This window comes from Amblyomma americanum, chromosome 1 (assembly GCF_052857255.1).
Source record: "Amblyomma americanum isolate KBUSLIRL-KWMA chromosome 1, ASM5285725v1, whole genome shotgun sequence".
Lineage (NCBI taxonomy): Eukaryota > Metazoa > Arthropoda > Arachnida > Ixodida > Ixodidae > Amblyomma > Amblyomma americanum.
Window position 1 is genome coordinate 479211482 of NC_135497.1, and position 71907 is coordinate 479283388.

Consider the following 71907-nt stretch of genomic DNA (forward strand, 5'->3'; position numbering starts at 1 on the left):
TTTCTGAATTCTTTTGTCAAAAGCTCCGTAAATCGCAAGACGTGTGGCGATCCGCGGGACGTCTGAAAATTGGGTTGCGCTAATATATTAAAAAAAAATAATCCTAAAATCGTGTATACGTTTTGGTGGTGAGCTTTGTGACGCCAGCGTGCACGGAGTATTAAGTTCTGCATTTTGTCGGACTGTTCAACATTGAAATTTCATCGCCAATATCTAAGCACTCTGTACGAGATTTTAAGAAGATTGGACCACCACTGTCACTGTCATGATTGAACCCGGAGCAAAAAAAAAAAGGAATCAACGATGACTTTTACCTTTGACTGCGATGAGCGAGAAAAAACTGTTTCTTATTGTAACATAAGAGAGAACGCATATTTGTGGCACGCAGAGTTACAAAACCCTGCGCCCTGTCTAGTCGCACTAGCCTCTTGTGCTATGAATATGATGATATGGAGCAGCAAAGCACCTGCGACCCATTGTACTTTTTTGGGGAAGCCTTAACATTAACGACGTCTAGGGAGCACCTGTAGACTGCGCGCTGTAGCATTCATGTGATAAGTGGCTATATACGATGCGATATAAGGAGCGCGAGAGCTTAGGGGACCGTGGAAATTCTTGCCACCCATTGCGGCAGGCCAGTGATCAAGCAGATTTGTCGATTACTCCGCGCGGAACAAGTCAGCGAATGATCGAGGTTACCATCGCAGTTTTCTAAACTTTGCACATGCATGAAGCTCTGAAACAGGCCAGGGCCCGAATTACGGAACTCGCTCTAAAGTTGTAGAGCGTTACGTCAAAATGACGACAGCATGACGACAAGGCGAGACGTCAATGCGTGACGGAACGCGGAATCAACCAATGGCTAGTAGGGTGCCGCCCCGGAAGAGTTTATTTGCACGACAAGAGGCCAATTTGCACGGCAAGGGGCCGTATGCTAACTTTTTTATAAGAATACGCAGTGAATAAAATAAACATTGTTTTATTCTTTCATAAAAGTGTATTTCACTCTCACTGCCATGAAGTAAAACAAGAAGGACATTCACTTTTGCAAATAACTGCTTTCGTGGGTAAGTTTTGTTGCCATGAGGGCGCGCTGGCAGATGTAAACACTGAACATGGCGGCCTTCTAAAAAACAGCTGATCCCACGGCTAGTTCCTGCTTTTTTACGCGTCGTCTGAAATCAAGGTTCTATTTGGTTGTCCAAAGTGAGCGGATAACAATTATCGAAGCCAGTGAAGGTCACGGGCCTCCAGAAAGGAACCTGCACGAAACGTCGGGCCCGAAAATCGACGAAGACAACTTGAGGTAAGCCTGTGTTATTGGTTTAAAGATGCCACATGCCAAGCATATGATTTGGGTTCTGTTTCTTTCACTTTAGCAAATACAAGGCGTCCACGAAGCACGGCTTGTTGGATAAAATCAACTTTTTTGGCTTCATAAACGTCTGGCACAAATGATTCAGTTGGGAAGGAGCAAGAACCAAGCAAGGCGGTTGGGCGCACGCTAACAACCTTGCTCGTTTTCGGTCGTTCTTGGTTGTGCTATAAGTTGCTGCAGCGCAGCACACGCATATTTTCCGGTAAAAACATATTAGCCCGAACTCACAGCAAAGGTTTTTCCCTGTTATTCCCTGCTTTCGAAAAGCGGAACAGAAACTGTTCCCTGTTTGTTTTCCCCGCTGTGTTTGCTGCTGCAATTCTCTAAGCGGGAATTATAGTCTCGAAATGGCGCCAACACGAAGAATGCCTAGCGAGCAAGAGCTAATCGTAATAGAGTCTATGGAGAGCCATCCGCTCTTGGCTCGGGCTTCTGCCGACCTAACAAACTCATACACAGCTGTTGAAAAGCGCGAGCTGTGGATCCAGCTTGCGTCGATTCTCAACAACAAGGGGTCGGCCGTTTAAAAACATGATGTCTGTGCCTTGCGCCTTGCTAGCACTGTTTATTCCATCTGTGGTGTATTTTAGTCTCGGAGGAGGTGCAGGAATGCATAGACAAGTGGTTGAGCATTATTGATTGCTTCTCTTTTGCTAGTGCTCTTTTAGTTTCATGGTTTGCCAGTACCAATCAGCCGCACCTTTTACCCTGTTACAGCAGAGGAGATGAACGGGGAGCCTCAGCAAGTTGTCGACAAGACACACGGAGCCCCACAGACCGTGAGTTGGCTTTCCATTATTCAAGCTCCATACTACCCTTTCTGGCAGCTGATTGAAAGTAATAGCACTATACTCTCTGGCAGCATTTGCAGCAGTAGCCAAAATACTGCAGTGATTCTACAGTACACACAAAACTATCTCTCTCTGGCTTTGCCACGCAGTGCAGAATGTTTATTTCTCTTGCAGTGAGGCTGTGACATCTCCTAGCAGTCTAGCAAATGTGCACATGAAATATGCTACTACAATGCTGCCCAAGATTGCTGTCCTGTATATTTATGTCAAGTCCTCTAACACATTGTACGAAATGTTTTGCGTATTCCACCACGTGATGAGCACATTTTCTTTCCCGACAGCTACACCGGTGCCCTCGCCGCAGCCCTCACAGCAGCACACACCAGAGCCCCCACTGCAGCCCTCAACGCGTGCCACGCCTAGCCTTCTTGGGAAGCGACGGCGAGACGATGGGGCCAATAAGGTGCTGCGCCAGATGCTGTATGAATCGCATCGTTTGGATTCCCTTACTGACGCCCGGAACCGCCAGGACGCTGCTTTTCAGCAAAGCATGCTGGAGGTGTGTACTCGCTGCGCACACTGCACTTTGAGGAGTCGAAGCCGTCACCTGAAGCATAAATATCAGTGCTCTCTTTTGAGCACCTCTACTTCTGTTTTGACGCCTCTTGTGGGAGGTGGTTGGGACAGCTGAGTTTATGAAACTGACACGAGTCTTCTACAGCCATACTTTGTCCAAAATATCTCAGCACCTGAAATTTTACATAAAGCTTAAGCGAGATCTCAAAATTGGTTGTCAGTAATAATTTGTAATTGGAAGTATTTTTACATGCAGGCCATATGGGAGGTGACAGATGCTGTGCAGGCGTCAAATGGTCAGCAAGAGCTGCTCATCCAGAATGTGAACCTATTGACGCTAATCTTACTAAAGCAGCTTGAGCCACCTGCACCACATTGAATTGTTCATATTTATGTGCATTATTTGCTTGTTTTTATTTTTATGAAAGAACATCTTCATATGTTTGTATTTATTCAAGAACATTATTTACTTCTCTGCCAGGTGCAGACTCATTGAACTATTTTTAGTTTGCTTGTTAAAATTTCTGTTTTATGTGTTTGTTTATTTACATTGTCTGCTTCTCTGTCAGGTTTCTGTTTTTGTATTTATTCAAGATCATCTCTGCCATGTGCCTAGCATCATTTTTTATTTCTTGTAAGCTCTGCAGGCCCGGATGCTTCACACTGTTTATTTTCTTCCAGTTATGTAATTTAAGCTCTGCCAGGTGTGAAAGCCTCCTATACTCTTTTATTTTTCATTCCTTTCAAATGTTTACCTGCAGCTGTGGCAGGTGCACAAGGTGCATTTTCTAGTGCTTGTTTTCTTTCATTGCAATATGTGGGCAAGTGCAATATGTGGGGCAAAGTTGTTCTGAAGTGACTGTAGTTATGAAGGGCAACATAATATGGGAATTCTGGATAAATTTTGAACACTTCGATTTTGTGTCTGTTAAGGTTGTTTGCATGTTCCTGAGTCGTTTTTTTTTCGCATTACTTTTCCTGCTTTTCCGTAGAGTGTCCATTGTGTGCATTGTAACATGTTCTATCCTCAGTAGACCCGAGGAAAAATGAGGCTTGCCAGCATTCGTCCAAAGTCGCTTCTGAACTAGTGTTGAATGCAGGCAAAAAAAAAAATTGGCGGATGCTTGAGCTCCGCCTTTAAAGGTATGATGCAACAATGTTAATGTCTCTCGTTTGTGGGTGCCTTTACAACTTCAAACGCAGCCATGTTGGCATCATCGTCTGTGATACTCGTGTGTCTTTTACACGTAACATGATTTTTTAGTCCAGTAAAATCTACGAAGAGCAATGTCTTGTGTAGCACTTGCTGTGCATTCCACCAGTTATGTAATGTGTTTCAGCAAAGTGCAAACCAGGGCTACATCGGGCCTACAAGTCTGCACAACATGCCAAACCTGTGATTACTAGCATTCAAGCTGGCAGTCAAGATGAAGCTTTTTTTTTTAAGGGGCAAACAACGTGTAAGACTTAGACGGAAACCAAAGAAAACATAGGACGAGTGCTCATCCTGTGTTTCCTGTGCTTTCCGGCTATGTCTTTTGCACTGTTCGCCTTAAAAATGTACAGCCAACTCGCCCGTTTGGCCACAGTGTAAGATACAACTGTTCTTGTGCAATCTCTGCGCAGCACTCGACAAGGCATATGCAAATCACTGTTGATGCTGCATGCTTTTGTTTCCCTGCTGTGTGTTACAGTTGGGAAACTAGTATGAACAGCTGTGGCGAAAAAAATTATTGTGACCAATGAATAAACGTGGTGCAAAAACAAACGCTTTACTGGTTCCTAGCAGTCTCCACACCACACTTTTCCCTCGTGCACATTCATCAAACACATAGTTACAGCAAGCAACTGTTTGCCTAAGTGGGCAGGTCGACGTAAGCAACGGCGAAAGACGGTGTACAAGGATGCATTTCACTTGTTGGACGAGCTGTTTCGGCGTGTATTTCGACTTGAGAAGGAGAAAGTGCAGTAGCTGTGCGGCAAGCTTGCTGATGCACTGAAAGGCGTACTGGTGACCACTGCCGGTGGAGCAGCAGTTGGTGTGTGCATTTCATATCTTGACACTGGAAGCTTTCAAGCACACGTAAGAAAAAGTAATTTACAAATGCTGGAATGTGGCTACCAGTGGCCAAGGGCATCATATCACACAGGGGCTCACGCACTAACAGAGGGCAATGGCACTGCCCGTAGCAAGAGTGGCTACGACAACTCGCCACGCCAGCACGGCGAGTCATTGCAGCCACAGCTGCCAGATGGTGTAGGGCTTACTGCCGGTGGTGCTGCTGTTGCCGCTGCTGCTGCCGCTGCTGCTGTCGCCGCACCATCTGCAGGTGTGCTTGCCTCTGCGGACGGGTTGTGCCAAAGAGGCCAATTATACGGTCTCGCATGGCTCTACCACGCAGGTAGGTCATGCGGGATCCTGTCCCCGCCAAGTACCCGGCAGGCAGAGGTGGTCCATTGTTGTCAGAGCCATCAGTAGTGTCGTCTTCGTCTGCAGCCAGGGCTTCTTCAAGACAGATGTTGTGCAACGCAGCACACGCTGCAATGATGACCACCGCCCGCTCCGGCTCGTAGTGGAGTGTCCGGTACCTTTGAAGGCACCGGAAGCGGCTTTTGAGAACACCAATGCAGCGTTCCACAACACATCGCATTGAGGCGTGTGCTGCGTTGTACTGCCCTTCTGCAGTGTTTGCACCAGGATGCCCTGACACTGGTGTGAGCAGCCACGGCTCCAGTGGATATCCACTGTCTCCTGCACGACCAAAATTTGCAGTGAAGTGTGTTGTTGCCTATGTAATAAACGGTTCATATCAAGCAGCTCAAAGCCAGTATGCTGAACCAGAATTCATAGGCATGCAGAATATTCACGACTAAGGGGTACCTCTGTAAGCACAGCCTTCTAGGTTAATGATGTACTGTGATATCTTACACGACAATAACGATGTGCACACCTCTTCTGCCTTGGTGTTTTACGCTTGAAATACGATTCACTTTATAACAATCTTTCTTGTGCCTCTGCTCCAGCAGTAACAGTAAACACACAAAAATAAATAAGATACATCATACTGTTGCATGTCATCCATGTTATAACCCGCCTGTTTTAGGTATGAGCCACTGCTGTAGCTTAATAAGTGCTGTCAAAGTGCTGCTTACCCAGAAGAAACTCTCCATCCTCCAGCAGCCCGTGCTCCACCTTCCGACGCAGCCGTGAGTAGCGCCAAGAAAAGGCATCGTGACAAGACCCCGGGCAGCGAGGGTCGACCGCAAGGATCTTCATGTCTGCGTCGCAGATCTGCGAGAAACACAGGCAGACAATCTTGGACGTGAACTTCCACTGTCGAGGTCGCGGCTTTCGAATCCATGCGGTCAGAAAGCCAGTCTACTCACGATCATGGTGTTCATCGCGTAGTATCCTTTGCGGCTCCAGAATGCTGCCCGGTTCGCTGGGTCTCCCCGCGGCGCTTTTATGGCAATCAGCGTGCCGTCGACGCAGCCGACGACTCCGGGGATGGTGCCGTGGGAAAGGAAGGTCGCCTTAGCTGCCGCTTTTTCCTCGGGGTGCGCCGGGAAACGCACCCATCCCTTCTGTGCGCCGACTTTGCAGTTGGCCTCAGCCACACGCCGCACGCACTTGCTCACCGTCGGTTGTGCGAGGCCGACGGTCTGCTCGTTGCCGACGCACACTTGAAAGCCCCCGGAGGCAAAAAAACGGAGAGCGCACAGCACCTGCCGCCGCACCGACAAAACGCTCGTCCGTACGCCTCGCAGTTCGTCTGCAAGTTCGCCGCACAACCACTCCACTTTCTCCTTATTGAGTCGAAATAACCGACGGAACAGCTCGTCCGGCAAGTCATACGCGTCCTCGTACACCGTCCTTCGTCGTTGCTGGCGCCGACGTTGCCGCCTCCGCCACCAATAAACAGCAGACGCCGCCGCCGCCATTTTCCCTCTAAAACTCTGTGAATCGACTCTTCGCGGTAGCAAAAAACAGTCTAAAACCGCGGGCATAATTAGGTGTGCAACGTCATGCGTTTTTTCTTGTCCGTGACGCCATTGCAGCTTCCCGTGACTCAACGTTTCAAAATGGCGCCGGCGACCAATAGGAGCGGGCATTTTAGAGCGCTCTCAATTGTAGAGCGGTCGGAGCGAGTTCCGTAATCCGGGCCCAGATGAAGGACTTTGATCCACTGTACATGTAAATAAAAAAAAAGCCTTTGGACCCAGTAGACACTGCACTGCGCTCAGGTGCTTCTGAGACAAGCGGCTTCGGGGGCTTCGTAACTCAAACGAACTGTCTGCGTTGCTGCATAAATACACTACCACGAAGCTCACAAAACATCAATGAAAGCAAAGCGGAACCACCCTAAAATCAAATCCGTAAAGTAGTCAACAAACCAGCAGATGTCAATCCTAAGCCACGTTTTCCCCACACGCCTTGCGCCGCAAGCTTTCTCTCTCGTTAGTGGCCAGAAAATCTATGTTCTTCCCTAAATGTCGTGCTATCAGCAACGTCCAGTCAGTCAGAGCAATACCGAAGAGCCAAAGCCTGCTGTCAAGCACCCCCACAACCTTCTGCTGGCCACGACGTACTGTCGTCAGCAAACATAATAGGAATGCTCAAGTGCGTGCCGATGGATGGATGGATGGATGGATGGATGGATGGATGGATGGATGGATGGATGGATGGATGGATGGATGGATGGATGGATGGATGGATGGATGGATGGATGGATGGATGGATGGATGGATGGATGGATGGGTGGGTGGGTGGGTGGGTGGATGGAGCGTCCCCTTTGAAACGGGGCAGTGGTTGTTGCCACTATGCTCAGTTTTTTCCTGGATTTTTGTTTACTCTGCTGTAAGTTGTTGATACAATTCGCCATTTCCTTTAAAAAAAACGTCTTCCTACACTTTAAAACTTATGTCGCCTCTCTGCTTTTGTACCACCAATCCTTCAATCGCTTTTTGCTAATTTCCACCGCAGATTTATTTATGACTATTGTTATCTCTAAACCCTAAGGCCTCAGAAAGAGTGACTGTGCCTGCATCGACATCGGGATGGATACCATCGCATTTTAGGATGAGGTGTTCTATTGTTTCTTCAGATTTACCACACACAGCACATGTGTCATCTTCTTCGTTAAATTTTTTTTCTGTAGCTGCGCGTTCTAAGACACCCTGACCTAGCTTCAAAGAGGAGGGCACTGCCTCTTGAGTTATCATAAACGTTTCCTTCCTGATCTGCCTTTTCGAGCATCGATATAGTTCTACACTATGCTTCTTTTCCATTGAATCTATCCAATTTTTCCCTTCGACGTTTTTAACCTGTCGTTTAATGCTCTTTCGTTCTCCTTCCTCGTCTCTGGCAAACTTACTGGCCAGCTTTCTAGTTCGTTTCCGCCACTGTGCGTCAACGCTCTTTCTGTACAGGTATTTAAATACCTTGGCTGCCCACCTGTTATCATCCAATTTCCTCAGGCGTTCTTCGTATAGACTTTACTCTGAGCTTCCCGTGCTTCGAACGTTGCCAAGCCCATATCCCCCTGTACTGCCTCGTTTGTGGTTTTCCCGTGGGCACCTAGTGCTAATCTTCCGACAGTTCTCTGATTTACCTCTAATCGCGACTGAACTGCAGCCCTTTAGCATAGAACCGCATTCCCGAAAGTAAGCCCCGGCACCATTATTCCTTTCGAAATACCTCTGAGGGCTTCATAACTGTTGTACCCCCACAATGCCCTATGTTTCATTATCTCGGCATCTCTTCGCCCTTTTGCTATGAGGGACTGTTCGTGCTTTTCCGTGTGCATATGCCCTTCGTTTACCCATACCTTGAGATATTTGTATTCGGCCACTCGGGGTATTTCATGGCCTTGTATTGTAAGCTCCTGATCAGTAGTACCGTTGAAAACCATCACACCTGACTTAGTTGCGCTAAAACTGAAACCTAGACTGTCTCCTTCGTCTCCACAGCAATTCACCAAAGTTTGCAAATCTTCCTGGCTTTCTGCTAACAGTACAATATCGTCCGCATACATTAAACCCGGTAGTCGTTGCTCAACAACATTCCGCCTAATGTGTATGACAGATCATAACCAAGATTGCTTCCTTGTAGCGTGCTTCCCATACTTTTCGTATAAAACATGAACAGCAGCGGTGATAGAGGACAACCTTGCCTTAATCCTTTGTGTATCTGGATAGTTGTTGTACTCTTAATTGCTTCCCATGTTATTTCAACTTCATTTTCTCGATATATTTCCTGTAGAAAATTAATTACCTCATGACTGCCACCTTCACCTTTTAATATGTTCCACAGGAGTTCTCTGTACACGTTGTCGTATGCACCGCTTATGTCCAAGAAGTGTACATACAGAGGTCTGTTTTCCGCCTTAGGTATTTCTATGCACTGTGTAAGCACGAACAGGCAATCATCTAAGCGCCTACCACTTCTGAACCCGTTCTGAAGTTCTCCGAGTATTCTATTACTTTCTACCCATGACTGAATTTTTATTTTCACTGCCTGCATCGCCAGCCTGTATGTAACTGATGTTATCGTAATCGGACGGAAGGATTTTATGTTCGTTTTATTGCCTTTCCCTTTATAAATCAAATTCATTTTACTCTCTTTCCAGCTGTGCGGAATTTGCTGATTCGTTATGACTGCTTCCAATACTTTTATCAGCGTTTCCTTGCCTCCTGGGCCAAGTTCATTAATTAGCTTGATTGGAATTTCGTCGATCCCTGCTGACGTGCATCTTGGAATATTTGCTTCCCCCTTTTTTCAGTTAAGATTCGTCAGTTCCACGCTGTTTTCTATTGTGCGTTCCTGTGTTGCTCCCTCATTTGGGGTGATTACTCTATCGTCTTTCTTAAATGACTTAGCTGTAACTGATGAAATGTAATTCACAGCGTCATCTCTCTCTAAACATTTTCCTTGGGCATCGTGAATCGGTTCCTGCTTTCTGTGATTCGCTTTCCCAGCAAGCTTATATGGTTCCAGAATTATATGGTGCCTTCGACTGATATAGCGCCACAGAGCGCCGGTGTGGGGTGCCGAGAACATGCTGCCCGACGTGTCAGCGGCAGTTGGTGATAGGAAGTGCCCCGCCGCCGTATTGCGCGATCACGGGCCCAGCACGCAACACTTGGTGGCTTTGTTGTCTGTAGAATGCACGCACTTCAGCATTTATGTGAATTTTTAGGGCGGCGGTATTCCATAACCAAGCCCTAGTGCGCAACCCCGTTGTCATAAATTTTTTGGGTGCCGACGTACACTGTGGGCACCAACCTACCTACGCTAAATTGAACTTCAGTGCACAGCAGCCTGAGCCTCTGTCCCCGCAGGAGTCTTACATAATGCCAACGTCTCCGTCGCCAGTGCATCTAATTAATTTAGTGAAGCGATCTGCCCCACGGACAAAACAACATGGTTTATCGAAAAGGAAGAAACAAAAATCATGCAGCACCTGGACACCACTAGAGACACCATTTTCGTGGAGAAATTAGGAGTCGCGTCAATCCAGTGAAGTGGATATTATCAAAAGGTAGCGGGTCAGGTTTAAGACAGCATCAAGTAGTACATTATCAGAATGACCTCAAATTTATTTGTCCTGTGGTAATACCACGGAATGAATCTTGTTAGCGGAGCAAGATCGACTTGGAGATATACCTCAGGAACAGATGAAACGTGCACTCACCGTCATATTGATTCTGCTTGTAGGGGGACGAAAAATAGGCATTCTGAAAAGCACAAATGACATATTTCAGCTTTAGGAAAACAATATGTAATTTTCTTAATTTAGAATATTCATAATAACGCTTAGGCAAATTAATGCGTTCATCACCGGTTTCAGAAAATTTGAGTGCAGACACTCTGCACCCCAAGCCAACAAAATTTAACTAGTTATTAGCTACTTAGAGTAGGAGCCTCGGTTTCTCTCTTTGGATTTCATACAGGATTGAAAGATTTCACTTCGGAATTTGCTGTGTTAGTACCAAGCCATCACTGCCTGAATCGCGGGGAATATTTCTTGTGAAAGGTCGCGTCAGTCTAGCGTGGTGAACATAATTTTCTATAGCAGTTACCGCAGCATGAGACATTAAGATTGAATTGGCCTCAGATACGATTAAAAAAAAAGCGGGAGAGTTGAGCTCCTTGACCTGTGTGGAGAGAAAAACAGGAAATTTTAAAGCGAGAGCCGCTAAGCATGGGCTTGATATGTACAGACTGTGAACAATCTTACACTCGGTGCGAAGTAGTGTGAATGAACAGGGCAGCGCGCCCCGTGCGCAAAGAGGCTCTGAAATTGAGTAGCTATTTTTGTTAGCGATGATATCAGTGGTCAAAGAACGGTTGTCCTAGAGCGCGTGTGAGGTCCATTAAGTGCGCTGCGAAGTGAATGGTGCTGAATGATGTGCAGTTAAAAATTATAGAGGGGAGATGTAAGCCGGAATATCTCTGGTACGGTTATTTTAAACCGGGCACTAAAAGCCCCATTTCATTTTATTGTGAAATGCCCAGGCCACTGATATTGGAGAGTTTGGAGCATAAAGTTCTTCGTTTTTCTTCGTGAGAATTAGATTGCGCCCAAATTTAGCAAATGTCAGTTCAAAAGATGTTACAATAATATAGAAAAAGTGCCATAAGGAAGACAAACATTTGCAACTGCACTCCCAGAGATTATAAAGTAGTCACTTGGAGGACTCGCCCAGCTATTCTTTCGGTGCCCGTTTTTTCTCGATGTAAGCAACCAACGCCATCTGTTGGCCGCTAGTAGAGAAAACTGCGTAACTCAAAGGTTATACATCAAAATTGTAATTTTGAGAAACCTTGAGTGTCCAGAGACATTCTGCACGAACATAGTGATTATCATAGACGACCCTTCCTCCCAGCCGCAAAATATTGCTTTACAATGCTTTTTGCGCTCACGCCAGCTCTTTCCTCCCCGCGGCCATACGTAATAAACTATAATGATCATCATCATCAGCCAACTATGCCCACTGAAGGGCGAAGGCCTCTCCCATTTCTCTGCAATTAACCCTGTTTTTTTCAGCTGCGCCCACCATATGCCTGCAAACTTCTTAATCTCATCCACAAACCTAACCTTCTGCCGCCCCCTGCTAGGCATACCTTCTCTTGGAATCCCCTCCGTTGCCCTTATAGGGAACAGCGGTTATCTTGCCTTCGCATTACATGCCCTGGTTGGCGATAAGGATGACGTGGATTAACCGAAAACTAAAGAAGATAAAGAAGCATTCAGTGAGGTGGAAAGAGATGATTGGTGGAGAGAAGAAGAAGAGGACGACAACAAAGCTTACGAGGACTAACCCTAAGGCTATAAAAGGGCGAGTGAGAGCGAGGCACTGGGGGGAACAGCAGAGAAGCGGAGGCTCCGGAGGGTCAGGGACACTTCGGCTGGAAGAGAGCGACGCCGGCTACTGCTCCTGTGAGCTCGCGTTCTGCGGCTTCGCATCATGGACTACCTGCCGTTTCTGAGCCTGTTCCGGGTAGTGAACTGAGGACGCTACCAGCTGCTACGGCCAAGGATGTCTCCCGCGCTGTTGCCACCGATCCGCGTGGTGCCCTCGACGCCAACAACACCGGCATCGTCTCCACGGACGCTTGGACCGGGAGCTTATACGACGCAACCAGCGACGCAAGCCCAAGCACGTCGAACGCCGCATCGACGCCGGCTACTGGATCCATACAACGCCGCAGCCGCACCGAACCAACCGTGAGCACGAACGCCGATCAGTAACAGTAGTACGCTAGTAGTAGACGCTGGTAGCAGTGTTTCCGGGTCGTGTGTATTTTTATTCTTTGTGTTTTGTGTTAGTTTTGTTAGTTTTGTGTTCTAGTGTGTGTGTCATGTAGGGTGTATTAAATGTGCGTCTGTGTGGGTACACCTTTCTCCTAGCCAATTCTTTCGGTCCGAGTGTTCTCCGGGTAGATGTGTGACACAGAGATATAATATCGAATGTGTCTGTTAAAGTATGACGCTAATACGTACTTAATGCCTGAAACTTGCAATTTGTGCGCAGGCAAGGGCAATGTAACCGGCCATACAATTTACAGTTGAATGTGAGCAGCTGGGCAGTCTGCCTTTTCTCGAGGTTGTGCTCACAAGGCACGACTAGGCTTGCGGTTCTGGGTATACAGGAAGCCAGCCCGCACGGGACAGTACCTCCATTTGAAAGCGAACCACCCCGCTCCCCACAAGGCATCTGTCATTAGACCTTTATAGAAGAGAGCCGACACCGTATGCTCTCCACATGAAGGAAAATGGAACGAGAAGAAGCGAGTAGTCTCTGATCTCTAAAAAATGGCTACCCCAGTTCATTCACCCGACACATAATCAAAAAACAAAAAAGAAAAAGAAAAACAGCTCCATTCTTTTCCCAAGCATGTGCCACAAGGGAAACGCGTTTGCATCTCATACGTGAAAGGCGTGAGCGAGACGCTGGCTCGCATTCTCTGTAAAGAAGGAGTGCTAACAACGCACAAACCGACTACCACCATAGGACGCCTTCTCTTCCGCTCGAAAGACCATCGCCTTAATGAAAGGGCCCAAGGCGTTGTATACAAAATCCCCTGCTCACTCTGCTCGGCGTCCTACGCAGAAAAAACGAAGAACTTCGCCGAAAGGATGAGGCATCACAAAGCGGACGTCCGACAAATGCACCGTCAGCGCAGCGCTGTGGCCGAACACTGCGAGGCATGCGACCACCGAATTGACTTGGACAGCACTATTGTACTGGAAACCGAAGCTGACCCGCGCCGGAGGCTACTACTCGAATCGTGGCACATTCAACAGGCACGGAATAATGTTAATCGCTCCCGGTGGACACTTACCTCTCCTTACATCCATGGTTTGCGGCGACTGACACGGTAGTCTTCAACACGAGGGCTTAAAAAACCAAGCTGCGCCACGCCCGCAGTCACACCATGAAGAATGACCGAGCCGGTCTCGAAACGTCGCGTTAAAAAAGATATTTTGGTTGGTGTCAGTCATCTTTCTACTAAATTAATTAAATTTCCTCAGCCAGACAGGCTTCTGGCAAAAGTTTCTATTTGAATGTTCATAGTGTCTTGTATTATGGAGAATGGTATTTTCACGCAGGTTAGCAAGGCGCATTAAAAATGCTGTGCGACAGTGTAGCCAAAATTTGTATAGCTGAATCACCTAGCTGGTATTGATGAATGATCCTTACATTCATGATGCGGTATTTTGAAAAATAATGGCCTTGCATTTGCTAGATACGGAGCACCTGCTATTGTCCTCATCGCATTTTTTAGAATTAAAAGGTTCTAAATATTTGTTTGTATGGTAGGTCGGAAGTTTCGTTTTAATTGGTAACATGCGCTTGAAACTTGAGAGTGCAGCGACAGCAAGAGCCAGTTTACTCTCCATTTTCTCTATACAACTATCCCATAATAGAAATTCACTAAAGTGAAGCCTAGTGTTTTTGCAACAATATAACACCATGCAATACTAGGTCTGTATCAGCCGCGAGTTTCAGAATCTTTGCTCTGAAAAATATTGCTTTGCTTGTACATGAGTTCTTCAGTGAAGAATTTTTTGCAGACCAAGAGCGAAATTTCCTCAAAACCTAGTGTGTCCTGTCAACTATATCGTTGGCGTAGGTAACTGACAGAAAATGAATTGTTTCGTCAGCACAAAGTAAACAATACGTTTAGGAACCAATCTGCGCTAAATCATCATCATATACTTTGGACAATAGTAGACCAAGCAAATTTTCTTGCGGTGTACCATTCTTTATTTCGTAAAACATTGACCGATGATTATCTACGGAAACCTACTGATGTCTGGCAGCCATATAGCTAGTGAGCAAGGCCAGTGCTTTGTAACGAACACTGTTGAGAGGCAGTTTCAAACGGAGATTTTTGTGATTGATTGTCAAATGCTTTTGGACAAATATAGGTATATTTTTAGAGTTGTTATTTTACATTATAGGTTATTTAGAATTATTTCCTTTTGGTTGAGGAGGGCTATTTCAATAGAGGACTTGAGTCTAAATCTCATCAGTTGAGCAGCTGCTTTTGAAACAGTTGAGCAGCTGCTTTTGCATTATATTTGTCGAGGAAATTAGAACGTCGTGAATATAATATTTTTTCTAGACTCTTGGAAAAAAAAATGACATAATTGACACCGGCCTATAGCAGCTAAGATTGGTTTTGGAACAGCCTTTATATAGGACTACTACTTTCGCTTTCTTCATATCTCAGCGGAAAACGCCGCCATTTGGAACGAAATTATAAATGTAAGTTAATACCAGAGAAATAATATCCAATACATACATAACTGGTTTCGACTTCAGTCGAAAAGCGCCTTCACTGCTTGTAATGCTCAGAGTTTTATTTATTGTAAGTGCCTCATTATCGTCACAGCTTGTGACAAAGACACAGTTACTCGTATGGTTTTTGATATAATCTAATATGGTACGGTCGAGTTCACTGAAGAAATAGCTATTAAAGTTAGTCCGAGCTATTGCAATAAAATTTACGTAGTGAATTGTATTTGTCGAATATCGGTACGAATCGATTAAGCGTATTCCAAACTTCCTTTTTCAGCGGTCAGACCATCAAACATGTTAATGTGATAATTATTTCTCATTTTTCACAATGTTGCATTATACTTATTTGGGTATTTCTTAAATGTTTCCCACGCTTTGAGACTACGTGAGCTACTGCAAAATCTCTGATAGAGGGCATTTAACCTGTTTCCCATACGAAGAATACGGCAACTAATGCAGGTTTGGCGAGCTATATTTATTTCTCTTACATCTCTGTACCAAAAACAGTTGTGATATACAGAGGAAAATATTTGCAGAAAACTATAGGCCTTGCCACCTGTCGAAGCAGCATTAACTGGTTCCCAGCTAACGTTCAATATTTTGTGCCGGAAAGCATCTAACGTCGTTGAGTTCATAAACTTCATTTTACGTTTACAGTCTTGCTGCTTGATTTGAGGCCATGATGCACATTACAGACTATAAAAACAAGTGGTTAAAACGAGTTATGCTCATAATAACTCCAGTTGAGAGCAGATTTCTTGTTTTCTTTCTAATAAGCAGATCTAAAACTTTTTCTGTCGTCATGGGTATGCGTGTAAGCAGTGCCACAACGTTTAAAAGACAATATGATTTCATTAGGATCAAGCCGGGAGGTTCTGGTCATATTTTCACGCATGTCAATACTTAAATCACCATCGAAATAAATATAGTGCAACTAAATTCCCAGTCAAACTGAAATCCGAGCGACTTACGCAGCAAAAAGCTATCAACACAACCATCTGGGCCCCGATGCACAATATTCAGTAGGATCTTGCAGATAGCCGCTCGTAACCAGTTGTGATTGAGCTGATTTTGCCAACATTTCACACTGCACCCTATCAAGCACTAACATACACACACCTGCGCGTCCTCTGTTTGTTCTATTTAAAAACAACGATATAAATATTCGTATACAAAAGGTGAATATTCTCTTCGATATACGTCTCAATGCGCATATCCTCAGTAAACATGAATTCTGAGATTTTGGAGAAGTACATAAAGCATTATGTTTATCTCGAACAGGTTGAGCATTAAACTCAAAGCGGAAAAATACCCAGGCAAGCTTTCAATATCATTATTTACATCAATCGGAGTGAAGTTTGTGTCATTCGTATTGAAATGTAAAATTAGGTGAACAGCAGTGGTTTACTTTCAGTGCTTCCTAAAACTTTCTTCAGCCGCTACGTTAGCTCAGTGGTAAATGCGCTCGGCTGCTGACCCGAAAGAAGCAGGTTCGATCCCGGCCGCGGTGGTCGCATTTTGATGGAGGCATAATTCTAGAGGCCCGTATACTGTGCTATGTCAGTGCACGTAAGGAACCCCAGGTAGTCAAAATTTCCGAAGCCCTTCAATATGACATCCCTCGTAGCCTGAATCGCTTTGTTGCGTTAAACCCCCGTAAGCCATAAACTGTCAAATAATCATCACATCGGATCACGTGTGCCAGTTCTCCAATCACCTTTCTTAAAGCATTTTGATAGTTCGGTGCCACGTGTATTGATAGCCATTCTAATCAGCCCGTTTCTTGGTAATATAAAGGAGTGTCCTTTTGTATTCTGTTCGATTCTCTGTGATTGATACCTCAGGTATAGACGCCCTGAGTGCTTTTTCTTCCAAAGACCATCGCGATCTGCATTGCAGCTAGTTGGACCGTACCACCAGAGCTGGAGCATTTTCTGGTTTCTCAAGAATCCTGTGGGCAGTATGCACGTCCTTTTCACGGAACTCGGGGAGCTCAGCTAAATGGAGGCCACCGTTAATTTTCAGTGGTTAGTTCTCATCATGATATTCATAGATGCCATGGAATACGACTTTTACCGTTTACTCTTCCGCTCTGAATAGTCACAGTGACCTTCAGCTGTTGCACCTCCTCTTTGGTACTGCAGCTTTCAAGGACAGCCACCCTATTCGTAGTCTCTTGATCTCTGAGTGCTGAGTAGCCATTGTTTTCTAAACCTTATGATATTTCTCTGACATCCTGGTAATCCACTGGCCAATGTAGTATTTTTGTGCAAGGTTTTCAAGCATGTCTTGTCTTGCATAGATAGCACTCATAATGACATGAATATTGATATCCTCACACTCCTGGCTGCTTCCGGCTCCTCCCAGGCGCGACGAATAGCTTGCACCAGATTTCCAACTCACGGAAAAAGTTTCACGCTTTCCGTCAGCTGCCGACTCGGTCACACCGGAACATTGTCCTATGTGATACATCTTGCCACATTAAGAGCATTACATAACACAGAATTTTACAGGAATCGGTTTAGAACATGGTAGGCATTTTTTATCGGGGCCAGTCATGCTTTATCAATAACCGGCCAATAACAATAACAAAATCGAAAAGCGCAATGCGCGACGCTTTCGGCAACGGCGGTAGCATGGTAATAACCGAAGTTAGAAAGACATATGAAAAACATTTAAGTTGCAACCGGTTGCAAGGAGCAGTACGGATGCGAGCTACCCTCTGCTACCACCGCTGCCGAATCTATGTATGCGACCTGGGAATCGGATTTCACTAATTCTTATATCTGTTGTCTCTGGCCAAGGTTACTTTTTTCTCCACTGGTCAAGTGTTTTGATTTGTTTATTAGCTAAGATTTTGATTGCTGTTGCTGAAACGCCGCTTAATATAGGACTCATTTTTAAGGAGCGCGAAACACAGGACTTAGTAGAAGAAATAAGAGATGAATCTATTCCAACTTGCCCAGTTTTCTGTTCTCGTTAATACAGGGCTGCGCACTCGTCAAGCCGCCTACTGGCTGCCTTTTTCACTGCCCGCGATCTGTAGTGTACATGGTGGAAATAAAGGTCTGATTTGATTTTATCTGAGAGAATGTCTTCATAGGAACAGCACAGACAGATACATGAGGGTCGAAGCATATGAGTTCCTGCCTTAGCTCTGTTATTCGATATCTTCCAGTGAAACATAAATTTGTTTGTGCGCAAAAACGAGAATCACACTCCACAACATTTCACCTATATTTATGAAAGGTACTGAGTAAAAACGAACTGATCGTTTATGAGCACTCGTGAATTATATGCAAGCTCTAAGGTGCTCTAAATGCATGGAATATATCATCGTTTGGTCATCCGCCTTGACTGCAGCAGGTGGCAGGTTCGAAGCTCACTGTCGGATACCTACGAGACGGGTACGGGCGCACCACGATCTGGCAACCGGTTTATTGATGGGGTGCAGTCCTGGGAGAGGCCCCGTATATCCCGCTGCGCTCACAGAGCACCCAACCTGCTTCGAACACCAGCCTGGAAAGGTTGCTCGATATATGTGATTTTGCTGCTCATTTGCTTGTCTTTGTGACATCTTAATAATCTTAAAATTCTGTGTTAACCATCTCAGTAAGGATGCCCAGGCCACCGATGCCGAGCAGGCGCAGGGACTAATCCAGCGAATGAAGGTCTTGAGCTAGAGCCCTGCTCATGTCATGATGTCGCAGTGTTTACATCGGCCAGACCACCGACTACTTGATCAATGATGGGAAAGACTTCACATTCTTCAGAAAGCCCTACTGTTTCGGAGATCTAGCAACTTACGGTTGCTCTTATAACTCTGCGCCCTTATTTTAAGCCCCACAATCGTATGTCGCATAGGCATCGAGCCACAACCATGAGATTGTAGAAGGCTTTCGTGTCATCAATAGCGGGAGCTCGTGCTTTAGCTACATATATTTTGCCGCGTTTGAAAAAGACGTTCCTTCTCGGAGAGACGTTTGCAAAGCGTACTTCCTTATAAGGAGTGTCTCTGTAACGTGTCATCTTGATTTTTGGTGATCTTTGCAATCACGGCCACTTACAGTGATTCAGCTGTGGTTTGACGCATTTCTTCAATTTACTTTTATTGTTTCGCTTAGTTTTGTGTAAAGTGTACGCCTTGTAAAAATGTATCAATTGCGGTTCAGCGTCTGTCCCGTCTTGTTTGTTTTTGCCCAACTGCTCCCCTTTTTTTGCTTTTGCAAACATGCACTTACATCAACTTGCCCTCAATTATGTCATAATAGTCAACGCACTAATAGTAGGCAGGGATGCAGGTACACCTTCAGGTTGAATCTGCAAGCAGGAAAACAACTCAACTCATAACCTAAAGCCGCTGAATCTTTCGTATGCGATACCGAAAACCAAAACTATAGCCGGGTAACAGTCAGTCTCTGGCGCTGCGCTGTCATCGTTTATTAGCAACTCCGCTTCCTGTGAAATTTCCGCTGGCATCACAATATGACATCCGCAACGGCTGTGATTGTGCGAAAGAGAAAGATAGGGCGCAGGAAAGAAACGAGGGGATATGTAATATTTGTGACTCACAAACCAGGAACGCGTACACGAGGAACTCAGATAAAAAAATAGCAGTCTGGTGCAGTTCCTTTGGCGTAACCTTTGTGTTAACCTCACATTTATAAAATATCGCTTTGTAATGTATCTCTGATATTTCAAGAAGTCTCTAGGGAAGGTTTTCCGTTTTTAATCATTGATTTCTCTCACACAATTTTGAAGATACGTTGTGCTCAGTTCAAGCGCTGTCAGTATATTTAGCAAGACTTCAATGTGAGCCATTTAGTGGCAGAAGATTAAATACAACGACGAGAAGAAAAAAGAAGACACAGGCAAATATACAAGCAAATATGTACGCCTAGGTGTCGCGAGCCGGCGGTTTTTCTTCTTGAGGAAACGTTTTGTGCCCAGTGCACACCATTTTTTGCCACTTTCTTTCGGAATAAGTTTTGCGAATTGTATCTTTGCTAGGATGTTCTCAGCTCCTCACGAAAGTGTGCCCAGTGGACTGATTCGATTCTCTCATGGCAATGTTTCTAAAACATCACAATAATTTTGTCAAGTTCTTCATTCAAGCTATAATGACTGCTTTTTCAAGATTGTAGATTCTTTCAATCCAGAAAAACACAATTCTTGTAGTAATACTGATTTAACAATGTACAACCTGTTGGATTTGCATTCAGGCGGAAATTCCACTACAGGGGAACACCCTCCTGCTACGTCACCTGCCAGACGGTGATCTGTATTTCAACGGCGCTGGAAAGTTCTAGAGGGGTGGACAGCACTTCACTTTAAATATTCTAGTATTTTCGCAACTTGTATGGTAAGGCGAGAGGACTTTTACGTCTCTAAGTGACATTGGGGAATGAGCGGCGCCCTAGTGAAGTGGTTCAGATAAATCTATGGTTCCTGGATTTCTTTATCGTAAGCTGACATTGCAGAGCACACGGGCAGTCCTGCATCTTCTTCATCGATATGCGGCCGCCTAGTGCGCATTATCATAACTTTTCGCACTAACTGGTGGCAGTGGCCTTACTGTGGATCTTGAAATGAATGAATCGTTCACGATCAGTTGTCTGTTTAATTCTTGCTTATTCAGTGTGTTATGAACGGGATCCACACCGGCGATTAAAGCGAAGTTCCTCGACCGGCAGCGATTAAAGCGAAGATTCATCGACCGGCAGCGATTAAAGCGAAGATTCATCGACGGCGATGACCACGTGGAAGCGGCAATTTCGGCAGATCTTTGACCCTACATGGACCCCTGCGAAGAAAAAATGCCTCCCGGGAAAGCAGCCGCTGGAATCTTTCCCACGAATACGAAGAGGGGGAGGTGACCTTCCCTTTGACTGCAGTTCCTCGCAAGATGAGACCGACGGTGCGCAGTCGAAGGGGGAAGCGGTCAACGGCGCCTTCCCGGAATTAACCGTGACTGACAGCTTCGGACGAAGTGGCAGCGGACCTCCGTATCCTCTTCGCCCATTCCCACGGTGCTCTGCGGAATATGTGGGACGACTCTTCCGATCTGTGTCTCGTATGGTGAAAGAGGCAGAGCCTCAGTGCATTTACCGAGCGTCCAGAGTACGAACGATCGCTCTGGGCCTTGGCGACAAGACTCATCCGGTCGCTCGACGCAATGAACATTTAATTCTTGACTGTTTGCTCTTTCTGTTTCCTTCTAAATTATGTAATTATGTTTCCCTAAGTGTCAGTAAAGCTGTTTGTGTCTTAATTCCACAAATGTCAGCTTCCGTCCTTCCTCATCCGTTCGCGGGCCAAACAGCGCTACCCGGCATTGAACCAACCGGCCATGCTACCCGATTTACAACTGGTGATCAGCGGTGGGATCCGAAGCCTTGGCGCCCCAACAACTTGTGAGATCGGAACCTGCAAGCGGCAACAACGGTCGGCCAGCGAGAGAGCCTCATGACCATAGGTGTGGAAGCTGCACAAGCCGGAGCTGTTGCTGTTGTGGGAGGAATTAGGGATTCGAAATCTGGACGCCCCAACAACTGTGGTTGAGCGATGGGGACCTGAGGCTACAAGCGACAACTGAATGGAAGCTACGTAACTGACGGTGTCAGCCATACGTCGACAGGGTGAGTGCCCGATGTTTACCACTCATTTCGCCAGACCGCACTAGCAGAGGGAGATGTCAGAAGTGGGATTTTGGTTTTCTGGGTAATGAAAATCTGGCATTTTGCTTTCATCGCTTCCAGCTAGAGCTTGTAATTTAGTGGGGATTAGCGGCACAAGATGTGATCTGCGATGGATAAGTTCAAGGTAGAGGACCTGCTTGAAATTCTGGAATATTTGGGCATTCCAGTAGGCCCCACTAAAACAAGAGAAGAAATTTTGGACATTATGCGGGCGGAAGTGGTAACAGTCGAGGAGGCAGACGAGACTTGGGAATTGATTTTGGAGCAAAGGAAAGAACCAGAAGGGCTGAAACTTTGAGAGGAATGCGAAAGAGAAAGGCAGGCGAAGTATCGCGAAAGACAAGCTGAACTAGAAAAACTAGAGAGAGAAATAAAGAAACTGCGCGAACAGCACGCATCTGCTGCTCAGGGGAGTAACGGCAGGAAAAGATTAAGCCCAGAAAAGAACTCCAGTTCGGCAGCTGCAGGGGCACCATTTGTCAATTCGGAGGCAGATATTTTCTCTCAAGAAGAGAGTAGAGAGCTCGCAGGTGAGCGCTGTGAGGGAGTCAAGGGAGACACTCCTTCGATGCGGCTGGAGGGCAATAGTAGCCCAGTATTGGAGACGCTTTACTCTATAAATAGTGGCCGCGAATCATCTGATTGCGCAGCTAAAACTCCAGTCCGGAACGCAATGTTAACCAAAGAGTTTGGTCCAGGTATAATTGCAGGCCAGGCATTTACGGTTGTAGGGTTGGAGAGCGGGCCTCAGGAGAGCAAGGTACTAGGCTCAGCGGAAAGTAAAGGGTAGTCGGAACAATTTGGGTCTACGAACAGCAGTAACTCATCAAAAGCACGAGCCGATAGTTTAAAATCAAGTGGAAAATGCGGCTCGGTGATAAGTAAACGAGAAGATGTTAAGGATGAGGGTACCGCGAGAAAGGGAGGATTGCAAAATCGAACCGCTAGGGCAGTTTCTGGAAAGCGGCCGCGCGCAAAGAGAGCCAAGCTAGCCAAGAAAAAAGGGGTAGTCTCCAGAGAAAAGAAGTACCTGCCAAAAACATTGCAAGGGTGAAGGCCGTTCAGCAATGTAATCGTCCGAGACTGACACCGCAGCATTCCAGATGCGATCGGCACCACACGAAGGCCAGACTGACTAGAGGGGTTCGAACAAAGCGAATGTCACCTTCCCCATTGTGGCGACATTGCGGAAGTTCTTGCACGACAAGTGAAACTAGCAGCAGGCTAAAAAGAAGCGCGCAATGCTACCACAAAAGGCAGGAAAACGTGCGCCTGGGAAAAAAAGAAGCGAAGGGTATTCGGGAACAGAAAAGGGAATGCACTCAGGCATTTTTTTTCACACCCGATCGTTTTCCCCTCGCATTCCACTTTGAAAGCGCTGCTTAGGTGATGGAGAGCCGCGGCCGAGGGCAGAACGCATCATTTTTTCATGACTTCTGGAGCTGGCAGGGGTCAGCGCACAGTTAAGACCTTCGGTTTTTGTCCTGTCCCAGCTGTTAAAGCCACTATTGGTCTGCGACTGCGCAGGGCGCGGCTAAAAAAAAAAACTAGTAATCTCCTTAAGTCAACACGTTTTTCAGACAGATTTCCGGAACAAATTCCTCTTGTAGTTATACTCCTGTACATGGTTAGGTTGTGGTTGACACCTGAGTGGATTTAGTAGGCGTTTTGATTTTCACTCAGGGATATGAGTTTTGAATTGTTTGTGTTGTAAAATATCTAAGTGTAGCGTTTTTCTGTCTAGATGGAACGAGCCTGAAGCGACAGTGCTTTTTGAACTATATTTTTGTCAGCTTAAGTGGTTGTGCAAGTATGGTTACCTGAAGTATTAGGGTTTTGCAGTAAGTTTTAAGTTGGGTATTAAGTTTAGCTGGGCATGTTTCAACATTTGCGGCAGGTGCCGTAACGTGAGTTTTGTACATTTACGGCAGGTGTCGTAACGTGAGTTTTGTACATTTACGGCAGCTGTCGTACCTTGAGTTTTGTGTATCTACGGCAAATGTCGTAGAGAATATAGGTTTTGCGCATTTATGGCAGGTGTCGTAGCGCAGGTTTTTCACACTGACGGCAGGTGTCGTTGTGTTTTCTGCCATGAAGTACAGAAAGCAAGACCGCCATTGTGCGGGTTATAAATAGAGAATAGGTTGTGGCAAAACTGGAAGTCTCGATCTGACCTCTCGGTGGATTCCAACTTGCCTGGGTGACGTCCGAAATCGTTTCTTTGCGACCAATTCGAAACCAATTATTGATTTTCCGTTTGTGTTGAAGTGTCACGCATGATGACAACGATTTTTAGAGGTCCGAGCACCTTAACATTGCATCCTGTTCACACTTCGTGTTTGTTCGGAGAAATTTGGTTTAATTTCAGAGGGAGTTTTAGAGAAATATCTGCAGTATAATCAGTTTTGATTTTTGGAATGGTCTGGCGGGACGAGTGGGCTACAGACTGCGCTTGCTTTTGGTGTATGTGGCTTGGCATTTGTGGTTCCGTTTGCCTCGCCTCGCAGAGAAATTCCCAGAGCTGGACACCACGATGCGGACGGACTTCGGACACCAGGACGAGAAGAGGCCTGGAGGACTGCGGAAGAAGGGTTCATTCTTGCAAGTCTAGTCAGCTGAGCTGCGTAGGAGCAGCTAATCTTCCGGTCTTATTGTTTAGCGGCGGGGGTGCGGTTATGAATGAGATCCACACCAGCGATTAAAGCGAAGATTAATCGACGGCGAAGAAAAGATGCCTCCCGGGGAAGCAGCCGCTGGAATCTTTCCCACGAATACGAAGAGGGAGAGGTGACCTTCCCTTTGACTGCAGTTCCTTGCAAGACGCGACCGACGGTGTACAGTCCAAGGGGGAAGCGGTCAACGGCGCCTTCCAGGAACTAACCGTGACTAGACAGTTTTAGCTGTGCGTACGCTACGGCTTAGCGTACGCAACAAGTTTGCGGGGACGGTAGTGCGCATGCGCAGAACGCAAGCGCAAGCCCTGCGTCTTGCGTGCGTGCGCTAGCCAGCGGACTTTGCGTTGCGGCGCTTGCGTGGCTTGCGTACGCTAATGTTTACAAGATGGCGGTGCCCAGCTCGCCCTCTTCGGAATAAATACATGTCGCCGCTGGATTCTCCTACGCAATAGTTCGCTCAAATGGTAGCGGTTCGCTTTTATTTCACCTACTCTTCCCGCACGTATCGGTATAAGCGATAACTAGCCCCTGTTTTTCAGATAATTTGGCGATTTTCAAGCTCCTAGGCCTAACTAAATGCAGTATGTCTTCCTCGTTGCAACGACTCCTGGAGAAGCAGTTTTCTAGATTTTATCCAGTGCTTGCATTTTCGGTGTGCATAGTTTTTCTTCTTGGAACAAAAAAAGGCTCCCAATGCACTCACACTGGTTATAAATAATTACGGCAGAAATTTTCTTCATCCGAGCGTTGATGTGCTTTGACGTCTTGTCACTTGATGGCGCTACGTGCTCCTGAGGGACGCTACGGCTCGGCCAGCTAAAACTATACTTCGGAGCGGACACCGTAACGCACGCAGCGCCGTAGCGCTTTGCGTACGCAAGCACTTGCGTACGCACAGCTAAAACTGTCTACTGACAGCTTCGGACGAAGTGGCAGCGGACCTCCGTATCCTCCTCGCCTATTCCTACGGGGCTCTGCGGGATTCGGTCGTTCCAGCGCTACGTGGCCTCTTCCTGAAGCGGCGAGCAGGTGATTGCTCTGCGCGGCGCGTGCAAACACAGTGGTATGGAGCCTCAGATACGCGTCAGAAATGAGCATGCTCTGTTATTATACAATGTGCGAAGATTCCAAATAGCTAACATGTTGTTTCTCCCAACACGTAAAGAGTTCGAAAAGCAGTGATTAAGTTCAATCCACAGGTTGGTAACGAGTTTCAGCCCAATGACCCATCTGTTAATCAGCGACGTGCTCTTTTGACGCCACAACACGGTGTCGCCAATGCATTTCTATTCGGAGTTTTGTTCATGCTACCAGCGTAGCCTATTACAGCTGCATGAAAGCAGTGCAGTGCTTAAACACTGAGCTGATATGGAGTATATTGGTTATATTTTAAGGCGGACGTTTGCAGAAAACAGATTTTTCCTCACAGTTAAACTTTCCCTGCTCTCCTTCGGATGGGGACGGCTTTTAGCAGTACGAAGAGTACTTCAGGTCTTCGTCCGGCGACACGTTGCCGGTTGGGGCAGCAGTTCCAACTTCTCAAAGCAAAACTTATTTATTAAAGACGGCACTGACAAAAAAAGGCAGGTGAGTAAAAGGCAGTTTAAAAAAAGGCTGTTTAAAAAAGGCTGTTAAAAACGGCCGAGCTTGAGACTCGGCGCGCTCGTCCAAAATCGTTGTTTCCCACGGGTTTTAAACCCTTCGATACTTGGGCGGAGCTTTACCAAACCAGCTCTCGCCCAATCTGAACCAATAGCCATGCAATGTACAAGTGGGCGGAGCCCAGTGGACCCCGCTCCTCCTGGAACGTGCAGGGCGCGTGACTCCGCGTACGCAGCTCGCTGCATGCACATTCCATCGATTGCCACGCATCGGATTGACAGCTAAGGAATGTCTTCCGCGGGACATGATCGCTCCTGGTAACAGGTGCGGGGGGGGGGGGGCATTGTCCCTGTGGGCTGTCGCGAGCCCAGTGGAATGCGCAGCTCGCTGCATGCGCATTCGATGCACCGGTTGCCACGCGTCGGGACAGAAAGGATTAGTGCCGCCTTTCACCCTAAGCGCGGGCGACACGCCTCGACGTACATTCCTCGATTCCCCCTCGGGCATGACCGCTCCTGGTAGCAGGTGCGGGGGGGGGGGGGTCCCATCGGCCCTGTGGGCTTCCACTTAACACCTCCCCACCAAGAATGTTTGGGGGACACTTGCTGTACACCCAACATACCGAAGCCCACTATAGCGCCAAAAATGCGGCCTTCTACAACATACAAAACGCGCGAAAGCAAAAGGGTCCGGGCCCCCACTGGCCGCTGTACCAGCACAAAAAAATACACTTCTACATCCTACTAACAATTGGAAGAAGAAAAAAACATGCTAGGGAGGATAACTTCAGGCATGCAGACGCCAGCACAACTCTTAGTTACACATTTCAGTTAACAGGACGACAAGCACAAATCAGACCCTTTGGTAAAATCATAAGAAAAATCATACGTGCAACAACATTGCCATGAATGCGGGTTAAAGAAAACATACCACAGTTTTCATGAAGTTCTATGTACATCACAACACAATCCCGACGAGGGCAAGACCCATAATAACACGGTGCTCTTCGTCAGAGACGGATTAAACATGACCACAACGGGAACAGTTCACACAAGACAAAATCGGTACACTGGCATGAGCCTGTCCAATCATTTTCAGAGTCTCTTAGCTGTGAACTCTTTGCGTTCCCCACTCTCACTCACTGCCCCATCGTGTGCTCGAGCCACAAGGAATTTTTACGCCTATCGCAACCTGGCAGTGGCAAAGTGGGTTAAGGCTATGGCCATTATGCATTTGTCCCTATCCCCCAGGATCGAATATGTCTGTTCGCACGAAAGTGTACATTGCGCGCTTCAGGAAGCACCATTCTCGCATTCGTCCTGCTCTGGGGTTGTCTCTCTCATCTTCCTCGAAGGAGAGGCCGACCGTCTGCGCATATGGGGCACAAGCCTCCGCGAAAGGCTTTAATTGCTCGGGTCTAGAGAACCTCTTAGAACGTGGCATGGGCAACTCAATGAATTCGTCATCAGAGACCTCCATGTTCTCGATCTGCCTGTCGCCCAGACCCGCAAGGAGATCGCAGCAAGGGTCGCGCTTCGCCTCTATCAGCGGTAGCGTAACTTCACTTCTTCCAGGGCATGAGGTGGATCCCCCGTCGTCACTGCTTTGATTCCCCTCATCTAGAGCCAAGCTTATTGCGGCGTTGAACGAATCTGAGTTCTCCGGCTCAGAACAGCCTAGCCTACCCAGCTGTGTGGGCTTCTCCGACGCCGTTGTAAATGCTGCGCATGCCGTTTGAACGCGAACGCACATGCCGCTTTCGCAGCTCTCTGCCTGGCATGCTGGTGCTTCAGCTGGCAACAAAAGGTCACACGGTGCAACCGGGCCATCCGAGCAGTTCATGCCGTTGCGCTCATCAGTGCCATTAACACCGCCAACAACCTGCTCGGCTGCCTCGCCAGAGTTGACCTGCACAGTTGTGTCATGCGTCGAATTTTTGCCGGCCACGTCTGTGGAGCTCACTTCCACCTCGGGAATAAACGGCTGCTTTTCTGTTCCGACAATTGAGGTTGACTGCACAACGTGCGACTCCTCGACGCTGGTGGTCGCTGCACTATCTGCAGGAACCCGGGATTTTTCTCGACTGCTCTCAATAAGCATCGATTGAATGCCGCTGCCGCTATCTTCTCTAATCGCCGCATCGATCAGCGCTTGATCAGCGTCGTTCACGATGATAGGGCATGGCTGTGTCTGTGCCGTCTTCGGCAGTACACGCGCCGCTCTCCGAGAGCGTTTCTGTTGCTTAATTCTCATCCTCTCCTGCCGTAGCTTCTCTTCGGCTACCGCCAACTGGAGCTTGAGGTCTCGAATAATGGCGTCGCCTCTCTCCTTTTCTATGGCCCGCTCGGCCTCTGACATTTCTGCGTGCTCAGCGCCATACTCGTACTCATATTCAAACCCATAGCCACAGCCACTTCGCAAACTAAATGTAGCCATTGTGCCTTGCGTAATTCTAACCTTACGGCTCAAGCACTCCCGAGGCAAGTAAAGTGAGAATGGGGAAACTCACTCCGTTGTCGGGCTGTCGGTCATGGCACTTGCTTCGTGGCAGCAGCAGGTCACGTCCTGAGGTGCAGAAGTGCGGCCGGAACCGAGAGCTCGCAGCAGGCTCACCACGTCCTCCCGGCCGATGAAGCCGCCAGCCACAGGTGCCGCTTAAGTCGCAGCGCTTCGCTCCGTAGGTCCGCTTCTCTCGCTGTCAGCGCTGACGTGGAGCCTTGACTCCGAGGCCTTGCACCAGGGTATCACCTCACTTGGACCTTGGTCCCCGGGGCTTCTCACCAAGACTTTGTGCTCCGTCAATCTTCCGGAAGGTACTGCCTCCAACCGCTCTGCAGGAAGCCGCTCAGACGATCCTGGTCACGGCACCAGTTAAACTTCTCCTCTGCCCTCCTACCGATGGGAACGACAGTTAGCAGTACGAAGAGTACTTCAGGTCTTCGTCCGGCGACACGTTGCCGGTTGGTGCAGCAGTTCCAACTTCTCAAAGCAAAACTTATTTATTAAAGACGGCACTGACAAAAAAAGGCAGGTGAGTAAAAGGCAGTTTAAAAAAAGGCTGTTTAAAAAAGGCTGTTAAAAACGGCCGAGCTTGAGACTCGGCGCGCTCGTCCAAAATCGTTGTTTCCCACGGGTTTTAAACCCTTCGATACTTGGGCGGAGCTTTACCAAACCAGCTCTCGCCCAATCTGAACCAATAGCCATGCAATGTACAAGTGGGCGGAGCCCAGTGGACCCCGCTCCTCCTGGAACGTGCAGGGCGCGTGACTCCGCGTACGCAGCTCGCTGCATGCACATTCCATCGATTTCCACGCATCGGATTGACAGCTAAGGAATGTCTTCCGCGGGACATGATCGCTCCTGGTAACAGGTGCGGGGGGGGGGGGGGGGGGGGGGCATTGTCCCCGTGGGCTGTCGCGAGCCCAGAGGAATGCGCAGCTCGCTGCATGCGCATTCGATGCACCGGTTGCCACGCGTCGGGACAGAAAGGATTAGTGCCGCCTTTCACCCTAAGCGCGGGCGACACGCCTCGACGTACATTCCTCGATTCCCCCTCGGGCATGACCGCTCCTGGTAACAGGTGCGGGGGGGGGGGGTCCCATCGGCCCTGTGGGCTTCCACTTAACACTCACGCTTCAGTTCATTCTGGTCTAGAATAAACACGGCTTTCTGGCCACGACGTGATTGCTAAAGAGCGCCATGAATGGCAAGAACTTCATAATTGTACCTTACTTCCTCGCACATAATGCGTAAAGTGGGTGAATAATTGCAAACGCTTCTTAGCAACTGTCGTCTGCTCACACGATCACAGCGTTTTTCCCTGCTAGTCAAAAACACATTTTGAGCGTTAATTTCGACTGTATTATAAAGCTTGAATGACCCCCTGACCCCCGGAACGTACGCTGCAGACGGACTACAGTCAGATACAATTACATATGCAGCAAAGCTCCGCCTACATTCAGGACCACCGAACAAAATTCATCCGTAAGAAAATGTAGACCAGTGGTAAAACGTTTCTGTTTGCCTAAACAAGCAGTCAATCGCGCGTCGAAATTGTAGGCTCAAGGATTTCGACGTTTCTGGCTTGTTTGATAAAGTCCAGCACTAAAAAGTTGACTTTGATCACTGTTGTAATTGGTAAGCATTGTAATATTAGGCTGCGGACCATGACCAGCGTTACCAACTGGTGATCTTTTTTTTTCAGTTGTGTTCTTATAAGATCCACACGCAATAAATACACATACCGTGCTTACGCGGTTAAGGGCCGCACTCGTGTAGCGCGAAATATAGCGTCAGACTGTGTGGGTATTAAAGTAGTTTATTTCCGCTTTCGGGTGAGTGCCGAAAGAAGAAAGTGAACGCGCAAAAAATTACAGTTTAAAGTGTTCGTCGCACTTCACCATGCTGAGTTCGCAAGTTTCAACGCCAACGGGGTTTTGGCGCGCCCGGCACTTGCGAACTAAGGATTCCATGCTCATATCGATAAAAATTTATTTCGAGCCTGTAATGCAGCCAACTCAAGCATAGGATCTTAATAATAACCAAGAATCATTTACTACTGCTTATCTACAATCTAAAATCACTCCAAAGGTTCCACAACGTCAAGAAGCGGCTTTGATTCTATAGAGATGCAAGCTATGGCATCAGCGCCATCACCGCCTCGTCCGCCATGTCGCACTGCCACCGCGCCTCCTATAGGAGCTGAAATGACCGAATATGTGTGGCGACTCTTCTGATCTGTGTCTCGTGTGGTGAAAGAGGCGGAGTCTCAGTGTATTCAACGAGCGTCCCGAGTACGAACGATCCCTCTGGGCCTTAGCGAGAAGGCTCATCCAGTGGCTCTGGGCCTTGGCGACAAGACTCATCCAGTCACTCGACGCAATGAACTTTTAATTCGTGACTGTTTGCTCTTTCTGTTTCCTTCTAAATTGTGTAAATATGTTTCCCTAAGTGCCAGTAAAGCTGTTTGTGTCTTCATTCCCCAAATGTCAGCTTCCATCCTTCCTCATTCTTTCTCCAGCCAAACAACGCTACCCAACATCAAACCAATCGGCCATGCTACCCGATTTATAACAGTAGAAACATCTGAATTGCTACTTCAACCTGCTAATTAGAAATCCTACTTTTGCATACAAGGATGTTATCGGAGTGGACAGTATTTTTGAAGTGCTTCGTTCTAGAGTCCCCTCAAACAGGCTGAAACGTACAACGTTTATGCAAGCGACAGTTTATTTTGCCAAATTTATTAGCACTACGTGCATTTCCTCTACGTTTTTCAGCGCCTTTTTTATGGTAAGCACGCCTGTTAAACGCAACAGAGAAATCTATAGAAAATATTGGTCCAGTACGCCGGTCTCGACAGCATGAGGGCTTCATCACCTGGCGCCCCAGTGGGGGGCTCTTACTATTTACTGCGATAGTACATATGTATTGCAACATAAACTGTATTCAGCAAGATGGTTGCACTGGATATGCGCCCTTCGACGATAACTGCCGAGGCTTACAGATAGTTCTCAATCCTGCAGAAATTTTTATGGAAAAACCACCCCGAAGAAGAAACGATGCAGCAGTTACGTTTGCTTATGCTTTATTTCAGGTTTGTTTCTAGCTTTTATTTCCCTGCTGCGTTATTCACGTCACCTACCCGCAGGTCAAGGCTCGGCCACCGAAAAGCACTCGAAAACAGGGGACCGAGTGTAATTTCGCAGTTTTGCTATTTTCAGTCCCCGGTTATCTTCTTTAGGAGCATATACGTCTGAAGAAAAAGATAGGGGGAAAACTCGCCTGGTCTGAGCAGTTGGCAAGTTCAGACACATGTGGTAAACAGATATATAGCCGACGCATACCTCTGAGAAGCCTTTCGTTTTCTTTTCTCAGCTACTGCAAAATCTGTAACGAAAATATTTAATTTATTTTTATTACCAATTACAATTCGGCAACCATTAGGCCATAAAAATAACGTTCGTTTGCTGAAAAAAAGAGTTTGTATTCTACGAACAGATGGCGCCACAAGGTTTTGAATATGAGACATCGTAACAACCCCCAAAATGCTTTCGTTTAACACATGCAAGCGTCCATGCGCTATTTTAAATTTCTATTATGTTCATTCTGTCTTAAGTACTTAGAATTTATTGATACTCTCTTCCTATAATACCTGCATACTCCAGGAGCAGACGACAAGGGGCAGAGGAACATGTTTAACGCGCTCTCCTGATTGGCTGACGAGGTCTCTAGCTTCCGTAGAGGAAGAAAAAAACTTATAAGCTGAAGTTTACAACCCGCCAGGCGCAGGCTAAACCCGCATCCAGGCCGACTAATCGGCTCAGCAGTTGTCAAAGCGAGGAGGGTGAGGAGGAGAATGGTTTCTAAATTTTTTCCAGTCCATGCGCTCCGTTGTTTGCGCCGTCCGACATGTGCATGAAAGCTGGTACGGTTAGCAGTCGAGGCGGAGCCAGTGACGCTTGGTCGCGTGGCAGCCGGCGATTTCATCCGTCGTCTAGATGGGTCTGATTCCGACGTCACTGGCTGCGTGATGTTCGCAGATGGCGCAGGCTTCCGAAGCCAAAAAGAGGTGAGCGGCATTTCCCTCGCAGTTTCGGGTGCAGTTTGCTGCGTTTCTGTTATCGGGTACAAATCTAGAAGGAAGCACCAGATGGCACACAGAAAAGGCCGTCCGCACGTAATCATCGACCGATTCTCCTGACGTCCCGGTCAATCATGGTCCTGCTCGCGTGATACCACAGGGAGTGGCAGATGAAAGGGGATGAGCTACATCATAATCAGATTAAGGGCGACATCATGAAAATCGGTTGACACAGTTAGCTGAAGGGCCTGTTCTGAGGGGCTCCTGCCACTTTGTTATTAGATTTTAGCCGCATATACTGCTGTTCCTTTAACTGCCTTATCCACATTGCTAAGGACATTGGCCTCCTTGTCTCTTCACGCATAACTCCGATCGTTGCCTACGCCTAGATTTCTTTTTAGCGCTTTTAGGCTACATCCGCAATTTAGAGCATGCCCGATTCTTTCCATATTATACTTAATTATGTCGGTTACGTTGAGTTTTTCAATAACCTTCACAGCTCTGCCTCTGCCAGTTCTGTTCGGTCTGTGGTGTTAGAGGCTTTCATATCGTGGAGTTTCTTAATCATGCCTATCGTTTTCGGCGAGGGCTAGCCGGTATCCGGTCTAACCGTTCTACCGCCTACGTTTTCTGCTGCCTCCGTGATGAGAGCCGTGAGATTATCGTTCATTTTTTGAACACTAAGGCTGTTGCTCTTCGTTAAAAACGAATATCTGCTTTGCAGCGAGATCCTGAATTCTTCTACTTTCGCTCTTAATGGGCTTATACCTTGCTAGTTTGTTCCGTTCCCTCTTCAAGTACAGGCTAGTGCAGACCTTACCATCATATGGTCCAGCCGCCGCGGTGGTTGAGTGGTTATGGCGCTCGGCTGCCGGCCCGAAAAACGCGGGTTTGATCCCGGCCGCGGTGGTCGAATTTCGATGGAGGCGAAATTCTAGAGGCCCGTGTGCCGTGCGATGTCAGTGCACATTAAAGAACCCCAGGTGGGCGAAATTTCCGGAGCCCTTCACTACGGCGTCTCTCATAGCCTGAGTCGCTTTGGGACGTTAAACTCTCCTAAACTAAACTATATGGTTACTGCATCAGACCTTTCTGAGGACCTCCAGATCCTTCACGATGCCAGGGTGAGTATGCAGTATGAAGTCTATTTTGTTTTTAGACTTGCCATTGGCGTTCTTACACGTCTACTTCCTGTTCTTGTCTGAGTTTTCGGGACGAAGTTGGCCGCTGCATGTACAGGACGGGGTTAATGGGAAATATACGGGAGAAGGCTCGGTCCAGCAGAATGTGTAGTTGGGCTGGCGATGATGCTGACAACGGCGCTAAAAGAAAGAACTCTTGAGTGTGCATGCCCATCCTCGAGCGCGCTTCACTCAATTGGAGACATCAACCTTTGGTATTTTCAAATATTTTTGACGTGATGTCGTTAAGTGCTGTTACGCAGCAAATGCGGCGTTGGCGCTGTCGGCGTTGTGAGCGAAAAATAACGAGCATGGCTCTGGCAGGTGGTGTCCAGAGAGCAACCTAAGAGGCAGGTGGGCCACCTAGGTCCCGTGGCTTTGCGAAGTCATCACAGGCTGCCCATCCGATTGTGGGTAAACTGCCCACCATGGCAGGCGGCAGTTCAATTAATGATTGGTCGCTCGGGAAGAGCAACCTAAGTCGCACAAGGCCCAACGCTGGGAGCACCTGCCATCGCGGGGCAGTGGCGCATTGCTTAACCACTGATCATTGCGCCAGGAGGGATATGAAGACTACCAGGGATCTATTAAAGTAAAGTATGGAATGCCCTTCCGTATATACGGGAATTAACCCTTTACACTATAACGTCATACCCTTAAGGCGGAGCTTAAGTGTGCCATCGATTTTTTTAAGTACAACAGAAGTGTACTAGAAATGGTTGAACTGGTGAAAATGACTGCTAGTGGAGTTTCATGAAACAAAAGCGTGGAGGGTGATCATAATGGTAGCCAGCCATTCTGATCACTGCCCACCCATCTTTGCCACTTGTCGCATGTGTGAAGCAGAGTAGAAGCATCGAAGTAACCACTAAGAGTAAGCCAAACTGTCTTCGCAGAGTTGTTGCGTCAGATGTCTGATCGTCGTGAAATTTCAGTGCGAGACATTTTGTTAGCTCCTGCCGCCGCCGTGCTTCAGTGGTTATGGCGCTCGGCTATTGGCCCGAACGACGCGGGTTCGATCCCTGCCACGGCGGTCGAATTTCGATGGAGGCAGAATTCTAGAGGCCGTGTACTGTGCGATGTCAGTGCACGTTAAAGAACCCCAGGTGGTCGAAATTCCCGGAGGCCTTCACTACGGCGTCCCTCATAGCCTGAATCGTTTTGGACGTTAAACCCCAATGAACCACTAACGCAAACTTTTCGTAGCTCCGTTATTTGTTTTTGTCAAAACCTTGCCCTCAAAAATCGAGGGTTCATCAAAAAGCGAAAAATGGCCAGGGCTATGACTAAAGGTTTAGTTTCGTTTTTTGGAATTTAACGTTGCACAGTGACTCGGGTTTTGTGGGACGCTATAGTGGAGGGCTGCGGATAATTCCGACCAACGGGGGTTATTTAACGTGCACTGGCATCGTACAGTACACGGGCCTCCTAGGTAAACGTTTGCCGCCTAGAGCAGCCTGCCCAGTGCGGCAGACGGCAGTTAAAATAATGATTGGCTGCTTGGGAAGATCAACCTGGTTCGCACAAGGCTGACCGCTAGGAGCACCTGCCGTCACAGGGCAGTGGCGCATCGCTTAACCGCTGCACCAAGGCGCCAGGAGGGGTGTGATGACTCCAAGAGACCTATGAGCGTAAAGTAGAGGATGACATTCTGTATATATGGCAATTAACCGACCACACTATAGCGTGATACCTTTAATTCACAGCTTAAGTGTCCCTTCCTATTTTTTTTTACTAAGGTGATTGTTTTTGTGATAACAAATAGGTGGGGTTGGCGTTATGACGGCTCTTGCATATTTACTTTGTGCAGGTACATCTCTGGGGCGCGGTACCACGCTCGATCCCAGGAAAGAAGCTCGAGGAGGGTGACGAGGGCAGTTGTTTCGAGAATTTTCAAGTTCATCTGTTCCGTCGATAATTTGTGCCGTCCACTGCGTGCATAAAGGTATAATAGGCATACAATGGTGTTTATTAATAACGATTGGCATACTGCGCTCTTTATTAATGCCTTCTCTTTGGATACCCATAATAGTGCAGCCTGACAGGGCACGAACTGCTGTTTTTAACTTCGGCCTCGGCATCCAATGAGGATGAGAGCCAGCCAAAATGACGTAACGTTCTTCTCTTAGGTTGAAAACCTTGAATTCATAGTATCAAAAACTAAAAAAACCGCATCATCCTCCCTCCCTCCACAGTCACCCACATATGATTACTTTGTTGGACAAATGTTTAGGGGAATCCCCCAAGCTGCAGTAAATTTTTAATAAGGAAGCCCAATTACTCATTGTCACTCACCTATTAGCGCACCCACACGGCTACAAAGGAAAGCTATAGAGCTTTCACAGAAACTTCGTAGGTAAAAAGAAATTCATTCTGGTCAGGAGTTCGAAGCCGGGACCACCGCTGCCTGCTCTGCAGCACCACTCCCTCCAAGCTGCACGGAGGGGGGGTGGGGGAGGGGTTGAGGGCCTTCAGCTGAAAGGACGACAGCTTTGCTCACATCAGGAAGCTCTGAGACAGACCACAGAGCAAACCCGTAGCTGCATCTTGTGTTAGAGTTTTTCCCGAGTTCGTCTATCAACAGCATATTTTTATCTTTTTCAGAAAACAAGGGCAAGGAACGCTATCTGCCCCGGCCTTTTGCCGCAAAGAAGTAATCACAGCCTTGGAATTTTACTGTTTTCTATTTTAATCGGCGCTCTCGCGGTTTCGATCAGCGTACGAACGAGCTGCAGCTGAGCTCGAAACTGGCCTCTTCGACCCGTTAGGGAGCCTCATGCCAGGGACCTCGGACGCTCCCGTAGGCGGTGCAGGTCTCAGTCGACGCATTCGCAGACGTTGTCATGGCCGCAGAAGCCGTGCGATTTGCCGGCGCTGACGCACTGCCGCGAACAGGTGAGCTCGTTGTAAGGGCAGCCGAACCCACTACCTGCAAGCGTTAAGAAGGCAGCCAAGAAGAGCGGTGGTCAGAACAGGCAGAATGGATTGTGATCTTGTCTCATCGGGCGATAATAATAATGCTTATTTCGACACCATGAAGTATACTTAATAGCATCGCGTCAGTACTGAAAGGTGCCTGTGACACGGGCCCTAACATTTGGCGGCAACACGGCGGCTTAAACATGTGAGAATACATAGTCTTTAAAACTATGGGTAACCCAGACAATTGAGCAATGTTATGGCACTGCAATTAAACTCCTGCGGGAAAGAAAAATACAATTTAAACAGATAGTTTTGCTATAATCTCAATGCTGCAAAAAAGCCGATCTTGAATCAAGGAAAAGAGTGAGAGAGTCCAGTGGCGTGGACGTTCCTTCATTTATTAGATGGGAATATTTGAAGACAATTTTATTTTACAGTTTGCTGGGCAATCGTGGCTTTTAATGTTTTAGTCTTTGATAATCCTAATTTTATCTAGATATTTAAATGTCTCATTGGCCAATATATCTTGAGTTGCATACTTGCATGTGTTTCTACATTATGCACTTCCTGCAGAAGACATGGTGTGCTTGTAATTTCATGATTAACATCATGGAATAAGCGAAGGTGATATAATTCAGCTGCAGAGAAATTTTTGGATATGAGAAAGAGCTTCCTCGGTGTCATGTGCTTCAGGTATGTTTTCAATATTCTTAAGAAATGTTTTCAAGACGTGCACCTTTCAAAGTTTTTGTTACGATATTCGGGCACAGGCTTATCTACAGTAATTCCAATGGGAGCGAGAAAGCGAGTGGAACGCTTACACGGAGTACGTGAGGGCTTAGAAAAATTAAGCCGCTAATACGAGATATTTTTCTTTGAATGTAATTAACCCCACTGTGCTGAAATATTTATGAATAAACGAAACTGCGAGTGACTTTAACACTGCATGATTTCTAGACGGCTAGAATTGTTTTCTGTTTGCGTTTTTAGGCTTCCAGGGTGATTTTCACGTCTATAAATAGGTTCTGGCTTTAGAACATTCAGGTTAAAACTATTTTTTAATGTGTCTATTGGTATAGACGTTCTTTTTCACGGTTTATTATTGATACAGTGTCAATTATTCTTCACGAAAATAAATGGGCTGGTATCATCCACATATATTATGAATCTCCTAAGAAAAACCGCCGCAACTGGGTAGTTGATATAAGCATTAAACAGAAGTGAGCCCCCCCCCCCCCCCCCCCCTAAAAAAAAAGGCAGGTACTATGAAGAAAAACTCTTTCATTGGAAAACATTCCAGAGGCTCGCACAAAACGTCACAAAAACATTAAACGTATCCAAAAAATAGAAGGATAAAAAACATAGAACATGTATTTTGTGCGTTACTATGCCCAGACTGAGTATACAAAGTTAAATAGCCATTGAATGTAAACGTTCCGGCCAGCATAAAAAAAAATCATTTGCACGTGCGCATCGCTTTGGGCTACTCCGTAGTGCAGTGCCAAAGTGTACCTTGGGCTGTCTCTCAGGTAGCTGTGTCCGCTACACTGTTGGTGGTACGGAAGTGTTCAGAACATTCCAGGTACCTTCAGTGAAGCCCTTAAGGAAGTGAATCTCCTCGGCAATGGCGGAAACGAAAGATGCAGACGGCTACCTCTCGACAGACCGGTCCTGGAGGAGCAATCACCCCGGTCCGAACTAAAAGAAGACGAATGGACACCATCTTTTGTCACAGTGCTGTCGCTTGCACCTACAGAGTTAACTGTCGACGGTGCAAAATCGCGAGAACGCTGACCCCGCTGAGCTGGATAAGTGCGAGAAGACGCTATCTAGGACGCCATGCTTGCGCGATTGCTCCGTGTTGACAGGCTTCGTATGAAGTTAAAGTTACTCCCTTATGTAACTGAAGAAAAAATTGATCCCGAGACTGAATTAGAGTTCTTGTACATACTGAATGGAGTTACTTGTTCAGAAGAGGCGCTATCATTCAAATTGAAGGCTATGTGTAGGGGCGGTAAGCAAAGAGTTAACCGGGGTTTTTCTCAGGTATTCTGATGCCCTCCAGTGCCAGTACATCTAATCAGCAGAAGCAAACTTCATACCTCAAAACCCTATTTTTAAATATTAGTGGCGGCATTCCCAGAAACACCCGGTATTATTTTTGATGCAATAAAAGAAACTTTATTGAAAGTTCTTTCATGAATCACTGTTTCGAAAAGGTTAATAGGCAATGTTTCTTGTCAAACTCCTTAAAGCGCCTGTTTTTTTTCATGTGGCTTAGGAAATATTCGCAGTAAAGGTATAGACCTACATTCACCAAAGTTATTCGTGTCGCGTTTTTGAAAGTGAGAGATATACGTTTTGATTTGCATGTTTTGAAATAAGACTGCTTCGGTGAGGAATTTGTGATGTATGCGTGAGGCTGGGCATGAAAGTCAAGAACGTATTTCGTAGGTTTTAACTGTATTGAGTCCTGCTTTCTCGGCCAAAAATTTCAAAAATTAGAAACTTTTAAGACAGTGGTATGAAAATATGGCAGTTAATAGTCCGTTTTTGTCATATGTAGCTAAATTTTTCTTTTAAAGAGTTTCCATCGATCGCATCGAACAGATAGGACTGCGATAGAAAATAAATGGGGTACACTTTTGACGATAGCAAAAACGTGAATAGGAAAAAGATTACGAGACTTCCGTCGAGTTGATCTGTGGATATATTGATTGTTATAGTGACATCTAGCATTAAATAAAAAAACTGTGTTCATAAAAGGCCTCCCGCTCAAAAATGCTTTTGTCCAGTATTGCTCGGTATGTGGAATTAATAAATTTGCGCGAGCCTATATCGGTATCCTAAAACCATGAAAAATTTCGATAGATATTCTTGTCTAGAACACAATGTGCAATTACGGCAGCTCTAGTAGACCCCTCTGTTTAGAAAAAAAACACCCTTAAATAGACAATAAAAACGTTAGTTTGAAAAATTTCGGAAGAAACATTGAGTTCTTATTAGAGAGAAAAATAATATTGCAAAGAATAAACCAGTCACAGTTTCGCTCAAAACATCGGAGGTACTGATTGCTATTCTATTTTATTTATTTCTGTCCAAAGTTAGCCAAACTAGCCAACCGCGTTACTAAACGCTTTGCGTGCTTTGAAAAAAAAATTGCGTAAAGCCAATTGCAAATCTTAGGCATAGTAGCAACGCAAAAGACACACACAAAACAAGAAGAGCGAGACACCGAGAGACACGCACAGACGCTGCCTGTGCGTGTCTCTCTGTGTCTTGTTCTTCTTGTTTTGTGTGTGTCTTTTGCGTTGCTACTATGCCTAAGATAAGTAACCAACTCGCCCAAGAGCTCGTTTTACTAATTGCAGATCTCTATAAACTTGACATCAGACAGTGAGATAGAAAGAGTGAAGTATATTTTAAGAGGTCGACCAAGTACGCTTTCGGTGACTTTATTTGGATACACCTAATGGTAGGAGGTCCTAAAATAAAACCCCCCGAGAAAGTTGCCCATATACATAACACTGAAACGATCATGAAGCGATAGCAGCGAGTGAAGTGTTTCTGCAATGTCCGATGCATATTCTAGACATGCCACCTGCGCGCTACTTGCACATATGAAAGTAAGTTATAAAAACATTGTACCAGAATTTCGAAAAAGAAAGTAAAAATGCTTCGTTACGAGGAATGGAAAGACACAGCAAATGTCTAGCTCTCGGTGGAAACCTCAGTCGTGTCATGATGGAAGATGCGCACTGACGTCATATTGCACACGGCCACCTTTACCATTTCGTTTCCATCGATCAGCGGTAGGGATCTGATCGAGCCTCCTCGTACTCGGCATCAAGTGAACCACCGCAGCGGAGTTAGAAAATGCTAGTACTCAGCGGTTTCGTTGCCCTCGCGCTGAGTGCAGCACCCTCTCGATGTTACCTACAAAAAAACAAAAACAAACTTCAGGGCAAATTTAGGCTCCGCCTTAGTGGCGTGACGCGATAGCGTTTAGGGTTACCTTCAGTGCCCTGCGTGTCACTTTGCATGTCCTCTCGCCCATGTTTTGCCTAGTTGTTCATATATGTGGAATTCGGAATTCCCTGCTTTACAGTCACAGATCACGAGAAGTCCTCATATCTCTCCTGGCGCAGTGGCGTAGTGGTGCAGCGGTTAAGCGATGCGCCGTGCCCCCGCAGTTGGCTGTTGGCTCTGCCTGAACAGCCTTTCGCGACTAATCATTGATTCCCATCCGCCTCAAAAGTGGGAGGTGCGGGTGTCGATCCCCAGTGCCGCCGGGTACCAACCGGTGATGCAATGGGTACAAGCTTTCCCCTGACCTGGTGCTCGGCTTTTGTCTGGTGAAATGCTTGGGAAATGGGTCTTTGACCCAACCTTGAGTAGAAGAAAAACCTTTGTGCCATGGCACTCTTTGGCCAGAGATGGCCTTGCGGCAAAAAAAATTCAAATCATCATTATCATCATCATAATTCATTCAACTGCCACCTGCCGCGGCGGGCAGTTTTCTCACAACTCGTGGGAAGGTTACCACCTCCCACGATGGACAGGTTGTGATGACGTAACAAGGTAACCTTGCCTAGGTTGCAGAAGGGCTGCCTGCTTTTTCGCTCAAAGCGCCGGCAACGCCGACGGCGGATTTTCCGCAGATTAGCAGTCTTAACGCTATCATGTTAAAACCGGAGACGAAGTAACAGCACTCTGAAAAATGGACGCTATGGAAATTTACGATAAAACGCTACTCGTAAAAAACTAGTTCTGAAGATGCTCTGAAAAGTGGTTTTTGGATTTTCAGCTCCTACCCGGCGAGGTGGCTCAGTGGTTAGGGCGCTCGGCTACTGATCCGGAATTCCCGGGTTCGAACCCCACCGCGGCGGCTGCGTTTTTATGCAGGAAAAACGCTAAGGTGCCCGTGTACTGTGCGATGTCAGTGCACGTTAAAGATCCCCAGGTGGTCGAAATTATTCCGGAGCCCTCCACTACTGCACCTCTTTCTTCTTTCACTCCCTAATTTATCCCTTCCCTTACGGCGCGGTTCAGGTGTCCAACGATATATGAGACCTATACTGCGCCATTTTCCTTTCCACAAAACCAATTATTATTATTATTATTATTATTATTATTATTATTATTATTATTATTTATTCAGCTACATTCGTTATTTCGCTGGAGGTATGCCTGCATGTTAAACCTTTTCCTAAATTTCCTAATAAATTGGATTTCCCACGAGCAGGAAACACCTTTTTCTTCAACGCTCTGTTCGTTTCTTTTCCCGATTCAACGAGCGATGTGACTAGCTGTGTCCAAGAGGGACATGAGGGATTTCTTGGACCATGTGTTGTAGTTTCATTTTTCATTTGTTAAAAGGGAGATGAAAGAAACAAAAATAGACCCGCAATGCAGTTACTCACGCAGTCTAAGGTGATGGCTCTCTGGGGCAGCGTACAGGGAACCTGTAAATGTGCAGTAATAAGCCACAGTTTTTTATGATTTGCCCACCAAACGGGCTGAGGGGGAACTCAGCACACAGCTCGCAGTATTTGCTGCCGAAATTGACACTGTTGCGTCGCTCAGAGAAAATTCAAGTATAATTCTCATAGCTTAACAACTGGCTTGTTCGCGCTCAACTTTATTTTTGTTTTACGCTACGTGCAGGTCGGGTACTTGCCTGAATCAGTGACAATAAATTTTCAATATAGGTTGCACTGCCGTTGATGGAATAAAAACATTCCAAACTTAAAAACAAAAAAAAAAGGTTTGCATCTTATGCGATGATGTCGGACCAACAACCGACGCTTCTGCAACAGCTGTGCTGGCAGCGTCAGCCCTTGTAGGCGGCAGAATGACAGAAGTAGACCAATTCGAAACGCGCAAAAGAGTGGTTCACAACGGGGGCGAGAGATGGAGCCGCTGGCACAGCTGCTTGGAGAGCATCATTTTAACGACAGCTTAAGGCTCTCGTTCAGGCAAAAGGGTGGCGTCGTCCGGCGGTGTTGTGTAAAAAAAAAAGAACGAGTCGCGCGTTATGTAATGCGTGTATGTCTGGAATGAAAACATCGGAGTTTTTAAATATTTAATATATTTTGTCAGGATTGGAACTCACCACCTCTGCGTCACCAGCTATGCATGCTACCAAATAGGCACCATAGGAACTTTTTTCTTTCTTTATTGCATGGAAATAGTGCCGAAAAGAAAAATGTAAGCATGCTTACGCCACAGAACACCTGGCCACCATACCCCTGCACGACACCACCTTCCAAAACATCAAAAGTCTGGAAGACGCACACATGCATCCAGATAGGGGAGCCAGCTAGGCGGCTCTTCCAGGGCAGCATATGTACTCCCCGCACAAAAGCGCATTGCTCACGAAACAAATATTTCGACGACCGTGGTGATTCGGCGCGGCGGTGCATCATGCTGCTTTTCTAGAGGCTAAATAGTCCCAGCAACATAAGGAGATTATATGGCACAACAAAGTTTTTCCCCACAGGCAAAAAAGTGATACTGTAGGGTGTGATGTCAATGTCCTTCTTATTGTTCGTTTTAATATGTCCCACAGGAACATAGCGTCAATGTACGGAATAAAACAATGGTCAGTTGTCTGGTGCATTGCGCAGGCGGCAATTTATCGCCCATGGCGCAAGCATATCCTTAGCATGAAGCCATGGCTTCACAGGCAGCGTCAATGTGTGCAGTTTAAGAGGAATGTTTTTGCACAAGAAGAAGTGCACATTCGCCTGACACGTTTTAAAACACTGGCGTCAAGGTACTCCAGATAAGGTTGCCGATACAAAGGTACAGGGAACAAATACTCTGCAAGTGCCTGAGTCATCTGCCTTCTGGAGAGGCTATACAGGTGGCCTAAAGAAAAAGTGCACAGTGAGGAAATTGAAGGTGGCAGCAACTTCCTTAAGAAATCCCCATAAAGGCCCCTCACGAGTGTGTTCAGTCGATACGAATAGGAAAGGAAAATGAGCACTGAGACGCCTGATATGCACAGCTATTAAAAAGGGTGGTTTGACGATTTGAAAAAAAAAATACGCGAAACAAGCCGATGCACGAGGCCACGCAGTAACGTTGACTGGTATGGGGCATAAGGTAGTGATGTGTGCGTGGTGTTGGCTTAGTTCGAAGCTTGGTAATGTACTAATTACAGGAGTGAACCAGATACCTGCTCATGGTCAGATACTGATTACAGTAACGTTATTTCCGTAAACTGCACTGTTGAAGTGTTCAAATAAAAGAACGTGGAAATTTTCTTGTGATAAACGTGTTAATGTTAATAAAGAATAGTGAATGTGTTCAAAGAGAAACTGCCGAACGGAGCTATTAAAGCCGTCGCGTCATACCCTGTCACCCTAATTTTCGGCACGGTGTCGTCGCGCGAGATGGTGACTTTCTATTAATCCACACCGACCCGGGCAAGTATTTTATAGCGACGTAGTATAAGATAACTTACGGCAAAATGCCACCTATGCGGAAAATTTGAGCGCCAAGCCATGCGACGATATTTTCTGAGCGACGCAACAGTCTGTACATCTGCTGCAAAATGGCAGACTGATGGGAGAGCTCAGAGCTGCTAGAGTATATAATCATAACAGATGAGAAACACCGCTTCACAAATTTAATATTGTCCACTTTGCGGAGGTTAGCGAATGGTCGCGCCACCTATGAGGTGACCTGTTAGCTATGGGTCAGGCCCTGTAACTTTTGGTTTGGGTTCTGAGAAGCTCCGAGCTGTTCGACTGAACTCCGTAGGTGGCTTGGTAGTACATAGGGTATTCTGCAACAGGCATGTTCAGATAGCTTTAGGCCGAGTTGGCGCATGTTCTGATCCGCGCGGAGGGAGCGGAGATAACGACATGACAAAGCACAGCACGAATTTATGTTTTCATTGATCTATTTATTGATTGATTGATTGATTTACTCGTCCATTCATGACAACGCTAGCGCCCGTTATCGGCGGTTTATTAAACCAGCAAGTGACATGGGGAGCTCAGGAACAACATCATGTGGCTCATCGCCACAAAACCTGGAATCGAAGTATTTTCGGCAACTGGCAAGAGCCACGATGAGGTTGTGCGCGAAAATAGAGCGTTTTTCTTCGCTCGCAAAAATTTCAATCCCTTGAAATACTCGTATGTCGCATTTTTGGACAATTAGCAGCAGAATAAATTTATCGCTTTTTTAAAATGCCTTTTAATCGTATTGTCCTGTAGTTGCATTTGTTTGGGCTACGGTGTAATTTTTTAGGTTCTGGCGCTTTGCGTTAGACATGTATTTGTATGGTTTAGCACTAGTCTTGCTAGAACGTCTTCATCTGTTTCTTGATGAGGCGGTTATTTTGTGCTTCCAATAAAAGAACAATCTTGATACGTGGTTGGGTTCCTGGCTTTGCGAGAATGAGCCACATTATTTTCAGGGTCTATAAATATGTCACCTGCTCATTCAAATCAACGCTTGTGCAGTGAGTGCACTCGTGTTTTCTTGTGTCGTTTGCGTCTCGCCTTTAGCTTGTATAGTGATGCACTGCACCGGAGACCATGCTACGATGAAAAGAAAACGCTATTGTAACTCACGATACTTATTTTAAAAATTATTTACATTTTTAGGTGACACATTCTGTGTACAAATGATACAAGAGAGAATGAATTACAAGGAAATAGGTACCCACGGCTTGGTTATGGAATGAATAATGCAGTTACGAAGGCTCTCTGAACATTTGAGCATGCGTGCATGACAAACCGTGTGACCGAAAGCGCAAGAGTGATTCTACGAATAATTTTAGAAGGCCGCTGTGTGCCCGGTGGGAATACGTCAGCGAAAACGCAGTGTTCAAAGGGAGAAGTGCCATGTCTCAAAGTATAGCCTATTCTTTCTAACAGTCAAGCAGTTTCAGTTTTACCATCAGCACGCCGAAATCTGCCCTTAATAAAAGTGCTTCTTCACGCATGCATATTCAAATGCATTTTTAATATTCCCACCAGGCAATGATTGACATTCTAGAGAAGCCAAAATCTTTGCGATAAAGGATGCGTTGCTGCCATAACGAAACAGTTTTGCAGTTAATTTGTGTACATGAGCAGCCCCGAATGCTTGGAATAAACTTGTGAGGGCCTATTTGAGCTCTGGAGTTTAGACAACTTGGCAGAATGGATGATTTTTGTCGATACCCCGTTTAAATCAAAGTGGTTGTTGAAGCCTTCTTGTCTAGAGTTAATGTCCATGTCCACACTGCATAGAAGACAAGAAACATTTTTGCTCAAAATCTGTCTTACTCCGAGTAATCTCTGCGGTAAGCGCTGAGTTACATGTGATCCTAAGCTATTTCGGTCACAGTTCTGAGCGATTGATGATGTATTTGTATCCCCCGACGTGGTGACTCATTGGCTTTCGCGTTCGGCTGCTGATTCCATGGTCACGGGTTGTATCCTTACGGCGAGGGCGTATTTTGATGCAGGCAAAATACAAAGTTATCGCAGCTTAAAGGAAATCAGGTGGTCTAAATTAATCTGGAGGCATCCACTAAAGAGTCTCTATTTGCCAAGGAGTCGCTTCGGGACGTTAAACTCCGAACTGTGGTGTATTTATTGCGTGCATTTTTGTAACTTTCAGGCCTATTCAATTTCGTTGCCATTATAAGCTTTACATGGAGCGCCATATATGTGCTCGTCTTTAAGTCTCATTAGGAACCCAACTTGAGCAGTGTGGCGATATGAATGTTTATGTTTATGTATCGCTCATGGCGCAGTCAGCACCATTTGTACAAGCTGCTGTTGATGTTTATCTCTTGGGCGCCCATCAGTAACTTGGTGTCTGAACAGCAGTGCTTCTGAAAATCAGCGGCAAATGGGGTGTATATATAATTGCACCTCGTAAAAATTTCAGTCTGGACGTTGGTGGTGTAAGGATAAGGGTTTGTTTAGGGGCGCAATTATGTCTCAGCCATTTTTAATCTGAATCACGAACTACATGGTGACAAGGCCCCACGTGTTACGAGAGTTTCGTGAGCATGTTTCAGCACTCGGCCAACTCTTATTGCCCTTGCATAAGTGAGGAATTAGAATTTTGACCCTCGGAAGCAGAAGGTGAAAGCTCTTGAAATGTGTAGAGTGAACTGGCGTTTTCAAAACATGTCGTCTGTACGTATCAGGTTTGCCAGTAAGGTTCAGCAGAAGTACCACGGTGCCTCAACCGGGCTTCGCGTGTTCTAAATAGACAGCAGCCACATGCTGCGTGGACAGATAAAACGTAAGCGAGAACGATAACAGGAGTCACGTGCACGTTAGAACCACAGCGCAGGCTGTCGATATTAAGATTGCCCCGGGGCAATTCTTCACGGTAAATTTTGCACCTAAACATAGAGCAGGAGCACTAGATGGGTTTTTTACACACTGGCAACGCCAGAACATCGTAACAAGTGTTGCGACATACAAGATATAGCAGATTTAATAACGCAGGTGAGCGTCATTGTGGTTTAGTTTGGTTTATGGGAGAGTTTAACGTTCCAAAGCGACTCAGGCTACGAGGGACGTCGTAGTGAAGGGCTCCGGAAACTCGACCACCTGGGGTTCTTTAACGTGCACTGATATGGCACAGTACACGGGCTTCTAGAATTTCGCATCCATCGAAATGTGACCGCCGCGGCCGAGAGCAAATCAGCGTCATTCGAGTCAGCAGCCAGGTAACCTTAAACAAAATTTCTGGAATGGCGAAGCAACGCTAAGCGACTGCTTAACGTAAAATTTCCAACGAAACGTATGCCGCTGCCATCTTGAGCTTTGCTTACCGGTATAGTTATGTTTTTATTGATGGGTTAACTAGAAGGGTGTGTTCAATCGGGAATGGCGAGCACCGGCTCTCAGCAGCCAGTGGAAGGTGGCTAACGAATGAACTTTGTGTACTACCTGTAGCAACCTAGTATACTGCCTCGGATATAAGGAAGCTTAGTGTGCCACCTTGGATGAAACTATCTTTCGTGTGCTAACCTCGGATATAATGCACTTTCGTATGTTACCTCGGATAAGAGGAATCTAAGTATGCCACCTCGTATTTAACGGACTTTAGTTTCTGAACAATGGGTGTAAAAATATAGTGCGGATATAACTGAGCAAAGTGTACCACCTCGGACGTTAGTGTGCGAACCCCGGATATAGCGAAAGGCTTGCTGATAACGCATTCAAACGATGCACCGAGGATCGCCTAGAAGTTTTTGTTTTTTGTATCTCTTAATACTTGTTGTTTTCATCACTTTTTCTCATTTTGTCCACATCTTATATTTTTTGAACTGGGTACTGGCACCTGCTTCTACTTGGCTCTGACAGCCGCGGTTGGCTGAGTGGGTGGCGACTGCTGACTGAGGGCCATCGCGTATGAGCTCCCAATGGCCAAAAGAGTGCATGCGCAGCATTTAGCGATGCTGTATTCAGGACATTGGTTGGTAACCGGTTTGAATTGTACAGGTTGCCTTTAAAGCGTAAGGACAAGCACTTACTGTCACCCGGGCTGTGCCTGCAACCTTGCAAGGCGTTATAGCGAGGTGCCTTCAGTAGAAGTTCCTTCATTAGAAGGCACCTCGCTATAACGTCTTTTAACTGTATAAAACAAAATCGGAGCACCAGGCGGCTCGGCCTCACCTGAAACTAGCACAGCCATCAAGAGGAACAGGAAGAGAGCCATCAGAGCTGCGCCGGCTGCTACCCACGTTTCTGCCTTGGAACGAGTGCGTGTCTTAGCGCTCGCCGAGCCGCCGCTCGTCATATACGACCAAAGAAGCACAGTGAAACAAAATACACTTGTACTCCGCAATTTGCTCTATGACGTGCCACGAGTCGCGCGTGTCGTAAAGCCCCCCCTCCCCCTTCTCTGCCGCTTTTCTCCCCATTACCCACCGCCTTCCGTTAGTTTACTCCTGGCCGCTTAGAACGCGCCAAGAGAAAGCAGATTGCTGCTGCTCGCTTTGGTGCGGACTGCTGGCACGCCGGCTCTTTACGCTGTGACTTGCTTCACGTGTTTTCTACCCGTTCGTAAACATCAGATGCACGAAGCCCTAGTCAGTCGCTTTCCAAGCTGAGCTGAAGCACCTAAAAACGCTCACTCACAGTCGGAACGTTTTCTTTCACCGCAAGAAAGAAACCCCAAGCCCGACTGGATAGAGCCGGAAATCGAGCTTTCGATATCCTATGCTCGACACCCAGTAGTTCCAAGTGGCGCTTCGGGGAGCTGTTAGGAAATTCAATAAACATTTGCTGAACAAAAGAAAGAGAAGACAATCGACAGGCGGAGCCCCATCGGAGGGGGCCTCTGTACAGTACCCTAGCTGTGTTAGATAAGCAGGCGTGGCGTCTCTCAGCCATAACTCAAATGAGTTGTGTTTGGGATTTACGTGGCGGGGCTACCGCTCTACGTGTAGGAACGTGAGTTGAGCCCCACAGCGGGCGCTGTAACCGGGCATATCCAATACTGGAGAAAGGAATTTTTGAACGGGAAACAGTTTACGAGCGCATTTTTTCTTATATTGTGACATTTGACTATAACAACCAATATATTCGCAGATGTCCCGTTGGCAGGCTTGAAATTTTTTTCTTTTTCTATTAATTTTTTTGTTATCGTCAAAAACGTTCCACATTGGTTTTCTAAGGCGATCTTAACTGCTCGATGCGAGCGATGGAAACGCTATGAAAGAGAGATTTGGCTAAATTTCGGAAGAATGGACAATTACTTAACAATATTTCTGTACCAGTGCCTTGCAGTTTTAAAACGTACAAAATTTTCAGTAAATAAAGTTGGACATGCGATACTGCGATACTGCGGCAATTTCTGCGAGTGAATGAGGAAGATTTGTCTTATTTGTTTATTTTTAAAGCTAACTGAAGTAGTAAGGCGGTTATCACAGCTGGACTTCGTCGGCGCTTCTGCTCCGGCTGCTTTAACAGCTGGATCTTGGCGGCGCCGACGGAGCACTTCTGCTGCGGGCGGCGCGTTTACGATTATAGAGTATCGTAATCATCCTTACAGGTTTTTACAGCTGGAATGTTACAACGCAACACCAGTTATTGTAATCGTGCTCCTTTTAACCCATGCTTAAGCGTTTATTCATGGTTCCCGCTGTATGGCTGCTGCGCGCTTTTCATTAAAACTGCTTCTGACATCTACACAGTGCGTCCGAAAAGCGTTTAGAAGCGTTTGACTGTCTTTTAGGACCACGCGTACCACCGGGTGGTTGCAGGATGCGCGTGACAGGCGGGGTTCTGTGATGAGAGTGGGACACGTGTGGAGAGCCACGTTGTCGGGAGCACCGTCAACGCCGCTCAGCGCTGTGCGCACGGCAGGAGCTAGTATGGAGTTCGCCTTGCGTCGAGTGAAGAAGAGTTGGAGAGGACGGGGTGGATAACGGTCTCAGATATCTCTGGTGTTGTAGGGAAAGATCTGAGTCACTGTGCTGGGAATGGGAGTGTCATCTCCGGAGGACAGGTTTGAATACTCTCGAGCCAGCAGCGCATGAGTTCGCTCAATATTTGTTTACTTATTGATACCTCAATAGGCATTTTGCGGCATTACTGGAGGGTAGGTGCTAACAGCTTGTTCTTGATTTCTTTTCGATGAATGTCTTGAAGTGGACAGCCCGACTGATATGAGCGGCTTCTGCTGAAAAGTGATGCCACCCTTTCCTGTGCGAACAGAGAAAGCGTAAAGGTGCACACAAAGGCGTGCACAGATGGGGTAGACTGCTTTGCCAGGAATTAGGAAGGAAGAAATGCGGTCATGATGTGTGATGACACAAGTTACAAGTGGTCAGTAGCACAATGTAGGAAAAAGGCATAGTATGGCTAATTTACAAAGCCTTCAGAGGAGAAGATAAGATTTTTATTTAACACTGGCGACACAAGAAAGAAAGGAGTATTTAGAAGGAATGAACTCTGCTGCAAAATTTTGGATGAATTTGAGGGTGAAAGATTTGACTGATGAGTGTCCCATACTGCTCATGTGCATTCTAGTTTGGGAAGAATTAGCATTAAATTGGTTACTAGTCTTAAAGGTGAAGGTACTAGACCCAGGTTACGGCGTAAAAAACGATCAAGCGACTGATGTCTTCAGTAATGTTTGAAATGTGGACAGCAATTAAGGCAATGATAGATCGTGACACCAAGGTATGTATAAGAGCCAACATTAGAAATATCAGATTGAGCGGCCCGGTTTTAGATGCAACATATGACTGTTTATGGTTAAATGTGATTGGTGGCGTTTTAATAATTTTTATAGGCATGAGATGTATCCTGCACCAATATAGAAAGCGGTAGCAGTAATGCTTAAAAGGTAACTGTAAGCTTTCGTTGCTTTTAGTAATAGGTCGACAGACAACGCTGTCGTAGCAAATAATCGTATATTCCAAATGAAAACTGTCGGCAGGTGAATAATTCGAATGAGAAAAAGCAAAGAGCAGAGTATGATACCTTTTGGCACAGCAGAATCAGTGTAGGTCAGAGGAAAAGAATGCCCAGTACCACATACAGTTCTGCCGATTAGTCAGGAAGCTACATTCCGAATCGAGAACTGAGGCTTATAAGCTTTTAACATAGCGGAGACAGGGCATTCGCGCTGCTAAAGTTTGGGTTGTGTGCGGCCGAGCTTTGGGCTAAAGGGAAGGAACAGACGCCGGGCGTCAATAAATAACCAGCTCTTAGCTCTGCTGCTAAATAGTCGCGGCTGGAGATCCATCGCTGTGGGTGGTTTAACCAACGCTGTCGCACGACTCCCGGGTCAACACCCTTGCTGCTCAACAGTAGCAGAACAAACGCCACGTAGCGGTGGCCCGGTTGTTTCCTTTCCTTGTTGTCCTCGTCTTTTGCGCTATTTTCCCAGATGTATGTATCACCAACTCGCCCGTCTTGCCATCGTGCTGAAGAGCCTGGGAGGCGACCCTGCTCGGCTGCCACGACTTCCAGGCCCAGCAAGCCTTATGCCCCTGTCACACCGGTATTTCAAAGGCCCTCGAACCAATAGCCTATCGCCTCAAGGGCGATATTGCGCTGCTACACGTGCAGTTTCAATGTCCATCGAGTCAATAGTCTATCGAATCAAAGGAGCAGCGCGGAACTCCATCGAGATTTCGAGGGCCTTCTAGCGCTGGCCAAGGTTGCTAGCGTTGCTTTGAGCGGCGCCAAGCGCAATTTCGTACACGATACTTTCAAGTCACAAAAGCATGGACAAACATTATTCGCCTAAAATTTAATGCACGGAGTCTGTACAATAATTTTAAAATTCTTTCACACTGGTTTTAAGTGCATTAAGCGCATTAATTTTGCGTTGCGGTCTTTACGTTGATTGCGTACGTAGCGTTGACAACATGGCGGCGCCCTGCCCGCCGCTTCACAGCGATAACAGCTTCGTCGCTAATCCCTCAAAGCAATATCGTGTTCTAAACTGTTGTATTCGCCTTCGATTTGCCCATTCTTACAATTGCATAAAGTTTCAAGAGACAAATAGCTCTTGTTTTTCAGATATCAAGGCGATTTCCCAGGTGTTAAGCCTGACGAAGCAGCGCTCCGACGCAGTTGGACTGGTTTGGTTTTGGCTCGTCTTGTATTATAGTAGCTACAGCAGTGTCTGCATCTGTCCGTCGTGCACGTGCAATTAAAAGGGTTTTAAACGACATGCGCGTATGCGTGAATTTTAGCATTTAGTGTATATTTATAAAATATTTTTGTTATTTTTGCGAAATTTAAAGTAGCGATTGTGGCGCCACACAAGCTTGGCGTAAGACACGAGAACCATTTCAATGTCCATTGAGCTTTTCCATGCAGCAACGCGACACAACGGCTTCGAGTTCGACGGCGATTGAAAATTTAGAGGGCCCTCGACTCGATGGCCATTGAAACAACGGTATTAGACGGGCGCGCCCGGGCGGCGGCCACCGCCACTGGGGACCAAAACTAGGGACGTGCACCTAGTACTTGTAAGAGCTGGTTCCTTACGGGCTGATCCAAGCATACCTCCTGCGGGCTGGGCATCATTATTTTTCTTTCTTTTTTCTCTGCCCACACTAATATATGTCACTTGTATAGCCAATAAATGTTTTCACCACGACCCACCTAGAATGTGCTAAGCTTTTTCTGAAGTACATTTTATACTTCGGTCTACTCTCGACCATGAGATAGGATAAAAAAATTTACACACTACCGAGATGCAAGCTGGCAGGAAAGCAGGCAGGCAAGACTACCTGCTCTAAGTATACGTATCATCTTACCATTTGCAGTACCTCGCCACCAATATCACTGTCAAAGTCAAGGCAATGTCATCAGCGAATCGCAGAAAACTAAGGCGTTCTCCGTTAACTATTATCACCAACGTTTCCCAATCTAGGCCTCAGAAAACCTTCTGCTAACAGGCAGCGAGTAACCCTTTCTGATTGGAATTTTATTGCTGACTTTATGAAGGACTACGGTAGCTGTGCGCCCGTTTTATTTATATTCCGGTATTTTCACATAAGGCTGTTCTGCGCCCTGGTTCCGCAATGTCTACGTGTCCGCGTAAGTACCGGCTCAGTCAAATGTTTTCTCATAATCTATAAAGCATTAGTATATGCTGCGAATTTATCTATCACGTTATTAAAAGTGTGAATACGATCCATTGCCGAGTATCCTTTATGAAAGCCTGCTCATCATTTGGTTGACTGAAGTCTAGACTTGTCGTTACTCTATTAGCGACTACCTTAGCATTGTTGATTATGTGCTCATATGAAGAGACCAGCTTAGGTAGCTTTTTCGAACACAATCACTGCTCTGCTCTTAAAAAGATCTGCGGTTATCCGATCTTCACCAACTGCTTTCTCCTTTCGCATAGCTCCTAAACCTTTCTTTACTCCCACTTTGCTACTGGCGGGATGTCCCATTGCTGTGCGCCATTGGCTCTCTAATTAACGTCCTGATTACATTAGATACTGTATAGACATGTGTAGAACTCTCGGCTACTTTAGGTATATTATCCATATTGGTAATGACACTACCCTCTTTGTCGCTTAACGCATACATCTAATTTTTTCTTATGGCAAGTTTCCTCTTCATCGCTTTTAGACTGCCTGCGTTCTTTAGAACATGCTCGATTCTCTCCATTTTAAACTTTATTATGTCGGCTACCTTCCACTTATTAACTTTGATAGCTCGGGCAGTTCTCCTCTGTCTGACGGGATAGATGCTTTCATGCTTTGGCGTTTTCAATCTTTTGTCTCGTGTAAGTGCTCGACGGCATGCTGTCAAACCAGTCAACCACCTACATCTACTACGCGCTCCGTAATGATAGCCTTGAGTTTATCGCTCATTTCCTAAAAATTAAGGACGTCGGCCTCAGTTAAAGCCGAATATCTAATAACTTCGAATATCTAATAACGATGTCTTGAATTCCAGTACTTTTGCTCTCAACGTTAACTTTTTAATGGGCTTCGACATCACTAATCTTTTCCGCTACCTCTTCAAGTCTAGGCTAATTCAAGACCGACCATCCTTTGGTCAACCCACCTTTCCGATGGCCTTCGCAATGTGCACAATGCAAGGGTGAGCCCATAATATCGCATTTTTGTCTCACCAATATTTATTTATTTTATTTATTAAATACTGCGGAAGCGCTTGACTCCAAGCAGGGGTGAGCACATATTACAAGTAAAAAAATAAACAAGATATAGACAAGCTTCATGCAAAAGCAAACAGATGATGCGAAAAAAGAAGCAAAAAACAAAGGTCACATAACCATACAAGAGGCTCTAAAATTAAAAACAAACATTTCTACATTCGGGTTCTTCACTACACACTTCGGCACTTCATTGCACTCTGTAATCGATTTGACAATAAATGAGTGTTTAACTCTATTAGAATATGCACGAAATTCTTGTAGCATTTTTTCATGGTTATTACGCGTAGTTGCTCGCGAAACAGGAGCAATATAATCATGAGTGTTTATGTTAATCAGATTATTATATATTAGGTAAAAAAAATTAAACCTGGCTTCAGTGCGCCTTGTCTGGAGAGATTCTAGGCCAATAGAATTGATTTCATGTTGGCGGTAAAATTCAGCGCGAACGGACGAAGGACACAGAAAAGGGGACAAAACAAGCGCTGTCTCGCAACTAAGATTTTTTAGGAAGGAACGCAAAGATATATACATATGCAGAAAAACGACTTAGGTGCGATAGTTACAAAGTACACAGACAGCGACGAGGGCACTATCACCTCCAACGTTCAAAAATCCGAACTAACTGCGTCACAGATCAAACAAAAAAGGTGGTACATCAAGAGGCATCTAAACAACCTATCTCGCTATCATATAACGTGACCGAGGGAGTGCTGACACAGACATCTTTTTTCTTTTCGATGAAAAATGCCTCCATTATCTCTCTAGTGTGCTGGTAGCGATGTCGGTACAACGCGGGGTTTTTGTTTTTAAATTTGCATTGCACACCACTTTATTTTTCTTAGTGCACTCTGCACAGTGTTGAGCGATTCTTGAACGAACGGTGTCTGAAGAAAGGTTATCGTGTTCCATGAGCCGATCGTTCAAGCATCACCCTCGACGGCCTTTGACAGTTGCAACTCAATTCACAGAGTTGGAAACAAGCAACTGGTTCAGATCGACACACCAATTTGCATAACGAGAGCATGCTGTAAAATACCTGAAGATATCATAAATAATTGTGCTTTGAATTAACTGTGAGAGAATAACTCGCATAACAAAGTCAGCATTAATTCAAAAGGGGGCTCTCAACTGTGAAGCAGTTAGCACAAATTACGCATGAACTGCCACCGTAATCAATTCTCCACTTCAAGTTGATATTTTAGTTAGAGATTTCGCGAAGTCTTTTGACCGCTTATGGAATCATCTGTTAAAGATAAGCTTAAGCCATTCGGTAATATTCTAAAATTGTACCTGACTTAAAATGGCCTTTCTAATCGTAGCAAGTTTGTTAATGTATGCACTGCATAATCGGACCATCTGGACGTCTTCTCTGTAGTACAACGGTTGGCACTCGGCGCTTCGCTGATGCATGTAAGTCGTAATTATAAGTGAGCGGAGCCAGGGAATGCAAGTACGGCTTTGTGGAGATGATTGTGAATTTTAACTCCTCTGCGAAAAACTGACGACCAGATAACGCTCGCAAGATCACTTGAGAACACTGTTACTTGGTGGAATACATGAGTATGCTAATTGTTATAAGCAAGACAAGTCTCACCTTAATAAAGGTTCGTGTTTAAATTTCATTTTCCAGCTTTGTGATTTCCTTATCGATAATAACCTTTTAAGCACCCCCTTATGATGCAATGTTTCCAAGGCGAAAAATTTTATTCACAATTAAGGTGTGCTTTCTGAAATAGCTGCAACAAAAAATTAGCCAGATTTACAATTACTAAACAGAGAAGGAAAGAGAAAACAGGGGCTCGTTACAACATACATGAGGAAGCGAACAGACACAAAGAGTATGGTGGAGCTGCCATAAAAAAAACGTAAACCAATAATCTCCTGCCTGTACCACTAAAGTATCACAGGCTTAACCCAATCGTAATATAAATGAAAAGGCCCGAAGGCAATGTTGTGCTTTTGCCACCCGTAGGTGGGAAAATAAAAAAAATGGGGTAATGCTACTAAGCGACCGACAGCCGGGGGAGCGGGCCCGGGGAGACTCCCCTGATCTCCCCTGGGACGTAGCGGAGGGGGTGGGACATAGGTTGTGGGAATGGGACTGAGGGAAGGGTTATGGGTAATGTGATGGGAATGGGGACAGCGAGATATTGACCCTCATTTTATCATCGCTCGACTCCTGTCTGGCCAGGACAGGGAGGGCGTCGATGTTGTCCAATGGTGCGGCTCCACTCACGGGATGCCCGACCACCCAACGACGCAATAGCTCCGACTGGGAGACAGGAAATCCTAACCCGGGGTAGCTGCCTCGGGCTCTTCCACGACTTTCAGGGGTCCGGTTCGGACTTGCGTAACGCTGCCCAGCTACTAACCATCAAGTGTTTTTCGCGGCTTTTCAGACTCCGGAAGTATGTGTGGTGGATCCAGCCAATGGAATTAGACTCCCAGGGACCCACCTGTGCTTCCAACCAACCAACCTTGCACTTATTTCCTCCCCTGGCTTGCTCCACACCTACTGAGGAGGGAGTGTTCAGGGCCGGGCTGACCGGGCCACAAACCAAGAACCTGGCCGAGGGTGAGATAACCCGGGCCTACTCCACCGCTACTCCACAACATCGACGGTTTTTGCATCGGTCCTACTAATGTCCCCCTTACCTCGGCGTCCCGCGCTCTAGCCTCACGGCCCCGCGGTCAGCCATCCCTGGCTGCTTCCCCGAGGACATCGCTCCCAAGGAGCCCTTCTGCTGGAAACCCCCGCGCGGACCTGGCCTCTCCGTGGCCAGAAACCGACGCGCCAGCCGGTAGCCACGCACGCCCCCGCGTGCAGAAGCCTTTTGATTTTCGAGCACTTTTTGAGCCCAATTCCGTGAGTCCAACCTGATTATGAAACCAGGCCTGCCTCCGCACAGGCATCGGACCTCACGTGCGCGACTGGCCCACTCAGTCGCTTGGGAGTCGCTGCCACTCCCATGGGGTTTTGCATCCCCAGGGAACGGGCCCCGGCCAGCCCATCCCCACCGCTGGCGTTGCACCGGAACAAAGCCTAGTAGCCGAAACTACACCGGCCCGTATCCGGTGGCAGGGGGGGCCACGGGCAGGCCGCACAGTCGGACTCCCCCCCCCCCCCCCCCCCAGCGAACAGACACAGAAACCATGGAGCATAGGGAATGCTTTCTTGTGTTCATCAATAGGAGATTTTAAAAAGAATTAATATATAAACGACTACATGCCGCCGGTGGGTACGAACCCAGGAATTCTGCATTTCGCATCCGGTGCTCTACCAACTGAGCTACGGTTACGGCAGTCGAATCGCATGCTTTAGCGGTATTTATGCATAGTGCAACTGAACCCTGCGAGTGTTCAGCAGCGCCACTTTCGTCCATAGTGGCGGACGTAGTGCTTCCTGTATTACCGCGAGTGCCAATAGGAACGTGATCGAACGGCGAGGGCGGAAGCTGTGCGAGAACCCTCTTATGCTACCAGTGGCATCAAGACTGCCAGAATCGAGGTCCGCGTTAGCTGCTGAGCGGACAAGGGAAGGAAAAAAAGGGGCTCGTTACAGCCTAGGTGACAGAAAGCAACAGTGACCTAAACCAAGATACATAGAGGGTGTTTTTGTGGTGTTCATAAATGGGAGAGAAGTGGGGTAATTATATTAAAGATACTTGATTCGGAAGCAGAAAAAAAAAGCAACCACACGCCGGTGGTGGGATACGAACTAACAACTTCCACCGGCGGAGTAAGTGGTTGTTTTTGTAGCGACAGCTACATTACAGTCGCATTTCTAGCCTTTAGCGTGGCGGCGCCGCCACGCCGTGGTTGCGCCGCCACGCCGTCACGTGGTGCGGAGCAGCTGGCGGCGGCGCAGCGTCGTGGCTGATCACGTGGTTCGGCACGTGGTTGGTCACGTGACCAAGTACCACTCAGCCAGCTTTAGCTACCGCGTCACTCCAGGTTTAACAAGAGCTAAACCACTGCCATTTTTTATTTAGCTGGTTTGGTTTACGGGGGTTTAACGTCCCAAAGCGACTCAGGCTATAAGAGACGCCGTAGTGAAGGGCTCCGGAAATTTCGACCACCTGGGGTTCTTTAACGTGCACTGACATCGCACAGTACACGGGACTCTAGAATTTCGCCTCGATCGAAATTTGACCGCCGCGGCCGGGATCGAACCCGCATCTTTCGGGCCAGCAGCCGAGCGCCGTAACCACTCAGCCACCGCGGCGGCTTTTTTATTTAGCTTTCTAATCAATTATCTTTGTCATTATTAAAAAAAAGTTTAACATGCAGTCGAAGAAATGCATTAGAAAATCCGAAATAATTAGTAATCGTCTAACCACGGCGAGCGTTGATACACCCACCTATGATCTTTAGACACTTCAGTCCTTTCGCTTTGGCTGATGTACATCCTATAGGCGCTACAAATTGAGCTGTCAGCTGGAACAGGTGTTGCTGCTCGCACGCGGGGTTTTTTTCATTCCCAACATTTCTTCTCTTAAATATGAGTGCCGCTTGTCTTCTGTAAGTTTATTTTTTTTACCTCTTCAAGTTGGTACACCGCCATTCCAGGCCTCCTTTAAATCATGTTTAACTCTCCTTTCACGAAGTACACGACGACTTGGTATGTTGAACAGGTACTACGGGAGCATGAAAAACCTCATTACTCTCCGCTTTTTTTCCCCCGCTCTTGATAGCCTGTTTGAAGATTTCACAAAAAAGTGCCCCTGTTTTTTTCGTAATCACTGCAAAAACATATCGCACAAAAGAGCTCTTTAACCAGTTGCTTTATGGCACTGAAGTCGCATGCTGACAGCAAAGAAGTTACTGCGCAAGGCAAGCTATGTGCATATAGTACATGGCACCATACCTGAGTACGAGCGCTTTGAAAAAACTAAATTATTGTCGCCTTCCAGACATTCTTTCAAACGGGCGAGAACTTTTGATTTACTGCAGGTGCAGAAAGAAGGTAGACTTAGCGTTAGAAGATGATGACCCCGTTTTGGAGAATATTTGAGGTCTCCGATGTGCGCGCGTGCTCCTGCCGACGGCCTCGGCTGGCACTGCTAAAAAAAGATAGGTCCTCCTCTCTTAAAACAGATTGTACTCTATACTTAAAAGCCCAGTGCACAGCCGACTGCGTATTTTTATTGACAGAAAATTCTGATGCAGCGGTGGCGACAACACGGACTGGCAGCCAGACTTTCACAGAATGCCTCCTGATTGGTCTGAGAACAAATGCCGGGTGCAATGCGCGTTTTTAGGAGCGCAGGCACTGGAGTTTTCGACGCAGAAGTGCCAGAATTTTGAGCTTTCCGGCGTATGCGCGTTCTTTATTTTTCGGCCGTTTTTAAAAGCGTACTCTCGTCTTGTCACTACGAATACGCTTGCCTTCGACACGTGTGCCCGTTTTAACGCAAAAACATTAGTACCCCATGAGTGAAAAAATTGTGCGGCGTCAGCCGGAGCCCGCAAATGGAATGTGGCGCCGACCAATTAGGCCAAGTGGCCGTGTAACGTCATCGGAACCTGCCCACTTGGGCAAGTAAGTGGCGGACTGCGCGATAAATGATGACAATTGCAGGTCGCTAATAAATGAATGACTGGACGCGAGAGGTTGCTCGAGAAGAGCAACCCGGGTCTCACAAGTGTCTCCTGTGGCTTTGCTTGAAACTATTTGCCGGGGCAGGGGTGCATCTCTTAACCGCTGCACCACTGCGCCAGGAGGGTTATGAAGACTCCCCGCGATCTATGAATATAAAGCAGAGAATTACCAATTCCGCATCATTGGCGTTAAATCATTAACGCAGTCGCGTCACACTCTTACGGTAGCGCTTCATTGTCCACTCCAGATTTTTTTTTTAAGTTGACCACACTTTGCCGCGCCTTCAATAAATCACTCGAAAATGAGTTGTATTGTTGGGGTCATAAAAAGAGCATGCGCCCGTAAGAGTCAGAGCAAAACTACCCTGCTCGATACAGCATGGAGGCGCGCCATGACGCGCTTTGGCTAACTGCACAGTTTGTGACGCCGCCCGGCACGTACGACATGCATTCAGGTTAAAAGGCTCGCTCTGCTTCGTACAGTTGGACAAAAACATTATTTTCATCTTGCCACTCTCGGAAACCAGAACAAAACTGACCGACGATTTGCGCATCTCGGTAATGCGATTTTTCAGCGCAGCTGCTACGGTGGAAGAACGGCAGATTGGGCGAGTTGAAAATGCTCCATAATATTAAAACAGCGCTAAGCAACAAGGACGAAGAACGAAGGGAACACACACAAAGGCGCTGATCTTACAACTAAATTTTATTTGAAGTAAGCAGGTCAATTTATACGCACACAAGAACTACGCACATGCGCATGGTCAAACACAGATGTACTCATTTAAAAATGCAAATAAAAACACATCGCATCAAAGGCTCATGCAGTTATCGCCGATATGCTATCCCCTGTGCAACAGGCTCATTTTCTTGGAGGTTAGGGTTACTGAAGGTGTGCTGGCGCAACAGCTTGTCTTTCTTATGATATGGAAGGCCTCTGCTATCTCTCTTGTGCGCCGATCACTGTGCACAAACAACACTTCCGTGTCGACACAATACGGTGTGCATTTACACGTGAAGCAATGCTTGGCTAGGTTGGTCTCTTTTTTTCTCAAGTGTTTTATCCATAGGCGACAGCAGACGAAAGACGCAAGGCTGAACAGAGGTGGACATAGGATTAGGCTTCAGGAGCGCGCACACATTGATCTGCCGCCGCTGAGGTTTTAGCTGATTCTCTCCTCGAGCGAATCCGTTCTGGAACATTTGGAAATGACATTACAGCTTTACTCACGTGGCAACGACGCAAGAATGGATGTCAATTGCTGCTAATGGCATTCGTCCAAAACGGTATTTTATTCTCTATGTAAGAGGGAGCAATTGGAGTTGTTTGAGATCAAATGGGTTCTGCAGCACAATTCAGTGCCCAGTTTGCCGTCTCCCTCTTCTCCTCCAGATTCCTTAAATTGGTTACCCTTCCTTAGCCTACAGACTCCTTAACCTAGTCTATGACTGCCCTAGGTTTGAGCGTGAGCATACCCTCCTAGCAGCAACGCTCCGCAGCTTGAATGCTTGTCCTCTTATAGAAGCCAAGATTATGGGTCTTTGTGCTAAGCCTTCATCTCAGAGGGTAGCTGTGAAGGTGCTTTTGAAGTTCTTAAAGGGCTCACGGTTGAGGTCAAGGTTATAAATTTTAATTGAGTGCCCTATGTACTCTGATAGTGAAGACCTAAAGACACGTGAAAAACTGATCTTTCATTCCTGGCTTCCCATTTATTCAGTCCCTCCGTTTCCCTTCCCACATAAAGGGCAGCACACTAGTGCAAACACCGCGCTAGTGCAAACAAAGTGTAAGTTAGTGTGTACTGTAAGGCGGTAGACGGACGGCATAGACAATTTCTGTGCATTTGGGCACTAAGGAGTCGCTGCGAAGCAGTCGCTTAGTCGGGGACCACGTTTTAGTCATGTTCTCCAAGGGGATGAATGAGGCAGAAGCAATGGCGCATAAGTTTTCACTCAGTACTCCGGGGCGAGTGGGTGTCTAAGCCCAGAAGCTGCCACCGGACCTATTCTCGTTACGTGTTCGTAGTTGACGATTAGCAGCATATCATCTAGTGTGGTCTTGACCTCCCTCCCGTGGACGAGACTATAAGGCATAACCTGGGTGATCTCTTGCACTAGTGTCTTGTAGGCGAAGAGGGCGTAGAGGAGGGATGACGCACCAAGTCTTTTTTCCCCTGTCGAGATATTTCTCAACCATGTCTGGGACTCTTTTTGTTCAATTGCTCCATAAGCCAATTATTCGGCGGGTGGTACGGAGTGGTTCTTTTGGGGATTGTGTGTTGTAGTTGAGATTAGCTAGGGTAAGCTCCGCCATAAATACTGTCCCAATATTTCTGAGAAAACATTACGAGCGTTGTGGCGCAGAAGTATCGGTTCGATGAAAAATTTGGCGATTTATATGCAGTACCGCTCGGCAGGGCTTTTGTTTCGGCGTAGCGGGACGGACAGGTAGTCGCTAGTCAAGATGACCCACTTGATGCGTGACGTTCACGTTGCTATTGTGTCACATATAATAGGAAGTTTGAAATGGAAGTATAAACTAAAGCAGTTTGGAGAAGACGACGAGGACGACGATAAGCATGACGTGCATTAACCCAGGAGTAAAGAAGGAGACGTATTCGGCAAAGGGGGAACAACGGAGAAGCGGAGGTTCCGGCAGTCAAGAACCACTCGGATGGAAGAGAGCAATGCCGGCTACTGCTCCGGTGATCTCGAGTTTTACGGTGTCGAACCGTGGACTTCCTGCCGTTCTTGAGCCCGTTCCGGTGAGTCAAATGCTAACGCAACAACCTGCTACGGCCAGGAGTGCCTCCAGCGCTGTTTCCCGCCGTCCGGATGGTTCCCACAATGCCAACATCACGAGCCTCACCTGCACGCGCACTTGGACCGGGAGCTTGTACGACGCCGCGAACGACGCCGCCAGCGACGCCAGCCTCAGCACTTCGAACACCACCTCAACGGCGGCTACTGGACCCATGCAACGCTGAATCAGCACCGAATCGTGAGCACGAACGCCAAACGCTAGTGGAGTGGGTGTTCCCGGATAGTGTGTATTGGTAGTCTTTGGGTTATGTTTGTTAGTTTTGTGTGCTAGTGTTTGTGTCATGTAAGGTGTATTAAATTAACATCCGTGTGGGTACACCTGTCACCCAGTCCATTCTCTCGACCCAAGTGTTCTCCGGGGATCCGTGACAAAGTGGCAATCCTGTGCCAGAGTTTATTTCCTTGTTTTTTGTTTTGTCTAGGATATTTCTGATCTCTGTCGGCGGCAGAAAGTATGCATTTGGCAAAAGTGCTAGAACTGGCGCTCAAGCTATGGTTAAGGAAGGAAGAGGCGGTGCGTCTCTATGACGAAGAGGCAAAGAGGCCGAGAGAGGAAAGGGCGCAAGCACGCGCAGACGCTCGCGAGGCAGAAGAGTGGGAGGATTAAAGAGCCCACGAGGCAGAAGAGCGGGAGGACAAAAGAGCTCGCGAGGACGAAGAACGGGAGATAAGAAGAATAGAACGGGAGAATGAGTTTCTTTTGTGGAAACAGGCGCATGTCGCGGGAGGATATGAGGAAATCACGGACGATGGTCAGCGTTCCTTAGCGTGTACAGAATCTCCCCGACCCGCAAGAGTTTGTCTCAGAAAGATGGTGGCTCCTTTTGATGACAAAAGAGATGATTTGTACCCATATCTGCAACAATTCGATAGGATAGTTTTGTGGTTTTGGGGCAAGACTGGGAGCGGAGTGAATGGACCACGGCACTGAGCATGTGTTTAGTCGGGCAGGCGCTGAATGTGTTTGGGAGGTTGCCTGCTGCTGATTCTATGGACTACGAGACAGTCAACAAGGCACTCCTCCGAAGATTCAATCTTACGGCAGAGGGTTTTTGTGAGAGATTTCGCACCGCGAAACCTGAGGATTCTGACACCGCTAAGCAGTTTTCCTGCAGGCTGAACAACTATTTTGACAGGTGGCTTGATATGTTGACCACAGAAAAGAGTTTTGAAGGGATGCGTGACAAGCTGGTAAGAGAGCAATTTTTAGCATGTTGCAGTCCAAAGCTAGCGCTATTCCTGAAAAAAAGTTGTGTTCATCGGAAGAGTTTGCCGACACTGCAAACCAAATCCTCGAGGCTAAAGGGCTGCGAAACATGAGTAAGGCAAAGGAGGAAACTTAAGAGGGTTCTAGAAACAATTGTGACAAAACCACGAGCCTATGGCGGTGCACCTAAGGCGCCAGTAAGGTGCTTCCTCTGTGGCAAGGTGAGAAACTGTGCAGTTGACTGTTGAACTAACAGCGTTGACCAGAAAAGACAGGTTGTGTGTCAAGGGTGTAAGAGGAGGAGTCATACTCTGGATTAGTGCCGATACAGAACGCAGGACCGAGCTGCATGCGTTGTCAGCTCTAGGGTAGAACTTATCACGCCACCCGAAGTTCCACAGCTGAAAGGAGAGCAAACGCCGCTGGGAAATGAGGCGAAAATGAGCGTATTAAAAGCGAAAAGTAGCAAGAGCGCAAGTGTAGTGAATCATGCAAGAGGTACGAGGAAATTGAAAAAGGTTGGCGGCTTTTGAACAGGGTGTGTTGCTGGGCAAGTTGGTTTGACATTCTGAACATTGGAGCGCTGGCAGACGACGGACGAAGAGAGGTCGAGAGACACAGTTGTCACAAAATTCGGCGCATATTCGAAAAAAACTGCGCTGCGCGTAAGCAGTTGCGCCCTCGCGCGGTAAAATAAAAGCCAAAACAGCGGGGAAGGAACCCCGGAGAGCGCAGAACTTTGCGTGTGCTGCTGCCCTTTCCACCCAGCTCGCCGGCGCGGCGCCAAAGGAAACATGATCATGCGCGGCGTCGATTTTTCTAGAATGTCCGAGTAGTGTCTACTCATCGTCGATGGAGAGCGTGTAACCTTGACCGCGCTAAAGTGATACCCTCTCCCCTTCGCTCTCGCGCCTGCGTCTTCGCATCTCAAGAAGGACCCAAGATCTTCAGGAAGGCGGCTTCCGTGCTCGACCAATGGGGTCGCGCTCCCGGCGCGAGAAGGAGAAGAAAATTGCGCAGTTGTTACTGGATGTATGTGCGCGCCTGCTTGGCGCGAAGAATGAACATACGCGGACCGCGTCTATAAATGAGGGGCTGCAACCGCTGTCTGTTAGCCCGAGCCGCCGTTTAAGCTTCAGAGGAGCGCACCCGCTCGACTCCCTGGAGGACACCGCTCGCGCAGCCAAGGACCAGCGAGGCAACGTGCGCCAGTCTGCGGATCGGCCCTCGTTGCTCCTCAGGTCGTCGGACTGTCGCAGTGCCCAGTGAACAAATTGTGTTTTGATTATTTGTCTTTCTCTGTGTTAGTGCACTTTAGGTGCAAAGATTCTGTTGAATTGTAATCTCTCTCGATTGTTTGTTTGCACCAGTTGCATTGTATTTGTAAATCACTCCGTATGTGCTCGTACGAATGATTGAGAAATGCTCTGTATCGTCTCTTCGCTGTATAAACTTTACTTTGTTTTGTGAACCACTGGCTCCGACCCATTCTCTGGCTTGCGACCGGCGAGAGCTGGGCACCAAACGACCAACCCCTTGTGATTTGGTGGCTGGTCTCCAGCTGAGCTTGCCAGGCTGAGTCGAGGACATCTCCTTTGTGACCGAGACCGTTACCCCCACACGCTCTAAGGGTGTCTGGGAGCGCACGCAAAAGTGCGCGACGTGGTGACAACAGTGCACTGAACTAACAACTTTAATACCTAAAGAGGGCAATCCGCACGTTTTTATACAGTTACCCATCGCAAGATTATCCAGTTATTGCAGCGCGCACGCATAATCCAGAGGAAAAAAATGGCCAGGCTTAGCTTGGTTAAGCCAAGAATGCGCTGCATATCTCGATGGAGTTCCGTGCTGCTCCGTTGACTCGATAGGCTATTGACTCGATCGCCATTGAAACTGCCCGTGTAGCAGCGCTCGATCGCCTTTGAGTCGATAGACTATCAGTTCGAGGGCCCTCGAAATGCCCGTGTGACAGGGTATAAGACTGTCCCGGCGAAGGAGCGCAGCTCTTTTATACATATGCCGTGACGGATGGATGGATGGATGGATGGATGGATACGGCTGAACCCTTTACATCGGGCGGTGGCTCAAGCCACCTAGCCATGTCTTGTGAAATTTTACTCCTGTCTTGCTTTTAGCCACCAATCAGATAACCTTCGCTTGGTTACTTCTAACCTCTTAAAATCCACTTTCCCTTCACTATCCCTAAACCCCAATGCCTTGGGTAAGTCAGCCCCGTTGCCTTCCACTGTAGGGTGAAGCCCTTTACAGAAAAGTATCAAGTGTTCAGCCGTTTCCTCCTCCTCTCCGCACGCAATGCACAAAGTGTCTATCTCCTGGTACCTGACTCTATACTTCTTAGTCCGCAAAACTCCAGTCCTGTCCTCAAACAACAAAGAACTTCCCCTACAATTATCATAGATATTTTCTTTGACAATTTCCTGTTTAAAGGTCCGGTATGTTTCTAGTGCCGATTTCGTCAGCATCCCTGTTTTCCACAAAGCTCTCTCTGTTCCTTTAACCTTTTTCTTAACCGATAATTGCTGATTTGCCCCCTTACTGCTGTCCAGATATTTGCTTGTCAATTTTCTAGTTCGCTTTCTCCATTTCGTGTCAACATTCTTTATATACAGGTATCTGAAAACTTTCCTAGCCCACCGCTTTTCCTCCATCCTTCTCAATCGTTCTTCAAATGCTATCTTACTGCTAGCCTCTCTGCTCTCGAAAGACGCCCATCCCATATCACCCTGTACCCCCTGATTTGGTGTATTGTCATGTGCTCCCAAAGCTAACCTCCCTACTCCCCGTTGCCTAATTTCCAGCCTTGCTTGAACATCTGGCCTCATACACAGGACCGCATTCCCGAAGGTCAGGCTAGGGACCATCACCCCTTTCCAGATCCCTCTTACCACCTCATACCTATTGTAATTCCACAGTGCCCTATTTTTCATGACAGCTGCATTCCTACTAGCTTTATTCATTACATATTTTTCATGCTCTGTCAGATACTCAACACTGTTATTTATCCACACCCCAAGATACTTGTACTCATTCACTACCTTTAGCACGAACTCCTGTATTCTATGCTCGCCGCCCTCTTCATTAAATGTCATGACTGCAGATTTTTCCTTACTATACTTGAAGCCTAATCTATCTCCCTCTGTACTGCATATGTCTAACAACTTCTGCAGGTCTTCCTTGTTGTCAGCCATTATCACTATATCGTCCGCATATATTAGTCCCGGTAATGTCTGTTTAATCAATTCCCCTTGCTTGGAAAAAGATAGGTTGAAACCTAGTCCGCTCCCCTCTAGCTTGGCCTCCAAACCTTGCAGGTACAACATGAACAACAAAGGGGACAGAGGACATCCTTGTCTAAGCCCCCGCTGTATCTCTACAGGCCCTGATACATTTTTTTCCCATTTTATGAGCACTCTGTTACCTCTATATATATCTTTTAAAAGATTAATTACTCCATTTTCCACATCCAATGTGCCCAATATGTCCCACAAATGCTCCTGAGTAACGTTGTCATAGGCTCCCCTAATATCCAGAAATGCTAGCAATAAGGGCCTATGTTCCTTTTCCGCAATTTCTATACACTGTGTCAATGAAAATAGATTGTCCTCCAACCTCCTTTGTTTCCGGAACCCATTCTGTAGTTCCCCTAGCACCCCCTCGTTCTCCACCCAAGCATGCAGTCTATCCTTTATAATTTGCATCACCACCCTGTAAACCACAGACGTCACTGTTATGGGGCGATAGTTACTTACGTCTGCTTTGTCCCCCTTTCCCTTATATATCATGTTCATTCTACTTAATCGCCATTCATCGGGGACTTTCTCATCCACTATCATTTTGTTCACTACCTGTATTAATGTTTGCTTGGATTTTGGTCCTAACTTCTTTATCAACATAATCGGGATACCATCTGGTCCTGTTGATGTGCCACAAGGAACCTTCTTCTCTGCCCATTCCCACTCTCCTTGCTCAAGTGAAGCTATTGCTGTAACCGGTGTAAGCGCCCCTAGCGGGAGGAGCGGGAGTTAGGAGGTGGCTGCGGCCGCTCGCGACCGCGCTAGTTGGGGCCCAGCTTTTCCTCCGGCTGTCGTGACGTCACGTCACGTGGTTTGGTGGCTGCCCGGCCGCGCCCAAGGGCTCAACTGAGTGATTGCAATATGCAACGCATAAAAATAAACAAAACAGAAAAAACGCTCAAGCGCATTTTTATAGCCTACTCTACACAGAGGCAGTTTCAAGGAATGCGAAAGCTAGCCCAGCGTCCTGTAGTTTAAAACCGATAACGAAGGGATCGCGGTAATCGCGGCGATGTGAAATGGAGAGAGATAGCAAGTGAAGTGGCACACATTAGCAGCCTAGGACGGCATTTCGCTCAGCGTCGAGTGGCAGCGAGCGTAAGGCGTTGATCGATGGCAGCGGCTTGTACGCGTTACACACTCGTCGGTTTTTCGGCGGCCCTGGACTGGAGGCCAATACGTTTCGTTTCGTTAGCTCCTCCTAGCACAATATGCGGGGCCTGCGGACTGCTACGCCCTGTGGCCGCCCGTTTTCCCTGCCAGCACGTCCTGTGCGAGTCTTGTTACGAGCTGTCCGCCCAGGGCGACCATGCACGCGTCTGTCCCCTGGACCGCCTGCAGTGTCTAGACGAGGACGTCGGCTTTCAAGAGATGGCTGCCGACGAACTGCTGAAAACTAAGGTAAGCGTGGACGAACTTTTAAAAATTTATCTCAAGCGTGGCTTTGAAAGCATGGTGAAACATGGTAGGCGGGTCTCCTGGAGTTTTGTAGTGCATACTGATGATTAATGTCTCAGAAATAGCTATTTCCATTCCTACGTGTCTTGAGCAATACAGGAAGCATAAGTAGTAAGTCACCCCACATCATTCCTTAAATTCCCTAAATTCTTAAATTCGAACTGTTCGCCTGTGACATGGAAGAGCCCTTTTGTTTCGGTTTCGCTCAGAGCGTAGAGAAATAGACCGACCGCCTTTTATCAATTTTAGTTGCACGTAAGGAGAACGCTTGCGTATACAACTACAACTGCATTGCGAGCTCGATGAACAGTGCAGCGAGGACTCATTTAATTTGGCATGAAGCAAAGTCCCTCAAGTGGAGAGCACACGATGGCGCATGTAGTCACAATATGGCAAAGTAGCTTTGCTTCTAAGCTAAGTGTAACCTAGGTTTCATGAAAGTAGCTAACTAGAGGCTTGAAACGAATTGCGTGGCTTTAATAGCCCCATGGCCTAGCCAGCAGTGCTTTTCTTTTGCAGAAACGTAGTTGGGTATCCGCCGGTGATACAAACAGTACAAGCATCACCTGGTTTGGTGCTCGACTTAATCAGGGTGAAATTCTTAGGAAATGGGTCTTTGACCCCACCTTGAGCAAACAAAAAAGATACCTTGTGCCATGGCGTTCTTTGCCCGCAGATGCGTTTGCTCCGAAATAAACAAACGTATTTATTTACAAAAGACCAGTCAGCTAACTTTAAATTTTTTTGTGTCCGGAATGCGTCAGTGCGGAATCTGTAAATCGTCCTTAAAAACTGCGGGCTGAAATGTTTTCATGACGCTACCTTTTAAAAATTGAAAATCAAAGAGCTAGAATGCTAAAGCTCAAATTTAGTCTCTTCTGGACAGTTTACTTCGCTTTTTTGGCGTTTAATTCAGCTCAATTAAGAGAACCTGCGAAATACACAAAGCTGCCACTTGACAGCGGCGCTACATGAAGGTTCCTAAAAAATGTCAGGACACTTAGGGGTGTGACACGATAGCGTAATGGGTTAATACCCAAATTTGCAGAACAGATCATTCTCTACTTCAGTCATATATCCCCGGCAGTTCTCACACCACTCCTGCGCAAGCTGTTAGATGACACAAATACTGCCTTAAAGGAAAGGATGCAAGTGTGCAATTCACTAAAGTCTACTAAAGACGAGGGGTAACCAAGTAGCACTGCTTGTACCGTTAGTGCACTGCACGCCAGCTAACAGGGCTGTGGAGGCATTCTATCTGTTTCTGAAGAGTAGTGCTTCCTTTCAAATCCCTCTGACTGTGCATTGCCGATAGTTGTCCTCTCCCTTGCCCATTTATGTTCTTTTTGTCCCCTGAAAGGACAACTGAGGAGAATGTGAAGTTTGCGTGCATCGACCGACTACAGCATTTTAGCTACAAAGGCACCTTCCTTATATAACGTGCCTGTAGACTTACTATGTACTATCATGTTCAATATGACTTGCAACACACGAGCGTATGGTCGCAGCGCTTTTCAGGTGCACGGGGGTGCTAACAAGCGGTGTGCTTAAAAACAAAGTGGAAAGTATTCTATTGTTCCACCAGTCAGCTGCATCCCCCGCGCCGTCTGCTCTACACAATCTGAGATCAACTGCGACATGCGCCTTGCATTGTCACACAAATATCGCCGCGTTGACCTTGGCGATGCGATAACGCTATGCTTCTTTAAAGACCAGAAGGCATAGGGGAGAAGGGTCACACTGGAACAGCAAAATCATTTCCTTTTCGTTTTCAAGCGCGCCGCTTGCCGGCCCCACGTATTTAAATAAAATTTTGGGCTTTGTGGTGTATCTACTAGGGCACACTATGTAGTATTTTTATCGCCTAAATTATCACCGAAAGGTGCTGATCAGCAGAATGCGACTTGAATAATACATGCTTGAAGTTCATGTCAAACGATGCAGCAGCAAAGGATTCCACTCTGCGCGAAGAAATAAGGATTTTGCTTCCTCCCGAACATCGAATGGCAAATAATGGCGTTGATGAATCTTATTATGTGTGTTATTAAAACATATATCACCGTGAACGCTTGCACATAATTCACCATGCGTCGACTGTGCACCTGGCCTTCGAGCGAAAGACAAATTTTAGTGGAAATTGAGCTTTAAAAACTATAAATTGGGGGCGGGCTATAACCCAGAAATTACTGTACGACTGTGCTGCACGCCCTCATACGTAATTCTTACAATGAAACCTGCACATTGCACCATCTGCGACAGACACTGCTGGCGTCCATGTAGTTGTAATTCGTCGTAGTGAAAAACTTCCGTGCACGGCAGCTGTGTCCTAGTTGCTTGAGCATCCGCCTCGCATGCGGGAGGTGCGGAGTACGGTTCCCAGTGCCGCCGGGTATCCAGCGGTGATAGAATCGATAGAAGCTTTCGCCTTGTCTGGTGCTCGGCATCTTTAGGGTTAAATGCTTGGGAAATGGGTCTTTGACCCTACCTTGAGTACTAGAAACAACATTGTACCATAGCTCTCTTTGGCCACAGATGCCCTTGCGAGATAAAAAAAAATTCCATGTGCGCGTGTAGCCCGGAAATAATTCAATTATACGGAAGTCCTTCTAATGGCATTCTTGATAACGCAACACAAGATGAACAATGGCGAGAGGGAGAGCTTCAGTCTGTAGGCTATCAGGATGAGGTCGCCCATCCACCGTTCTTCCTTTTGTTTTGTTTTAGGAACGCCATCTGACGCCATTTTCCACAAAGGCCATATCTGAGAGAACAAACTCCCCAGAGGTTGCCATTTGTGGTGACGTGTCGGACAACATTGAAAGGGGTCTCTTATCACGAAGACGATGTGACACTTAATTTTGGGAGGTGTGACCGAGTCTGGAATTTCGTTGGGAAATGATCTATTTAGAGTAATTTCTCTGCACGAATATTTGGCATATACGTTGTGTTGTGCTCTGATTTTATGATGATTAATCGCCAATAGTAGAAAATGTGCGAATAGGTCTGTATCCCTTCAACCTGCGGGATACATTTTTAACAAGTGAAGCGTTGATTAGGTTTACGTTGTAATCGAACACATAGCCCATAAGACAACCAGTACTCACATTATATCACCTGTGCTATGCTTACATCGCTTTATGCAATGT

General features: G+C 46.7%; 2 protein-coding genes across 3 annotated transcripts in view; one reads left to right on the plus strand and one right to left on the minus strand.

The window, feature by feature from the left end:
- Positions 1-36467: 36467 nt before the first annotated feature.
- LOC144104989 (defensin-like) lies at positions 36468-48529 on the minus strand. Of its 2 annotated transcripts, XM_077638214.1 has the most exons (3): positions 48367-48507; positions 42142-42183; positions 36468-36725 (listed from the first exon to the last, which is right to left on the minus strand). In XM_077638214.1, exons 1-3 carry the CDS (start codon positions 48488-48490, stop codon positions 36613-36615), a joined length of 279 nt encoding a protein of 92 aa, XP_077494340.1. In that variant the 5' UTR covers positions 48491-48507; the 3' UTR covers positions 36468-36612. The 2 variants fall into 2 exon arrangements, with proteins under 2 accessions (XP_077494340.1, XP_077494348.1); XM_077638222.1 differs by lacking the exon at positions 42142-42183 and having other exon boundaries at positions 48367-48529.
- A 19866-nt stretch (positions 48530-68395) lies between these two features.
- Positions 68396-71907, plus strand: part of LOC144105006 (uncharacterized) — a 4657-nt gene continuing 1145 nt past the window's right edge. The window contains exon 1 of the mRNA XM_077638231.1: positions 68396-68704. Coding sequence (XP_077494357.1) covers positions 68417-68704 — 288 coding nt within the window. The 5' untranslated portion in view covers positions 68396-68416. The remainder of the gene's footprint in view (positions 68705-71907) is intronic.

Coding starts and splice junctions, on each gene's coding strand:
- LOC144104989 (XM_077638214.1), bottom strand. CDS start 48,490: ATGACGAGCGGCGGCTCGGCGAGCGCTAAGACACGCACTCGTTCCAAG. Junction 42,184..48,366: donor GATGGCTGTGCTAGTTTCAG/GTGAGGCCGAGC, acceptor GCACATTTACAG/GTTCCCTGTACGCTGCCCCA. Junction 36,726..42,141: donor GAGCCATCACCTTAGACTGC/GTGAGTAACTGC, acceptor TAACGCTTGCAG/GTAGTGGGTTCGGCTGCCCT.